The following is a 72089-nucleotide window of genomic DNA, read 5'->3' on the forward strand; positions in this document are numbered from 1 at the left end:
TTTAAGCACAAAGCAGAGAAATTTCAACAAGTTTATGAGTGGAAGGTGCAGTAGACACCACACAGAAGTAGTGGGATTAGCGCTCCCACTGCCAATTATTTATTATGCCCAACATTAGAAAGTGTTACTACCTGTAGTTTAGCACATTACTATCTCTTTTTATTCCCCTTTTTTTAAATACTTCTCTTTCTGGCATGTCTAGATGTAAGAATTATAATCGGAAGTCAAGAAAGAAAATATCCAATTAAAATTTCGACGCCTGGTGGGGTGGCTTTGACTTTAAACTATATCTGTTAATCGGGCCGGGCTGACCCGTTGACAACCCGGTTCAACCTGTTACTGTAGCGTGGGGGCGGGCTGAGACGGGTTGGGCGGGAAGCGGGTTTCAAACGAACAGTTTTTTGATACCGGTGCACCGGAACCCGCTAAGCCCGTTAAAAACCCGTTAACGGGTTAACGGGCTACAGCTCGGTTCAGCCCGTTGTTTAACGGGGTTTTTTTTTTAAAAAAAATTTTTGGACCTTTACCAACGGTCAAATTCAAATATTGCAAATTATCCTACTACTGCAAATGGTTTAGTTCATATTGCTGAAATTTCTCTTTTACTACATAATTTGAAGAAGAAAGAAGGATATACTTCTGTTGTTGAATCTATGGCTCTATGCTAGATAAGTTTAAAAAATATTTCTACCCAATTCCCCCTATTTACCTAATTGGTGCTATTTTAAACTCTTCTATCAAAATGGCCACTTGTCGCCAATTAATCACTGCTTTATATTCTTATATGGATATTGGACCAACTGAAACTCCTGATATTGACACTTGTATTTCTAATCTACACAAACATTTAGAAACATTATATAATTATTATGCTAATATTATTGATGCTTCTTCTACTGTAGATGCAAATATTCCTTCAAGTTCAGTTTCAACATCTGGGACCAGTGCTTTGGATGATAATGATGGTGTTGAAAATTATTTGATTTGGTCTACACTATACCTGTTAATCGAGCCGGGCTGACCCGTTTACAACCCGGTTCAGCCCAGTACTGTAGCGTGGGGGCGGGCTGGGACAGGTTGGGCGGGGAGCGGGTTTCAAACGAACAGTTTTTTGATACCGGTGTACCGGAACTCTCTAATTCCGTTAACCCGTTAACGGGCTTTTAACGGGCTACAGCCCGGTTCAGCCCATTTTTTAACGAATTTTTTTTTTGGACCTTTGCCAACGGTCAAATTCAAATATTGTAAATTATCCTACTATTGCAAATGGTTTAGTTCATATTGCTGAAATTTCTCTTTTACTATATAATTTGAAGAAGAAAGAAGGATATACTTCTGTTGTTGAATCTATGGCTCTATGCTAGATAAGTTTAAAAAATATTTCTACCTAATTCCCCCTATTTATCTAATTGGTGCTATTTTAAACCCTTCTATTAAAATGACCACTTGTCGCCAATTAATCACTGCTTTATATTCTTATATGGATATTGGACCAACTGAAACTCCTGATATTGACACTTGTATTTCTGATCTACACAAATATTTAAAAATATTATATAATTATTATGCTAACATTATTGATGCTTCTTCTACTGTAGATGCAAATATTCCTTCAAGTTCAGTTTCAACATCTGGGACCACTGCTTTGGATGATAATGATGGTGTTGAAGATTATTTGATTTGGTCTATACTAGGGGAGCATAAACAAACCAGTAGCAGGAATATTGATGAATTTCAATTCTACTTGCAAAAGTCAGTAGAGCCCCGCACAAAGAAATTTCTACCACTAGGTTGATGGAGGAGCAACTCAAATCAATTTCCTGTTCTTTCGGTCATGGCTCGAGACGTGCTAAATGTGCCGATTTCAACAGTCGCATCCGAGAGCGCATTTAGCCAAGCAAGGCAGCAATTAGGAGATACCCGTCATTCATTGGGCAGTAACGCTTTGGAAATTCTAGTATGCTTTAGAGATTGGATAAGATCAGAACGGCGAAATCAAGGGCGTGACGAGGTAGATGAAGCGGAGGACCAAGAAATTGGAGATATAATGATTTATGGTTCTGATTCAACCAATGCCGGAAACCAAGAACCTCATGTTGACATGGATGAACTTACAAAAATAATGCAAAACATGTGATGTACTATTTCTTTTTTTTTTTTTATAATTATTGTAAACTTTTAATTTGCAAGTTCAAAAATAACAAAATCAAAAAAGAACTTGCAACTTAATTTTAAGTATTATATATTATTCAATAAAAATATCAAATAAAAGTTTTCGGAGCTTGATCCTTACATATTGCCTATTGGTCTTATTAAATAATTTTTTGTAGCCACTTACTTTTAAATTTCAATTTTAAAATTATAAAATTTAAATTTTAAATTTCAAATTTAAAACTTTAAACTTCAAAATTTAATTCTAAACCTTAAAAGTTTGCAAACACTTAAGTATCAATAACATTAAATAAGAAAAATAAAATTTACTTAAAAAAAATGCACGGCCCGGTCCAGCCCGCTAAGCCCGAACCCGGACGGACAAAAAAAACTCCAAAAAAGTACAACCCGCTAATAGCTCACAACGTTAAACGGACGAGCTGGTTTTTCTTATGTCCAGCCCGTCACAGCCCGCCCGTTAAACACCCATACTTTAAACGAATACATTTTCGTGTGCATATGCACGTGATCTTTTATGCATGTGTGTGTATTAGAGATAAAGGATGTGTTTGGTATCAAGAAAAATATTTTTCGGAAAATATTTTCTAATTTTTCCATATTTGGTTGGATTAAATATTTTGAAAAATATTTTTCTCATGAACTCATTTTTCTTCAATTGGAGGAAAATATTTTCTTTATTAAAAGAAGGGAAAACATTTTCCAAAACTCTCTTTCAACATTCTCTACTCTATTCTCCATCCCCATCAATCTCCACCCACCCCATCCAACCCACCGCCAAACCACCCCTACCCGACCGACCCCCAACCACCTCAACCCCTACCCACCTCACCCACGCACCCCAACCACCTCATGATGTCAAAAAAGTATTTTCTTTCATTTCAACAAAACGAGTACTTTTTTTTATGATGTCAAAAAAGTATTTTCTTTTATTTTAACAAAATGAGTATTTTCTTTTCATGATTTAGAAAAAGTATTTTCTTTCATTTCAATAAAACGAGTATTTTTTCATGATGTAGAAATAATATTTGCTGTCATTTCAACAAACTAAGTATTTTCTTTTCCTGAAATAGAAAAAGTAATTTTTTTTCAACAAAATGAGTACTTTCTTTTCATGATCTAGAAAAGTATTTTCTTTCATTTCAACAGAACGAGTACTTTCTTTTCATGATGTAGAAAAAATATTTTCTTTTATTTAACAAAATGAGGCCTTTCTTTTCATGATATAAAAAAAATATTTTCTTTTATTTCAACAAAACGAGTACTTTCTTTTTTGATGTAGAAAAAGTATTTTATTTCATTTCAACAAACTGAGTATTTTTTTTTTTTGATGTACAAAAAGTATTTTATTTCATTCAACAAATTAAGTAATTTATTTTCATGTTGTAGAAAGGATACTTTCTTTTTCAACATAAAAAAAGTATTTTCTTTTTTAGTTATCGAGCTCAAATTTTAACGTTGTTTTTGTGTGAAAAATAAAGTAGCACATTAGTTCCTTTGGGTTTATGTGAATTTTGAAAAAATAGTTAAATTCTTGAAGAAAATAGAGTGTTGGAGGGGGAAGGGGGTGGGAGAGGGGAAGGAGTACAGAAAACATGAGGATTTTGGGAAAGGTGGGTTGAGGAGAGTAACATAAAAAATTATTTTTCTAAAAATATTTTATATTCTCTAACCAAACATTAGAAAATATTTTTCGAAAAAACCTTTTCACTTACCAACCAAACAAGAAAAAATAAAGTGATAAAACCACAAATATTTCATGGAAACATTTTCCTTCATACCAAACACACCCAAATTCTAATACATTTAGAACTTGTATGCACCTTTATCCATATGGACACCCCAAAAAGTAAGTTTATTACTGTTATGTTAAGGTTGCAATGCCCAAAACAGGAGGGGGAGTGAATTGTGTCTTCCTTGGTTTTCACAAATCAAAGAACATGATTTAATTTTGATGTATCTAAATCAGACACAAACAACTAGTGAAGTGCGAAATTTAAAGAACACAATGATTTTAGCTGAAAAACTTCCTTGCTTAAGGGAATAAAAATCGCAGCCTACCCGTGTATAATTTACCTTCTAAAGTTCACTAACTTCAAAGCATTTTTGGGTTGAAACTCAATAACCAAGGGGACTAACTCTAGTACTCTTCCCCTACAATCAACCCAATTGAAGCTACCCCTTTCTAAACTAACTCTACTCTAGAAAATGAAACGAAAACTCAAAGTTTATGCTAACTTACGATTACAATTCTTTAAAAGCAAATAAGTTACAATTCACGAACAAAGACTCAAGCTAACTACCAAAGAACTAAGCAACTTTTTCTTCGAGATCTAGTTTTTTCGTTGAGCAGTTTGAGCCCGTAAGAGGACCTTCTGGCTTGATATTGCATTGCCAAGAGTAATTCCTTGCAACTATTTGAACAACGTAATTCTTGAATAGCAGCGATAAGACTCTTTATTTAGGTGTGAGATTGACCGAAATCCTTCTGCAATTAATGTTCCAAACCTAGACTGTTTCAGTTAAGGAAAATCTCTCCTTATTAGATTTGATTTCCTAATTTGTTTCTAACTCCTCAACCTCTCCTTCAAAGCAAGTCTTTTATAATTTATAAATTTTCTTTTTGAATACAGACTCCTCTAACTAATATTTTTCTTGTAGCGCACGAATTATCTTTTTTCGGGAATCCAACTTGCATTCAACTTTTATGTTGTCTCCGATCAACGTCCTCAACATTCTGCTTCATCCTGTTGCAGACCTGATTTTTTAATCATCTACAAATTTATCTTGGCATCAATTAGTAGCATAGTAAATGATAGAAATAAAACCTGATTCTTTCAATATATTTGTTAATCATTAAAATTTAATTTATGCTAAGCTCAATAAATTACTCCTTTATATGATGACAAAGCCATGTGCAAATTATTTAAGTGTATGAATAACTTTTTCAACAGTCTTCAGCTCAAGAACAAATTTTATTGTCAGCACTCTTCTTTAGATTGTCTGTTTTTGCATTAAGTGTAGGGACTTATTTTTTATTCATGGGAAAAGGGCCAAATATACCCCTCTACTTTCATATATTGTCTATATTTAATCTCCATTATATTATCGGGCCAAATTTATCCATACCGTTATACTATCGGGCCAAATTTACCCCTACAATCAATAAACTTTTAAAAATACTCCTTGATCTGTTAAATAATCCAAAATCTCCCAAATTCCTTTTATTTAAATCACTTGTTGTTCTTCTTAGTCTACTATTTTTGAAATAATTTACATTTACCTGCTTTCTGAATTAGAAAAAAATATATTAAATAATACAACCGAATAAACAAAGTATAGTAAATTGAAAAATCTAAATTAGGTAGCTTTTCTAAATTCTAAAAGTATTTACAATATCCAAATTTTAATGAATTCATTGCACCAAATGTATGGAGACTTTGCAAGTATTAGTGATTGAAGTTGAAGTTCTTCGGAGACTTTACATTATCTAATTCAACTTTGCTTTAATTAAATGCCTACACATTTTGCACTCTTAAGTTAGTCGATCGAACTATATACTAACCAGGCAATGACAAAATATATTTGAATATACATGTATATACATGATGATCAGCTGCATATAATACATAATAAATAGACCCATTAAATTCTACGGTGTGTATATGATTGAAAAATAAATAAAATTTTAAACCAATTTTATTTATTACAAAAAGAGAAATGGGTGCATTGGTAATAAAAAAAATTATAAATAATTTGTATATTCTAGTAACTTTAGCATTCACATCAGTAGTAATTTTTGAAATTAAAATAGTAGACCAAGAAGAACAACAAGTGATTTAAATAAAAGAAATTTGGAAGATTTTGGATTACTTAATAGATCAAGGGGTATTTTTAAAAGTTTGTTGATTGTAGGGGTAAATTTGGCCCGATAGTATAACGGTAGGGGTAAATTTGATCCGATAGTATAACTGAGGTTAAATGAAGACAATATATGAAAGGAGGGTATATTTGGCCCTTTTCCCTTTATTCATTACAACCTGATAGTTGGCTATGCATAAGAATCAGGTTGGTTCGATATATTCAATCGTGCAAAAACATACATGATACATTCTTTATTACGGTTATACGTTTAAATGTTACACCCTTAACTTCTCCCTTTTTGACATCATCGAAAAAATAAAATATTAGTAGAGTCAGAAAGTGAGAATTTATAATATCACACTCATGGACATTCGGGCTACACTAACGTGCACATAATAACAAGAGCTCGAATGTTTAATCTTAAGCAATTATCTATCTTTAAGAGACACATTGAGCCATAAAACAAAAGTTATATTCATTTGATTATGTTTTATACCACATTAAGCCCAAAGGGCCAAAATCTAAAGATGGTTGAGCAAACCCGTCAAACTGCCACATTCACGGAAAAACAAAAAAATAATCCAAAGACTAGTCTTAGAAGGTACTTGGAATAAACTGCCTAGGGACTGGACATAGAAAGATTATGAGGATAGAGGACCAAGTTCTTTAGCGGAAGAGGATTCTCCACGAGTAATCCCCAAGATCTTGCCAAAGCGTACAACAACATCAACTTACTCTTGCTTCATCTCCCCCCTTAGCTTCCTATTTTCTTCCTTCAAGGAGGCAATTTCAGCATGCAACTTTTCATTTTCTTCATTGGAAGAAGTCAGTTCCTTCAACAAGTGCACGACCATGCTCTTGCTCTTTGTACCTGGTTTTCTCTCAATGTAGTCATATTCCCTCAGGGTTTTCTCATCAAACATGTCCTTCCTTGTCCTTTTATTTTCTTCCCGTGGGGGAACCTTGAAATGCTCAAACACCTTAGTAAGCAGAAACCCATGAGGTAAAGCATGTGGACTCTTTAATTGATCAACTACTCTTTCCATATGCTTAATCATGAAAGAGGAAAAATTGAGTAGTCTTCCTTGGTCTATAACTTTCATCACCTCTAGGCATCAATAAGTAGCCTTTTGCCTCCTTTTAGATCGAGGCAATAGAAATTTGTTCACAAACTCAAACAAGAGCTTCTAAACTAGTTTCATTTTACCTTTGCCTACCTTTTTGGTTTTTGCATTTTCCTATCCCTGGATGTATTTTGTAGTCAAATATATCTCATTCTCCTTCTCTCCAAATTGAGCCACTTATGTCAAATACAGGTATCAAACTCATTCACAGGCACCCTCAAATTTCTCCCAAGGTTTCAACGTTAAAAACCAGGTCCACTCCCCTTACTACTATGCCATCTTGTAGCATGTTAAACTTCAAGTAAAAGTCCAACATAACTTCTCCATATATCACAAGGAGTGCCCACAAGAACAGGTGTGTACACTGTCGATGTTCAAGCTTCACCATAAGATCCTTCATCCAAAACAATTCAAAAATTATGGGGTTTATTGCCCTACCTATCAGCATTATCAACTTATTGAACCACATCTCATTGCCTATCACATCAATCTTTTTTGCAATTTTCTTCCGGTGTTTGGAACTGGTTCTTTGAACTTCAGAGTGAGTCTCCTTTCTCTTTTTTGGGCTCTTATTCTTTCTAGGAGTGGCTGAGGATGATCCAACCTTCTCCTTCCCTCCTCCTCCTCCTCCTCCTCCTCCTCCTCCTCCTCCTTCTTCTTCTTCTTCTTCTTCTTCCATATCAGACTTATCCCTTAGCCTGAATTTTTGTCTCTCCTTTCGCTTTATCTTTCTCTCCTGAACTCGTTTTCAAGAACAACCTTGATTCCCCCATGGTATTTGGAGTTCTAGCCTTGGGAACTTCAATTTTACTTTGTCTCACAGTCGTGCAGGCTATATATTTGAATCTCCTAGAAGGTTTCACTCCTTCACCAATAACCGCCTTTTTTAACTAGCTAATTCTCTATACCAGAACTACATTTGTACTATCACTCCCTCTTTTGTTTACTTCAGTTTCTCCCTCTTTCTCACATGTATTTTCCTCCTCACTATAAGTAAATTGTATCCCCAGGGATGAAGAGTTTCTCCGTCGAGTCCAAAAAACTAGGTTCTTTGTTCTCAGGAAATATTTTACCAGCATCTTCCTCGACCTCCTCTACCAGGGTCTCTACTTGTTATACTCTCTCCTTCGCCTTCCATGCTTTCACGACCTTGAGATGAGATTTCGGGTCGTGACAAGTAGCGGCCTTGAGCAATTTGCAAGGCAAATCAAATCTGCTTAGCGTCTCTGCATACAGAGATCTACGGTACTCATCAAGTCCAATGCCACATATCAAAATATTTTTAGCTTTGGCATTCTTTTAAACTTACTTGATATCTTCCGCTGAGTAATTTTTACGGGGTTTGGATCCAGTAGGAATATACTTATCATCCACAGCCACATGAATCTTAGGAACTTTCTGAATGATATCCCAAAGTTCCAAGTCTTCGACTTCCAGAAAATCATGCATTCTCTCTTTACACCATCCATAGTATTTTTCGTTGAACAATGGTTGTTTAAAAGTTGATTATCCTTGATGAGTGTCTGGTAATGCACCATATTAGATCCTTTGGAGGTGTTAGTCTGTGATGAAAGTTAGTATGTGATGAAAAACCCGTTATGATATTAATTGTTATTCTAAGGTTACACCATGACGCAAGAGGGAGGGGTGAATTGTGTCTTGCCCGATTTTTGCAAATCATATAACCTGATTCTTTCACGTACCTAATTCAGACATAAACAACTAGTGAAGTACGGAACTGAAAGAACACAATGATTTTACATGGAAAATCTTCATTCTCAAGGGAATAAAAATCACGACCTACTCATGTAGGATTTGTCTTAAAACTTCACTAACTTCAAAAAGTATTTTTTGGGTTACAACTCAATAACCAAGGGGACTAACTCTAATACTCTTCCCTAACAATCATCCCAATTATAGCTGTTGTTGACGACCAATTTTGACCCTCCCTTTTTAAATTAATTTATTTATACTTAATAATTTGCAATGCATGTTTTGAAAATATTTTCAATCAATAATACCTATTTTACAAAATTAACTAAGTATTAGTAGTTTTGAAATTAATAATTTAGTATTAGTATTATGTAATTACAAATATACTTACTATTTTAAGATTATTAAAATAACTTTTAGGCTTTATAATCAATTTAATGAATTACTCCTTAATTTTTAATTAATTAGATTACTATGTTAATAATTTGAAATTAGTATTACAATTTAGAAAATAAAAGAATTTTATAAATAATTAATTACAATAATTAGTAGTATATTTGATAATTATAATTTTTATTACATTTTATTGGAAATAATTAAGTTTATTTAATTTAATTTTAAAAGGAGTTAAAAGGTTAAAAGGCTATAATCGCAATTCATAATTAAAACACAAAATGGCTACCATTTAAATTAATTCTAGCCCAATACATAGGCTCAATCCGGAATTGACCCAATTCAAACAACCCTCCCCCCCAATCCACCTTGACAATCCACGTCACCTCTTCCGAACCAATAGAAATTTGCCATGTCGACTATCTCCACCACTCACATAAGAAACACACACACATCTGAGCCGTTGATTCATCCGATCAATGGTTCAAATTTTATCTTGATTTGCCTTTTATTTTTAACGCCTCCCAGATCCAATCTCAGCCGTTGAAATACATGGATCCAACGGCTCACATATTTCCTCGTTAAAATCTGTAAATACCTACATTATCAGGGCCGTTGATCAAATGATCCAACGGCCCAGATCTTTTTCTTCCATTTTAACCTAGAGACCGGCTGGTCTCACCCAAAATCCTAAAATTATTTTCACTTTGTCCCCGCCGCCCCCTTTCCTTTTCCTCTCTCATTTTCTTTTAAGCCTCAGACCATCAGTCTTAGTACCCCAAATTATTCCCTATGCCTTCTGACTCCGTGAATCTCGTTGTTATCTCCCCATTTCATCATAAAAATTCAAAATCTCGAGTTCTCTGACCTAAACACAAACATGAAACTTCAGTCTTCAAATCTTCTGATTTTGTGACGAAATTAGAATATGCATGAGCTCCTTATGATGATTATTCTAAACCAGAGGTCAAATGCAATGACCTCTGGACCTCCGGTCTTTGTCCGATGGGTTTTTCACTCGTCATGGCTGTCTCGCACTCATAGTAAGATTCTCACTCGTTTTCCCTCTGATTCACTATGATTTCACCTTCTTTGCTATCATCATCCATCCTCTATCACTCTCCACTAATTGATTTGAATTTCTGAAACCCTAGGGTTTCACAACCACTATAAATTGGGGCTTTGAATGCTCTCACCAAACAGACCTAACAAGAGCTAAGAAACCTAATATGAGTACTAAAAACAACCACTAAGATTTCAAAGCTTAGGCTCTCTCTCTCATTAATTTCTGTTTCCCTTATATTTCTGAGTTCTTTCACTGCTCAAAGGTTGAAGCTTTGGTTCCTACATGGCTAAGTTAAACCTTTGTTTGGTCTGCTGTACAAAAGGAGGTCAGTATACCTCGACCCCCTTCTCTTTTGATTGTCTTATTCGAAATCATGAATACATTGTTGTCTTTCTATTGATTACCTTTGTTTATGATATTTGTCATTAGCTTATAACTATTTGTTCCAGTTCATAATGATTTTGTTATTGATTTATGGCTAACTGCTATGCTTTTATGTGTTTCGAATCAGTGTTAAGTGAGTTATTATGTGACCTTGATGACTACTATTCTAAATCAAATGGCATGTACAATTAAGTTCCTTATATTCCTTAATGACTTCTCACATTTATCTAGACTTCAGAGTTTTTTAATATTCTGATGTGATCTTTATATCTATCACACTATTTCTGTTTAGTGTAGTTTGTTGTTTTGTATTTGAGGTTTTGCTGAATTTAACTAGAACATACATGAATGCTTAAGGTTTAATCCTTCATCACTTAGCTGGAGTATGTCAGTCCAAGTGTTTAAGGTGTTTTCGTTCTTCACATGAATGTTTGTTAATCCTGAAGTAGTCTTTGAATCATTACTGTGAAAGCTTTGTATTTGTATTAACTATTAATTACATCTACAAGCCTTATTATATGAAATAGTCTCATTAAGGTAACTAGGCCAACTCTAATGAACTCCAGTATCTATTCTTGCATGTATTATGTCATGATAAAGTCATCTCTTATGGATTAGGCTATAGTCATATCTGCTGTGACTGCGTATTAATTATTATGTCAGTAAGTTGAGTAGAAATCCATCATGTTTAGACATTCACCTTTAATTTGTATAGCTAAGTTAAGATCTACTTAGTGCAAAGTCTCTCTTGTCTTAAACTTCTTTAATGATATTATTGACTTAACTTCATAAGGTTTGAAACTCAGCCTGTTTGTAAAATCATAACCTTGACTGAAATTTCCTATATATGCATTTGAATGAAAGTATTGCATTCATCTTTGTCTGTCCTTCATGCTCATGCTTGTGCATCTAGTATCATTAAAACCTGTTGAGTTTATCTGAGTCTACTGTAATCCACTATCAGAACTAATGGAAGACTTTGAAACTGTCTGCTTTGCCTGAATATTGCAATGTGCTTTGACCTTCAAACAAAGACAACGTGAATGTGACACCTAGAGCTCTTTGAAAAGAGAGCAATCATATCGCATGCTTAGGGTAATATTGGCATGTCAACCAGTACAAACAACTCTGTTAATTCTCTTAAGAGATTCCTAAATGAAGCTACACAACTCAACATCGAATATAAGTCAAGACTTAGTTTCTGCTAAGTGCCTTTGTATATGTTCCATTCTGTGATCCTGCACTTATTCTTGTTCTTCAATACTTCTGTTTGTCCTTCATGATTTCATGCATGCTTTCACTGTCTTGAAACTGCATCAAGTTCTCTCTCTCCTTTAACATGAATTGAACCTAGTCTAAGAACTCTAAGGAAAATCTCATATTGCTACTGCTTGGATATAACAGTCTGTTTATTCTTAGTGGGAGTTTAACATTCTTAGAGAAAGGCGATCAAGTCATTAATTTCAAATATAAGAAAGACTAGTGGCATGAGATTCTGTCAAGTACTCTTAGGAGTTTTTTTTAAAGTTATGAACCTGTAGTCTTGTTGAAACTTTGAGTGCATTTTAGTATCACTAACAGTATCTGTAGAGGTTCTGACTATGACTATTTGTCTGAAATCTTGATTGATACTTTCAAAGCTGCCAGTTGTATTATTAACTTCTGTGTGCCAAAGACCAGACTTGAGTTAAACCAATCAGTGCTTAGTTTAATTAGGGGTTATCAAAGCAAAAACATCTGTATTCATAAACTGTTGAAAATTTGAACTGTGTGCTCTTTCTTTATTCTTAAGATACCTAATCCAGTTGTTTGGTTCTTTAGTGGTAGCATGACAGTACATTTGCCTCTATGTGTGTTTGAAACTTAGCCTTTGGACATGTTTAATGTGTTGATCATCCACTTGGTGTTGGAAATATAGTTATAAAAATATAGATAAAATTATTTTGTGTCCTTATGTTATTCTGTTTGGCCCTGTTAAGAAAGGGGTACACTTTTGTAGTATGGTATTATTATGGTGACTGGTTTACATTGAAAGTACCTCATTGGCACATAAACCTATAGGGAAGAGTGAATCATTAATGGTTATGACTATTTGAGAATAGGGTTTAGCTCAAGGTTGGGCTTCTCTCCTTGAAACAAGCTTTGCCTTGGGCCCTAGAGACCCTCGGAAACTTTGAAGTGTCAGGGGATTCAAAGAGGGCTTTGACCTTGAGTGGAACTCTACCCTTAGTCTCTAACCCATTGATATTCATTACTCCTTTTGGGTTTTGTGTTTAATGACAACGAAAGTGTTTTAATGTAAATATTTACCACACATAACCACCACATTAGTATGACCTTTCATAATATTTAAGTACTGTTAGTTGCTATATTTTATTTTGTCATTTTACTCACATATTTCATGTATGATTGTATGTATAGAATATTATTTTTAATGACTTTATCTCTTTCTTTTGAACATGTACAACTATTGGGCCTGCTGAGTTCTCAAGAAACTCAGGCCCAAACCCGCATCATGCACCTGAAATTTGGAGCCTATTGCTGTCCCTTCCAGCTGATTATTGGGCCTAGCTCTTTCAGGACCAAACCAGAGTCACTCCTTACCTTTACTGCTTCATTACATCTTGTTATTTATATTCTATTACATGTATATACATTGCTCTCGTCATGTTTGATTTAGTATTTTGCTTTACCTTTTGAATTATATAAATAACTTAGGCAAGCCTTAAAGAACGTAGGGTTAAAAGAAATACTAGATAGTAACTGTTTCTCAATTGATTAATTCACGTACTGTCCACATTATTAATCTTCCATGCTAACCTTTTCGTGAAGATTTTGAAGCTAAACAAGAGTGCTTAGCAAAGACGGCAATCCTTCTTTCAAAACCAGAAACGAATTGCAAGACTAGCCTCTTAAAAGAAAATTGACTCTTTCAAAACTTAGGAATTATCGTCCAGCAAGAATTTTTAAACATTCTCTCAAGCCTAAGATTTAGGTAATTTCAGAAGTCAAGGTATACCTTAGACTCATTTGCTTATAACATCTTAGAATTATATGAACATCCATTTCTTTAAAAGAACAAAGTGTTTTCTACATGCTTCATGCAGACCATTCAATTTTAGAACTCTTTTAATCACATCAATGGTAGGTTTTTTCAAGACTCTTTCTAAAACTCATACTCCCTTTTAAATCCCAGGTCCCTTCTAGCATCCTACTCTCACCTAGATAAATATTAAGTCATGCCTCTCTAAATACTAATTAAGCAGAATACAAACAACTAACCCTTTAAACTTAGTATAAGTCCTATGGAACTACCTCATGTAGATTTTAAGGGGTGCCTAACACCTTCTCCTTAGAAGAACAATAACCCTTACCCAAAATCTCACCGGTTAGCAGACTAATAAAGAATATGACTTTAGTAATTAAATAGGTACCCTAGTATACCTTTAAATATTAGGTGGCAACTCTCTTTCATCAACAATAGAGAAACCACAAGTTGAATCTTGTTTTGACTCCAACTTAATGCTCCAAAACCTTGAATATTTCGGTTAAGAAAAATCTCTCCTTAGTAGATTCAATTTACTTATTTATTTTCAACTCCTCAACTGTTCCTTTAAAGCAAGTTTTTCACGATTTATAGAATTTCCTTTTTGAACACAGATTCCCTTAGCTAATATTTTTCTTGTAGTGCACGAGTTGTCTTCTTCTACTTTCCGTTGTTTCTGATCAACGTCCTCAGCATTCTGATTCATCCTGTTATAGACTTGGTTCTTTCATCATCTGAATATTTTGTTGTGACACTAGTTAGTATGCAAATTACAACAATGAAACTTGATTCTTTCAACACATTTGTTAATTATCAAAACTTAATTTATGCTATACATACTCAGCTCAATAGTTGTTCAGCATGCAAGTATTGATTGCGTACTAGACTACTAGAGTTTTTTCTCACTGAAATTTGTGGTGTGTACGTAATTAGGAAAGAAGCTAGATTTTGTATGCGAAAACTGTCATATATATATATATATATCGATCATTTTGTTATGCAGATGACAAAACAATAGAATATTCACCCTTAGCACCCCAATAAAAGAAAGAATTTAAGTTCTATATACGAATGATGTAGATTTTTACACATTTTATTCACTCATGAGAAAATTACTGAAAAATCCTTATGATAGACATTAATTAGTAACCTAGTAAAAATAATACAAACTTCCTATTATAATAAAAATTAAGTGACAGTGTAAATAATTTTTACAATTTCCATATATATAACTTTAATACTAAATGTAATGTTTCTTCATGGAACATTACTTATTGTTCAAGTTACGTCAAACAGGACATTATGATATGGAGGCCATGATCGATCATCTTTTCAAGTATATGAACGGGTAGATCTTTTGACCCTGCTGGTTTTGTAATTAGTGGAAACCAATTGCTTTATAGTGTGTGATTGAGAATATACTCATATATAGTCCCACCTCAATTCAAGGCCTAGAATTACATGTATACAATAGTAAAATGTGGAAGTGAGTGCGCTGTAAGCCATAATATATTATGGTATGCGGACCACACCATTAACACTAGAGCAGAGTCAACTGATTGACAAACAGAAAGTAACCAAGAAGGTGCAAATATAAATAGGAGCCAAATTCACTTGCAACTTTGTCATCACGAAAAAAGAGATAGACCTCTGATATGCCAGAGAAAGGACCAGACAGCCTTTTGCTTCTTTCCCTTATCTTGTTCCCATAATCAGTTCTAATATATTTTCTTGTACCAATATAGTGTTATGCTTTGAGATTCCTATGTCAAAGTAAGAGGATATCAATACATATTTTCTTCTTTTCTAGTTCAGAAAGGTAAGCGGGAATAAGAGGGATTGAGTTGATGGATAGGGAAGAGACAAGAAAGAATAAGTTGATCAAAAGGGAATCTGCTGTGTCTATGGGTACTGCGACAGAGCAAAACTCTGTTGATTGGAGAGGAAGACCTTGCAAACCCAACAAACATGGTGGCATGACTGCTGCTATCTTTGTATTGTGTACGTCTCTCTTCTCTTTCTCTCTCCAAATTCATATACACCCCAGATTTGAATTTGAATGGCCTATTGTTATCATATTGCTTCCCAAGACTAGCTTAAAAATTGAAAGCAGGTTTTCTTAGGTGGTGTTCATTGAAAACATAATTAACTACTTAAATAATAGTACTAGTGTTTTCTTTCTAATAACTTAAGCTCTTTTAGATGCGATATAACACAATTCTAACATAATATCAAAGTTTTAAGCTTTTAAAATGAGAACATGCCATCTTTATTCATCAGTGCTGTTCCTTTTGTTTTTATTCCTTTTGTGTTCCTTCTAGTATATCACATGAATACTTTAGCATTTTATTGGTGGTAAAATTTGGCATTTTTATTTGGAGGAGGTGCAGGCCTTCAGGCATTCGAAATGATGGGCATTGCAGCTGTTGGGAACAATCTAATAACCTATGTCTTCAATGAGATGCACTTCCCTCTCTCAAAGTCAGCTAACATAGTCACAAATTTCATTGGAACTGTTTTCCTCCTCTCCCTTTTTGGTGGCTTTCTCTCCGATTCTTATCTTGGCAGCTTTTGGACTATGTTGATCTTTGGCTTTGTCGAACTCTCTGTAAGTCTCCTTCTTCACTAACCTCCGTGTAGACCTCTTTTTTCCACAAATACTGCATGCTCCACATAAAAGAACAAAAAGATTTTACATGACCAAGTTTATTTGGACATACAACTGCAGTTGCCCTTGCATATGGAAAAAGAAAACCATTTTCGACGTCTATTATGGAATAGTCAATGAGATTTGAACCTTTTTTTCTTGCACATGCGATAAGAAGTAGAAAGTATTCAATACTAGTATATATGATTAATAAGCATGTGAAGACATATATATAACAAATGATTCAAGACTCTTATGTGCATATTGGCAGGGGTTTATTCTATTGGCAGTGCAAGCACATGTGCCACAGCTAAGGCCGCCAAAGTGTGATATGATGTTAAGCAAAGGGCAGTGCATGGAAGCAAAGGGATATAAGGCTATGATCTTCTTTGTTGCACTCTACTTGGTTGCTTTAGGCAGCGGCTCTTTGAAACCTAATATAATCTCTCAGGGTGCTGACCAATTCAAGAAAGATGATTCCAAGCAATCCAAGAAGCTATCTACTTACTTCAACTTTGCCTATTTTGCTTTTTGTACTGGGGAGCTTGTTGCTCTAACACTTGTTGTTTGGGTGCAAACTCACTACGGAATGGACGTTGGATTCGGGGTTTCTGCAGCTGCAATGGCCCTTGGATTGATCAGTTTGCTTTGTGGAACACTTGTTTATAGGAACACACCACCTCGAGGAAGTATATTCACACCAATTGCCCAAGTAAGAATATTCATTTGTCTTCTCTCCTTATTCTATATACTAGTATATGTTTTTGTTTCTTATACTTTAAGTAACGTATAATTTCCTTTTCTTTAAAGTGTAGGATCAATTGATCATATCTCTGTAGTTTGTTTCTATGCACTCAGATGTCCATTATCTTAAAAAGTTTTTGAATCACTTACAGCTTTATTTTGGGTCATTTAGCTTTACAAGGAAGTTAGGAAAAGAAATGTCTTGCCTAGCTATCTTTCATTTTATCTTTACAAGTCATACAACAATAGCTAAATTTTCGTTGATATAGTTGTGGTGGACCCTTGATTTCCTTTTAAACCACTTGTCCAATGGCCATGAATTTATTCCGATAATCCTTGTTGAATATATATACAGATCTGGCGAATTTATTGTTTTAATCTACATTATTAAACCATACTTTGCTATAACTACTTAAAACTGATGGTTCTGAAGGATCATGATTCATGAACACGTGTTTATAACAATAGGGACAAAAAATTTCAATTCTAATAGATTAGGTGTAGTATGCCGATTTATTGCAAAAAGATCTGGAGTTTAGTTGTTCACCATTCTCTACTAATTAATTTACTAATTTGCTCCCCAAGGTATTTGTGGCTGCAATCACAAAAAGAAAGCAGATTTGTCCATCAAATCTGGAGATGCTTCATGGAAGCCATTGCATTGTGGCCCAACAAAGCCTTTCTGGCATGTCATCAAAAGGCAGCACTCTTATCCATACGGATAAGTTCAGGTGGGATACCATAATATCTTGCTCTCTGAGTTACCACCCCACAATTTATGGCTATATTACTGTTTAGAAAGTGAAAAAGGCTTTTTCCTACTACCATTTTTTAAATCTTTTTTAATAGCGAACTATTAATTATTTTTACTTATAGTATCTTTTACTCCCTATGTTTTAATTTATATGACTCTAATTACTACTAGAGTTAAACAAGATTTTCTTTGACCATATTTTTTGCACCTAAGTTTTAACTATTTTGAATTGTTAACTGTTGTGACTTGTAGTACCTTTTACATAGTCAAAAATTTGTATATTTTATATGCGAAAACTAGTCAGCTTGACCATCGTAATCCAACCTATGTCATAAATTAAAATGGAGGGAGTATGTAGATTCTAAATATGTAAATTTTATTTTAAAAAAATTGAAGAATATATGTCCGAATTCACCGGCTATATATATGTATGTGTCTCTGTCTAACAAACACACAAATATACGTATACATAAAGCATTGGAGGTGTATTCCTGGTTGACCCTTTTTTCTCTTTAACTTTCTCTGTGTGTTTGTGCAAGGCAGGTTCTTAGACAAGGCGTGTATCAAAATACAAGATGGAAGTAGTAGTACAAGTGAAAGTCCCTGGAGACTATGCACAGTGTCCCAAGTGGAGCAAGTAAAAATACTAATCTCAGTTGTTCCAATCTTCGCTTGCACCATAATCTTCAACACAATTCTAGCTCAGCTCCAGACATTCTCAGTCCAACAAGGAACTACAATGAACACTCGCCTCACGCACAATTTCAAAATCCCTCCAGCTTCCCTTCAGGCCATACCTTATATTATGCTTATATTTTTGGTCCCTCTGTATGAAATCGCGTTTGTCCCCATGACCAGAAAGTTCACTGGCAAAGATTCAGGAATCACGCCTTTACAAAGAGTTGGCATTGGCCTTTTCATCGCGACATTCTCTATGGTCTGCGCTGCTCTAGTTGAGAATAAAAGAAGAAACTATGCCCTGAACCAGAACAGGACACTGTCCATATTCTGGATAGCTCCACAGTTTCTAATTTTCGGCCTGTCGGAGATGTTCACTGCTGTTGGACTTATTGAGTTCTTCTACAAACAATCATTGGAAGGGATGCAATCTTTTTTGACGGCCATGACCTATTGTTCCTATTCATTTGGATTTTATTTGAGCTCTTTGTTGGTTTCGTTGGTTAACAAAATAACCTCTAGTTCATCATCAGGATCAGGTGGATGGCTAAATGACAATGACCTCAACAAGGATAGGCTAGATCTTTTCTATTGGCTGTTGGCTGCTCTTAGCCTAGTCAATTTCTTTAATTATATTTTCTGTTCCAGATGGTATTCTTATAATCCATCTCTGTTACCTGTTGTCCCACTGCATGAGCCACAACCACAAGGACATGACCCTGAGAACCCAAATTGATGTGTATGGAATTGGGAATTAAGCTAACTATAGCTGTAGCAATAGAATGAAATGAGTAGAATTATATGTTGATAATACTACTTTTCGTCTCCCCCCTCCCTTTATTTCTACTGAATTTTCTTGTATATTTGGAAGGATGACATACAATGATTGTTTTTATGCTTCTAGTGACTGTATAAGTTGGACAATAAGGGGGACAGGGTCCTCCAATACGTCAATTACAAGATTCAACCCATCAAATGTGTGTCAAAATGAGTGAACACGGGCCTCAATTTCTCTTTTCTAGTGGCGAGGAAATGGCAAAGCCAAATGTTGGGATGTGGTTCCTGCTTTAATTAAAGGAAGAGTCGTTCTAAAGTAAGTGGTGATGGCGATTTCTCAAACTTTCTCGTTAGCCTTGAAACATGAAGTTGAAGAATAGTACAAACTTCTTGAAAACTCAATTGATTAATGCCTTGGACTTAGCTTTTGTAAATTCTTAAAAAATATTTATCCTGTTTAGGTCTTTGATAATTTGTTGTGTTTGTTGTACACCATTAGCTTTCCTTCGAGCTTCACAGCTCCTCTGCTACGTAGGTATAACTGAGGCAGAAACCTCAAAATTATGTTGTGGGTAGGAGATGATATCGTAGCTTCTCTATTATCGTCTTATTCTTAATCCTCAACGATAACCAACTTAATTAAGTTACTGATCTGGCTTGGAACGAACATGGTGATAAAATGATAATTGTACGTAATAATGGGGACGTTCACATTAGGTACAATAGTAGTAATTCATAATGCAATCTACTCAACCAAGCTTCATTTTTGAACCTCAATGCTTCTAATAGAATTTAAATTATTTATCTAGATAGACGATCTCCTTTGGTCCTTTTTATGTCAGAAGAATGATCCAATAAATAAATCAGTGGTGCCAAATCAAAATAGCATCCGTCCAACTGTCACGACCCCAATTCACCCTCCATAGTATATCGTGATAGCACCTAGTCTCTAAGACTAGGTAAGCCTAACAATTTAAGAAATATGATAATATAAAACTCAAGCCCAATTCTCAACACATGAAATAAATATAAAACTGCAAATCAACAATTACAACTCTCAAAACCTGGTAGAAATAAGTCACAAGCTTCTAAGAGAAAATACTAAGTGTCTCTATACATCAAGTCTAAAGAGAATAAGAGAAACATAATAATAAGGATAGGGGGGACTCCAAGGTCTGCGGACGCTGGCAGATATACCTTGAAGTCTCCACGTATAGTCCAGCTCACTAGTATCTGGCATGGTAGGAAGAACCTGGATCTATACAAAAAGATGTACAGAGTGTAGTATGAGTAAGCCACAACGGTACCCAGTAAGTGTCAAGCCTAACCTCGGTAGAGTAGTGACGAGGTCAGGTCAGGGCCCTACTGGTTTAAAAGAAAAGTAAGGCAGAAGATATAATAATATTTGAAATGACTGAGAATTTAAATAACGAGAAACTTCAGAAAATAATAGCACAACAAAACAGAGGTAAACAACAAGGGCGCTCCCGAGGTACCGCCTCGTAGTCCCAAATGTAAATATGCAAGACAAGGGGATCTCCCGAGGAACCGCCTCATAGTCCCAAAGTATATATGCAGTACATGGGGATCTCCCGAGGAACCGCTTCGTAGTCCCAAAGTAAATATGCAGTACTGGGGGATCTCTCGAGGAAGAACCGCCACATAGTCCCAAAGTAAATATGCAGCAGATAACCGAAGGAACAACGAATTTACAGCAAGAAATCTTACAGTTAAAGATTTAATTCAAATCAAAGGAAGAAGGTAATTCAACTAAGCATGTTGCACAAATTTTCAGATTGATTACCTTCTCCTTAGGAGGGGGATAGGGGTCTGTACATATGCTAAGAAAACTCAGTTAAGGAATTTAAAAAAAGACAACTCATCAAGAACCGAAATTTCCACAATTAGCCCGTGTACGAACTCGTCACCTCGCGTACACGGCGATCACATATCACAAATTATTACAACAGTACCAAATCCTAAGGGAATTTCCCCCACACAAGGTTAGACAAGTCACTTACCTCAAATCTCGCTCAATCAATCAATAAGGATGCCTTTCCCTCGATTTTTCGACTCCGAATGACCCAAATCTAGCCAATATCAATTACATATCATGAATACAACTATAAGAAACTAATTTAAATAATGAAACTACGACTTAAGTAGAGAATTGAAAAATCGTCCCAAAAAGTCGACCCGGGCCCACATCTCGGAATCGGGTAAAACTAACAAAATACGAACACCGATTCGATATCGAGTTCACCCATTCTAGAGACCTCGTGGCCTCTCTCTCCTCTCTATCTCGAGTCAGCATACCCTCCAAACTCCTAGGAATCCCTACTAACTGCTGGTACGCAATATCCATCTTCAACTCTCGGGCCATGATCAATTTGATACTGGGGTTGAACCCCTTAATAAACCGATGAACCCGCTCTCAAACAGTAGTAACCAAGGCTGGTGCATACTTGGCCAAATCACTAAATCAGACCGCATACTTTGACACAGTCATAGCATCCTGGCGTAACTGCTCAAACTCTGCGCGCCAATCATCCCTGAGACTCTGGGGAACATACTCCCTCAAGAACATATCTGATAACTGAGTTCAAGTGAGTGAAGGTGCCTCAGCCGGGCTATCCAACTCGTATGCGTGCCAGCACTGATAGGCCGCTCCTATAAGCTAGAACGTAGTGAAAGAAACCCCACTAGTCTTTGCAACACCCATAGTACGAAGGATACGGTGGTACTCCTCAATAAAACCCTGGGCATCCTCTAACGCCAAGCCACTGAAAGTAAGAGGGTTGAACTTCTTGTACCTCTCGAGCCTGAGCTGCTCCGCCTCAGAAGCTACTACCCTAACCTCGGGCTGAACTGAAGCTACTAATGCATCGGTATGATCTTTGGATCCTGGTCTACCTGAACCCGCTGCTCTGGGGTACCGGCGACGGGGGTCTGGGCTCCTCCCCGGCCTGAGATGTGGCAGGAGCAAGTGGTATCAATCCTGCTTGAGCCAAGGTGCTAAACATGCTTAGAAGCTGGGCTAGAGTCTCATGGACGGCTGGTGCAGTAACAGTCGTCTCAGGTGACTGTCCTCCAACTGGAGCTACTGGTGGCTCCTCTGTAGCAGCTCATGCGGGTGTTCTGGCTGCACCACGTAGACGTCCTTGGCCTCTACCCTAGCCCCAACCTCTCGCGACTCTAGTATGGGGCGCAGGTGTCTGGTCATCTGATCCAGCTGTACGTGTCCTCACCATCTGTGAGAGAATAGAAAGACAGGATTTTAGAATCCGAAGTCAAATCTCGCACATTAAGGAATCAAAGAAGTGAAGCTTTTCCTAACAGTTCCATAGCCTCCCGAAGATAAGTACATACATCTCTATACCGATCCGCGAGACTCTACTAAACTTGCTTGTGACTCATAACACCTATGAACCTAGTGCTCTGAAACCAATTTGTCACGACCCCAATTCACCCTCCGTAGTATGTCGTGATGGCACCTAGTCTATAAGACTAGGTAAGCCTAACAATTTGCGGAATATGATAGTATAAACCTAAAGCCCAATTCTCAACACATGAAATAAATATAAAACTGCAAATCAATAATTACAACTCTCAAAACCTGGTGAAAATAAGTCACAAGCTTCTAAGAGAAAATACTAAGTGTCTCTATACATCAAGTCTAAAGAGAATAAGAGAAACATAATAATAAGGATAGGGGGGACTCCAAGGTCTGCGGACGCTGGCAGATATACCTTAAAGTCTCCACGTACAGTCCAGCTCACTAGTATCTAGCCTGGTAGGAAGAACCTGGATCTACACAAAAAAATGTGCAGAGTGTAGTATGAGTACGCCACAACGGTACCCAATAAGTGCCAAGCCTAACCTCGGTAGAGTAGTGACGAGGTCAGGTCAGGGCCCTACTGGTTTAAAAGAAAAGTAAGGCAGAAGATATAATAATATTTGAAATGACTGAGAATATAAATAAGGAGAAACTTCAGAAAATAATAGCACAACAAAACAGAGGTAAACAACAGGGGTGCTCCAGAGGTACCGCCTCGTAGTCCCAAATGTAAATATGCAAGACAAGGGGATCTCCCGAGGAATCGCCTCGTAGTCCCAAAGTAAATATGCAGTACAGGGGGATCTCCTGAGGAACCGCTTCGTAGTCCCAAAGTAAATATGCAGTACTGGGGGATCTCTCGAGGAACTGCCTCGTAGTCCCAAAATAAATATGTAGTACAGGGGGATCTCTCGAGAAACTGCCTCGTAGTCCCAAAGTAAATATGCAGCAGATAATCGAAAGAACAACCAATTTACAGCAAGAAATCTTACTTTTAAAGATTTAATCCAAATCAAGGGAAGCAGGTAATTTAACTAAGTATTTTGCACAAATTACAAGTAAGAGTTAAGGCACATAGACATGCGATACTAGGCTAATCATGATCACTACATATGCTAAGGCAACTCAGTTAAGGAATTTAAAAGAAGACAACTCAGTAAGAACCTAAATTTCCACAATTAGCCCGCGTACGAACTCGTCACCTCGCGTACATGGCGCTCACATATCACAAATTATTACAACAATACCAAATCCTAAGGGGATTTTCCCCACACAAAGTTAGACAAGCCACTTACCTCAAATCTTGCTCAATCAATCAATAAGGATGCCTTTCCCTCGATTTTACGACTCCGAATGGCCCAAATCTTGCCAAGAGCAATTACATATCATGAATACTACTACAATAAACTAATTTAAATAATGAAACTACGACTTAAGCAAAGAATCGAAAAATAGCCCCAAAAGGTCGACGCGGGCCCACATTTCGGAATTGGGTAAAAGTCACAAAATAGGAACACCCATTCGATATCGAGTTCACCCATACCAAAACTACCAAAATCGGACACCAAGTCACCACTCAGATTCCCAAATTAAACTCTCCAAATCCCTAGCCTCAAACTCCCAAATTCCACCTTAAACACACACAATCTAGGTGGGAAAATCAACGGGGAAACAAGATGATTGATAAAAAATAAGCACAAGAGACTTACCTCAATAAATCCCTCAAAAATGGTCTCAACAATCGCCAAACCCGAGCTCAAAATGTCCAACAATGATAAAAATCCCGAACCCTTGAATTAATAGAGTCTGCCCAGTGTTTTTGCTTATGCGGATCACTTGACCGGATTTGCGATCCCGCTTTTGCGGAAAATGCACCGCTTCTGCGGTTTTGCCCAGGCTGCCTTGCCTCCGCTTCTGCGATCTCCTATCCGCTCCTGCAGACTCGCTTCTGCGAGAAGCAGTCTGCTTCTGCGGCTCCAGTGCACCTGCGACCTCCTTGTCTGCATCTGCGATCTCGGAGAAGCGAAATTTTTCTCGCATCTGCGACTTCTGCCCACACTGGTCCAACCCGCTTCTGCACCCAAATGCCCTCTTTTACGGGCTCGCACCTACGGTCAATCTTGCGCAGGTGCGATTACACGAGAGCTGGTACCTTCAGCCATTCACACAAGTCCAAATTTGATCTGCTAACCATCCGGAATCCATCTGAGGCCCCCGGGACCTCGACCAAACATACCAACAAGTCTTAAAACATCATACAGACTTAGTCGAGCCTTTAGATCACATCTAAAAACGCTAAAAACATGAATTGCACATCAATTCAAGCCTAATGAACTTTAAAACTTCAAACTTCTACATCAGACGCCAAAACCTATCAAATCAAGTCCGATTGACCTCAAATTTTGCACACAAATCATAATTGACATTACGAACCTATTCCAACTTCTGAAATCGGAATTCGACCCAGATATCAAAAAGTCCAGCCCAGTCAAACTTTCCAAAAATCATCCAATTTTCCAACTTTTGCCAATTGATGCTAAAATGACCTACGGACCTCCAATTCGACATCCGAACACGCTCCTAAGAACAAAATCACCCTATGGAGCTATTAAAACCGTCTAAACTCCATTCCGGAGTCATCTTCACACAATTCAACCTACTGTCAATTCCTACGACTTAAACTCCCCTTTCAGGGACTATGTGTCCCATTTCACTCCGAAACCAAAAACAAATCCCCCCGGCAAGTCACAAAACCCAAAAATAAAATAGAGGGTGCAGTAATTAGGGGTTTGGGGCTAGTTCTCTCAAAACGTCCGGCCGGGTCGTTACACCAATCACTAAATTATGTATAATATATATATAATTCATGTATAATATGTGTATAATTTATGTATACCTGAAGAAAAACTAATTAGTAAATCTGACAGACTATTTGTGTAAAGATTGTAGAAATCCTTCAAAATTGAAGGTAAAATATGGGATCACTAGGACACCAAATAATTCCTTCCTCGTAAAATAGACATAATAGAGTTCTTCTCGCATCAGTACGGGGAAGAAATATAAAACCAGGCACCAACACTTCCAAAATTGATCACAAACTAAACCTTAGGAAATAATATAATAATTGAATAAGAATCCATCACGACAAAATTAAATCAAATAATCTTCAAATTTTATGTTGTTTCACTAGTTTTGAGCAAACATTCAACTTAACTTGAAAACATTTTCTCAAGTTGAGGTTATTGTTGCTCTCAAACGCACACGCAAGTATACTTGGTCGTACAAGTAATAAAATGATAAGTCGAGTGTCGAACCCACAGAAACTTGTATCAACTACCCATTAAAATCATCAAGATTGTTATTCAGTCAAGCCAAATTCGAGTTCAAGAATGTGGTTATACTAAACTATACTTATAAGGAGTAACTAAACTATCAAGCAGTAAAATGGTTGTTGTGTATTCAGTAGAGATAAATATTTCAGGGTTGTGATCGATTTACCAATCCTATTGTGTTCTAGTTAACTCCCCATTTCATACAATTCACTCACAGTTGCTAATTAATCGATAATTGCTCTCATAGCCTTCTCCCGAAGTACTACTCGCCTATTCAAAATAGATTAACGCCTATATTCCTATGGAATCAATCTATCAAGAATGCATTAAGATTACGATATTTAATTAAGCACGGTGACTAGGTATATTCCTATCCTAACCACAAATCCGCTCCCCCTAAGGGTTAAGATCATGCTCTCTTCAATTCTTCTCTAATCTAAACATGGCTTTCCCAAGCATAACATAGATAGTAAATAGAACCTAATTGCTGGCCAGACAATTAAGCAATTAATCACAGAATTGAAGAAATAACCATATATTGGTGAATTATACTTAAGATTAAATCAATATTAAGCAACAATATTCATGGCTAAATCACAGCCCCGGAACTATGGGTTTTAGCCACTCATGATAATAGTAAACAATTTCATAAGTGTTGGATAATTGAAAATACTAAGAAAAGATGAAGAAAACTGAGATCTCTTCGCTCCCGGATGTTTCTCGTGTGTATTCTCCTTTCAAAGTGCCGTCTCCTCCCTAAAAATAAGCTTAGTCTTCTTGCTTTTATACGTGTTGGGTAGGTCTAGGGCCAAAATAACATTGTCCCGGGAAAAGTTGGATAGAAGTCACGCCACCAGCACCTAGCCCAGTGCTAGGCGCTGTCCCTGGCGCTGGTAATTGAAGCTTACTGTCTCTGGCGCCACAGGTAGCGCCAGGCGCTGGAAATTCCCTTTTTTTTTGTTTTTTTGTCGGTTTTGGCTCTAATCTCGCACCTTTCGCCCCCAGTTGCTCCCGGATCATTCCTACACATAAAAATACCTCAAATTAATATAAATCAACACATTTTACATCCTAAATCCATGAAACAAAAGTAAAACATGAGGCGATATACATATAAATATATATACTTTAAGCCAAACATCAACACCCCACACTTAGACTCTTGCTCGTCCTCGATTAACGGGACTATCAAATAAGCCCCCAACTACGTACAAGTCTCAACTATAGAGGAGCACTTTAACTTTTAACCATACACTCTACCCTTGACTATGATCAATACCGACACACAAGCATGAACATACAAAATTTCACATTCTTCCTGTTTAAGCATGCCTAAGTATAACATTTCAATTCAATCAATTCCAACAACCTATTTGTAACCACCCAACCTCAAAAGCCGACTTGTAACCACTAAGCACCCTCAACTCGTGTACTCACCCAACAAGAAAGTTTACAACATTACCAATCATTCATGAGATCATGTGCCCTCACCAACAAACAAAAGAGTGAATATAGACTAGACCACACATTCAAATATGCTTTTGAATATAAATTAAGGACATCACATAATTGAACAAAATTCTCTCACTCTCACAAAGAATTCATATGCATCCCGTTTTCGTACCATAAGCTTGCCCGTAGTGTACATCTCTACTAATTTAAGCTAGCCAAATCTAGGATCAATTAGGACTTTAAGGTTATAATGTAGGCTAAGGGACGGGTATGATACATTTAGAAATAATGACTAACCCTCCTAAGCACTTTAATACACTACACTCACAATTCAAACACATATTCTCCTCAATCAAATCACTTGCCACAAACTATATGCAACATAGCCCTTACTTTCATTAAGAACTTCTATACTCCTACTAGCACAAATTAATAAGAATTGGAGGTGTATATTTTTCTTCGTACTTTAACTATCATTTTTTTCTTTTCTTGCAATTTTTCTTTTTTCTTTCTCTCTCTTTTTCTTTTTTTTTTCTCTACACGCACTCCATACTAGTGTATGGGGCTGAGTGTTGGGCAACCAAGAATTTCCATACCTAGAAGATGAAAGTGGCAGAAATGAGGATGTTGAGATGGATATGCAGGAACACTAGGCTGGATAAGATTAGGAATGTAGATATTCGAGAGAAGGTGGGCGTGGCTCTCATGGACGACAAGATGCGAGAAGCGAGGCTTAGATGGTTCGGGCATGTGCGGAGGAGAAGCATAGATACCCCAGTTAGGAGGTGTGAGACATTAGCATTGGCAGGTACGAGGAGAGGTAGAGGACGGCCTAAGAAGTATTGGGATGAGGTGATCAGACAAGACATGGCGCGACTTCAGATCTCCGAGGACATGGCTCTGGATAAGAAGGGGTGGAGGTCGAGCATTAGGGTTGTAGGTTAGGGTTGTTCCGGAGGAGGGGGGCTGGCCTGTTGTTGTTTTGCTGTGGGTTGTTAGTGGTTTATGTAGTTTCCTCACTATTTTCTATGGTAGTATTGTTGTTTATAGTTATTGCTTTTACATCTTTTTTTCTACTTCTTATGATGCTGTTAATATTTTTCATCTTCTATTGTTGTCACTGACCTATTGTCTATTGTTTATTTTTCTTCTTCTCGAGCCGAGGGTCTTTCGGAAATAGCCTCTCTACCCCTCTTGGGATAGGGGTAAGGTCTGCGTATACTCTACCTTCCCTAGACCCCACTTGTGGGATTATACTGGGTTGTTGTTGTTGTTGTTGTTGTTGTTGTACACACTCTATACATTAAAGTTCATCGACTAGTGACTTTTGATACCAATTTTTGTGCACCAAAGGGCCCTTCCATAGTTCCACTCAAAAGCTCCTCCCCGTGCCTTAGGAGGTAAAGGTTCAACAATCTCAATTTAAGAACAAAATAGGGGTACGACTTGTAATGTGGGTGACAAAGAAAAGGTCTATAGGCTCAACGGGGCTCGCAATGAAAAATTTTATTTTTATGTGACAAGCACATCTTTGATCAAGCAAGAAAATGCCTACGTCATCTCCTAGATTAGCACAACTTACAATTTCGCTTTGATTAACACACAGGGCAAGTTCTAGACTACACAGGATAGCACCGAAGATCACAAATCCTCACACACACATTGCATATGACTCAATCACGATAGTTTTGTTCAACTCTCAAGTCAAGCAAGCACACATAATTGAGAAATATTAAGCAATATTGCACTATGTGGCATACAAGTCAAACAACTGAGAAAAGGCATCACAAAATAGGCTATTTACTTTACTTAGACGTCACAATTCAAACCAAATACACGGCAAGATAGAATGTATGTCATAGCCTAATGTGCCAGCATCAAACATGTCACTAGGTAGCTCCGAGCAACTCAGTTTCTTCTATACTACTCCTAAAAAAAAAGTACCCAGTTCGATATACACCCTTGGAAAAGAACCGGCGCCCAAAGAAAAACTAAGGGATACTACCTAACTATCCTAAAAAAAATATCTTTTTGGTGTTTTTAATCGGACTCTATCCCTCAAGAAAATTATCCTAAAGATCCATCGTCGGGAAAAGTTCAAGTTTTTTCTAAATTGTTTTCTTTTTTGTATTTTTTTTCTTTCTAAAACAAACTAAACTAAAACTAGACTAAGTAAAACTAATAAAAGAAACGAATTAAAACAAATTGTTACAAGATATACAAACATCACAGGTAGTATTCCTCCCACCCCACACTTGGTCTATGCATAGTCCCCGATGCATATAAAATGTAAAATAGAGTAGGGTGAAAAGAAAACACCCTGTCAGTCGGAGTCCTCCTCCTCAGCGTGCCCTCCATCAGCAGCTCCAGGCACATCATCATCAGGTCCTAGAGGCACCAAAGCCATGGGCTCCGTAACACAATCACCAACCTTGTCCTCTGTGTCTGAGCCCTTGACAGTGTTTACGTCCTCCGACGAGTGAATGGGTCTGCCAGGTGCAATCCCCAACATCTCCTTGGATGAACTTGACAAGTTATTGCATAAGTGCATATGCTCCTTGTCTGTGATACCAGCCCTGCTCATGAGTAAATTCAAAGAGTTATAGAGGTACCTGTTGAATTTCTCGTCTCGTTCGTTCCTTGCTTCCTGAGTGAGCTTAGATGATGTCTCCAACAATGATGTGATGTCCAATAACCCTGTAGGAGCCTCCACCACCTCATCATATCCTGGATACTCCGGCACCTCTCGGGAGAGCATATATTGTGTGAGTAAGTTGCCGAAGAAGAACCTCTTAATCTGCCGCCCAAATCTCATGCAGGGCATCTTACCGAGCATAATCTCACCCAAATTAATGGGGTTTCCAGTATTCAAAAAGAATATGACACACACTCTAGCTCGAGTGCAGTCACTGTTGTGCTTCACTGGTATGAGTCTGGTTTGCACAAAATTCTGCCACACTTTGGCAGTCTTGTTAAAATCAGAGCGAACCATGTGATTGTGAATCTCGCCTTGCTCCCTAGTCCACTTGGCATTTGAATCCACGCCACAATGAATGTGATGTATTAATGTGTATTTTGGGCTTCTGACAAATTTCTGGAGCCTCCTCGGGTCAGCATTCTCAACCCCTAAAAACTTACATAAGGCCTTCCTATCCAATGGCATGTCCTTCCCACGTACATATGGCATAGACAATTTGTATTCCCATTTGGCGTACAATTCCCTAACCATGCTCAAATTTGTATGCCCAGGGCATTCTAGGAGTTTGTCCATATTTAATGCGCGTAATCGGCCAAGGACATCCGGGAAGTTTCATTCCAAATCTTTGACATTTATCCCCATCTCGGAGACACACCGCCCATATGGCACAAAATCCCCGTGCCATGCAATAGCTATATCAGATACTAGTTTCAATCGAGGCCTTGGTGGTAATGGAGCCTGCTATGATGCCTCAGCCACCTGTTTCCCTTTTGCTTATCTCGAGGATCCTTCTCCTTACTTGCTTTTTGGCCGCGGGGGCAGTGGTGGAGGACTTGCCTATTCCCTTGCCTTTGCTAGAACTATCACGAGCCATAATATCCTGCAACACAAATAAGCATGAATGTGAGAACTCATCAAGAAATATGCCTAAGGTTGTCGCACAAGTCACGAATGACCCCACACTTAAAATCGAAGGCACAATGTATAATACTTCACAACTTTGATCTAAAATGCTCAAGTGTTGCACTCCAAAGATATGGGTACTTAAGACTTACCCATGCCGTACAATAGTTAAAAGTCACTAATCAATGCCACACACAAGGGAGTGATCATGGCTTAGTGAATTCACCATAAGGCAAGCAAGAGGCATATGTTACTCACCTTTCTACAACTACTACACTACATTAAATTAGCTAAATTTACAATATTATACGACATACATTATACAAGATAGATGGTTTAGGAACATGTTTGCATCGAAGCCAAGCTCCCTAGCATGTAAAGTCATCCCCCCACACCCCACACTTAGCCCAAATTCATACACAAATATACTCGGTTACTCAGACTTCACCGGTACACTAAAATCTTCATCCAAACATTTTAACAAACACCTTGTGTTCATAAAGTGTGTGCATTCTAGTTCAACAATTTTGGAACATGGTGGCCCTCCCAAATTTTAATGAAGTAGAGAAAATTCTAGTTTACTACTCCGTATACACAATAACCAAATAATTTTCGACCAATGTGGACCACCCACCATAAATATTCATCAAAAATAAAACTACAAAGGGGAAATTTTGAGGATTAGGGCACTTGGGGGGATGTGATGTACATTATTATCTACCAATTAGAACACAAGAAGAAGAAGAAGAAGAAGAACATACCTGTAGAGTTTAGGATGAGAGAAAGAGAAAACTTGAGAAATATTTAGAGAAAAAGAAGAAGGAGTTAGCGGCAGAAAGAGAGAGAGAGAGGAGTGTATTTTCTGATGTTTCAACTTGGGGTATTTTGAGTTTAATTGGGTTATGGTTTAAGTTGAGTTGGGTATGGGTAATAAGATGGGTTATAATGTTAGTGTAGATGGGTATATGGGTTGGGTTTTATGGGTATGCGTTATTTAGTAAACAAAAACGAAAATAATAAAAAACAATACCTGGACACCCCCCAGCTCAGCGCTCAGCGCTATACCTGGCGCTGGGGGGTCTCGCGCATTATGCCTGTAGCACCCCAAGCAGCGCCTAGCGCTGGCCTGGGCACTGTTTTCGATAATTATTTTTTTTATAACATCCCGATCCCTCGAGCCTTTTATATACCCAATTTACATGTCCTACACCGTTCTACTTATAATTTCTATGCCTACAAAGAAAATGCAACTCTACTCTACTCTAACTAAAAAATTTAAGAAGCTAAACTATGAAAGCAATAAAAATTGGGTTGCCTCCCAACAAACGCCTGATTTAACATCGCGACACGACGCAGGGCCTCGCTTACTTGTCAGCGAGTACAACTTTGGTCTTCTCACAATCAATTGTTCCTTCCCAATAATGCTTGACTCTTTGTCCATTCACCATAAATTTGCTTTCACCATTTAAAGCTCGCAACTCAATTGCACCATAAGGAGTGACTCTCACCACCTCAAAAGGGCCTGACCATCTCGATTTTAACTTCCCAGGAAAATGGCCTTAGTCTAGAATTGAACAATAATACCTGTTGGCCTGGCTCGAAGTGACGTGGATTGATACACTTGTCATGCCATCTTTTAGTCTTTTCTTTATATAGCTTAGCGTTTTCATAAGAGTGCAGCCTGAACTCATCTAATTCATTCAACTGCAGGAGTCTTTTCTCACCCGCGGCGTCAAGGTCCATATTCAACTTTTTAATGGCCCAGTATGCTTTGTGTTCAAGTTCAACAGGCAAGTGACATGCCTTTCCATAAACACGCTTATACGGTGACGCTCCAATTGGCATTTTGTATGCAATTCTATATGCCCACAAGGCATCATCTAACTTTGCAGCCCAATCCTTCCTATTCACACTCACCGTCTTCTCTAAAATTTACTTTATTTCTCTGTTCGACACCTCATCTTGTCCACTCGTTTGAGAATGATACACCGTCACAATTCTATGGCGGATCCCATATTTAGCTAGAAGGTTATTCAACAATCGATTGCAAAAATGCATCCCTTCATCACTTATCAATACACGTGGAGTCCCAAACCTCAAAAATATATTCTTTTTCACAAATGCAGCTACCACCATGGCATCATTTGTTGGCAATGCGATCGCCTCTACCCATTTTGACACGTTGTCAACAGCTAGCAAAATGTATTTTTTTCCTCTGGACAATGGGAATGGTCCCATAAAATCTATCCCCCATACATCAAAAATCTCAACATCCAGGATGCTATTCAAAGGCATCTCATGCCTCATAGTGATTGTTCCTGTTCTCTGAATTTGGTCACACTTCTTAACAAATGCATGGGCATCCTTGAATAAAGTTGGCCAAAAGAAACCAGATTGTAATACCTTTGCAGCTGTTCTATCTCCTCCATGATGGCCCCCGTAAGGTGATGCATGACAATCATACAATACTAATTCTGCCTCATTTTCTGGAATGCATCTCCTCATCAACTGATCAGCACATTGCTTGTACAAATATGGCTCATCCCAATAGTAGAAGTTCACATCATGTAGAAACCTCTTTCTAGCTTCAGACTCAATTTCAGGAGGCAATACCCCACTCACTAGATAATTGACATAGTCTGCGTACCATGGGGGAGGGTCTTGGGTTATAGCAAAAAGTTGCTCATCAGGAAATACTTCTTTAATTTGTCCACCCTCCTCCACGTGGTCGTGATTTTGCATCCTTGATAGATGGTCAGCTACTTGGTTCTCTGTGCCTTTTCGATCTCGTATTTCTATATCAAATTCCTTCAACAACAAAACCCAGCGCATCAATCTAGCCTTGGATTCTTTTTTTTTTTATAAATAAATACCTGATTGCTGCATGATCGGTATGAACTATGACTTTTGTTCCCACCAAGTATGCCCGAAATTTCTCAAAGGCCCACACAACGGCTAACACCTCCTTTTCAGTGGTAGTGTAATTCAGCTGTGAATCATCAAGAGTCTTACTCGCATAGTAGATGGAATAAAACACCTTGTCTTTCCTCTGGCCTAGCACTGCCCCAACAGCATGGTCACTCGCATCACACATAAGTTCAAATGGTAAGGACCAATCTGGTGCCACAATAATGGGAGCAGGCACCAACTTCTTTTTGAGTTCTTTAAATGCTTTAAGGCAGGCATCATCAAAATTGAAAGTTACATCTTTTTCAAGCAACTTGCACAAAGAAGTAGCAATTTTAGAAAAATCTTTAATAAAGCGCTGATAGAATCCCGCGTGCCCCAAGAAACTCCAGACACCTTTCACAGAAATAGGTGGAGGTTATTTTTCAACCACCTCCACCGTTGCCTTATCAACTTCAATGCCACTCCTAGACATTCTGTGACCCAAAACGATGCCTTCCTGCACCATAAAGTGACACTTCTCCCAATTCAATACCAGATTTGTTTCTTCACACCGGGCTAACACCTTGCTCAAATTCTTCAAACAATCATCATAAGAAGACCCAAAGACTGAAAAATCATCAATAAAAACTTCAAAAAAATTTTCCACCATATCGGTGAAAATAGCCATCATGCATCTCTGGAAAGTAGCTGGTGCATTACAAAGACCAAACAACATTCACTTGAAGGCGAAAGTGCCATAAGGACAAGTAAAAGTGGTCTTCTCCTGATCCTCTAGGCATATGACAATCTGATTATATCCCGAATAACCATCAAGGAAGCAATAATATTCATGCCCCGCTTATCTGTCCAACATTTGGTCAATGAATGGAAGTGGAAAGTGGTCCTTGCGGGTTGCTTTGTTGAGCCTTCTATAATCAATGCAGACTCTCCACCCCATCACAGTGCGAGTAGGAATTAGCTCATTTTTCTCATTCTCAGTTACAGTCATCCCCCCTTTTTGGGCACACATTGAACTGGGCTTACCCACTTGAACTAACACATCTTCAATCACTCCTTCAGGATGAGCAAGGGAGCGATCAACCAACTGCAAGATGACCGTTATTGGGCGTCGCTCACCCAACCCCAACTGTCTAAACACAGATAGCGGCATCAAATTAATGCTCGCTCCAAGATCACATAAGGCTCGCCCGATTGTATGCTTACCAATCTAGATTTAGATAGTGAAACTACCCGGATCCTTCAATTTTTGAGGTTGCTTGCTTTGAATTCTTGAGCTACATTCCACAGTGAGTGCCACAGTCTCGAACTCGGTCTACCTCCTTTTATTTGCCACTATGTCCTTGATGCATTTTGCATATTTGGGCACTTCTTGCAAGATGTATACCAAAGGAATATTAATTTGCACCAGCTTCAAAATATCAAGAAACTTCTTATATGCGGCATTATCCTTCACTTTCTGCAATCTTTGAGGGAAAGGAGGTAGTTGCCTCACAACCAATGGTGGAGGTTGCTTAGCCACCGCCTCTTCAGTTGGCTTCTCAGATTCCTTTGCTTTTTCTGATTCTGACTCTATAGTGGCTGGCCTCTCATTAAAACTCACCTGTTTTCTCTTTTTCGACTGGACTTCTTCTAATTGTCTCCCATTCCTCAATGAAACGGCATTAATGGATACCTTAGGATTAGCTTCAGTGTTACTTGGAAGAGCTCCAACTAGTCTAGTATTTTGGGCACTGGCAAGTTATCCCACTTGGAGCTCTAAATTTCTCATTGTTGTGGCTTGGGCTTGCTGATCAGCCATCAATTTCTTCATCATTTTCTCAAGGTGACTTGTTGAGTTTGCCGGTTGTTCAGCCTGAGGTGGTCTATATTGTTGTTGAGGTGCTTGTGGTCGGTATTGATTTTGAGCACCTTGATTTCCACTCGAAGAGAAGTCTGGGTGGTTCCTCCAATTGGGATTGTAAGTGTTCCCATATTGGTTTTTTTGGCCCCTATTTGCAATACCCACAAAGCAGACAGACTCTGGATTAACTGGGCATAAGTCGTTCGTGTGACCCTCTCCGCATACTTCAAAAAATAATGGAACCTGTTGCACTGGTTGAGATTGTTGTTTGTTAATAACTATGGTCATCTGATTGACTTGGTTTGTGAGTGTAGAAATCTGTGTTGATAATGCCGAGACGACATCTAACTCGAGAACCCCTGCAGATTTTTGCACCGTGTGTCTGCCCATTTCTCCTTGCCAATCTGGATTGCTTTTGGAGAATTTGTTCAGTAATGCATATATCTTATCAAAGCTTTTCTCCAACATTTGACCTCCAGCTGCAGCATCTACCACAAATTTTGTTTCAGGATGTAGCCCTTCTATGGAAGTGTTAGCTAACACTTCGTTTGTCTGATTGTGATGAGGACAGTCTCTGAGTAGCCCCTTGAACCTCTCCCAAGCTGAGTATAAAGACTCTCCCGCTTTCTGTTTGAAGGCAACTATCTCACTTCTGATCTTTGCAGTTTTTCCTGAAGGGAAGAACCTTGTCAGAAATTTCCTTGCCAGATCATTCCATGATGTAATAGAATTAGCTGGTTCTACCTTCAGCCATCGCTTTGCTTTGCCCAACAGAGAGAATGAAAAAAGTGTGAGCCTTACATAGTCTGTAGTGACCCCGTTAGTGATATAAGTATCACTAATTTCCAATAAGTTCAGGATATGCTGTTGTGGATCCTCGTGTGGAAGACCCATAAACTGCCCATTCGCATGAAGTAGCTGGATCATGCTCTGTTTCAGCTCAAAGTGCCCAGTCATCCTGGGCTTCACAATGCTGGAGGTAACATTAGCAATGCTGGGCATTGCCATCTCCTGAACAACCATATGTTCCTCTGCCATGTTCACAGGAAATTGTACAAGTGCCTAAATATTATTCGTGTCCCTTGCTTCCCTCAACCTCCTATGAAATATTCTCTTAGGTTCGGGGTCAAAGCCTTGAAGTCGCTCCTGGCTTCTGACCCTGTGCATTCAATCAAAGTTCCTGAGATCCGAGTAAAAATCAAGTAACGTCAGACTTGACGAAATAAACAATGAAAGTAGAAACTAGAAAGTAGTCAATATTCAAGTCCCCGACAACGACGCCAAAAACTTGTTGCTCCCAAACGCACACGCAAGTATACGTGGTCGTACAAGTAATAAAATGATAAGTCGAGTGTCGAACCCACAAAGACTTATATCAACTACCCACAAAAATCACCAAGATTGTTATTCAGTCAAGCCAAATTCGAGTTCAAGAATGAGGTTATACTAAACTATACTTCTAAGGAGTAACTAAATTATCAAGCAGTAAAATAGTTGTTGTTTATTCAGTAGAGATAAATATTCTAGGGTTGTGATCGATTCACCAATTCTATTGTATTCTAGTTAACTCTCCCTTTCATACAATTCACTCATGGTTGCTAATTAATCGATAATTGCTCTCGTAGCCTTCTCTCGAAGTACTACTCGCCTATTCAAAATAGATTAACGCCTATATTCCTATGGAATCAATCTATCAAGAACGCATTAAGATTATGATATTTATTTAAGCACGGTGACTAGGGATATTCCTATCCTAACCACAAATCCGCTCCCCCTAAGAGTTAAGATCATGCTCTCTGCAATTCTTCTCTAATCTAAACATGACTTTCCCAAGCATAGCATAGATAGTAAATAGAACCTAACTGCTGGCCAGACAATTAAGCAATTAATCACAGAATTGAAGAAAAAACCACATAATAGTGAATTGTAATCAAGGTTAAGTCAACGTTAAACAACAATATTCATGGCTAAATCACAACCCCAGAACTATGGATTTTAGCCACTCATGATAATAGCAAATAATTTCATAAGTGTTGGATAATTTAAAATATTAAGAAAAGATGAAGAAAACTGAGATCTCTTCGCTCTCGGATGTTTCTCGTGTGTATTCTACCTTCAAAGTGTCATCTCCTCCCTAAAAATAAGCTTAGTCTTGCTTTTATACGTGTTGGGTAGGTCTAGGGCCGAAATAACCTTGTCCCGGGCAAAGTTGGATAGAATTCACGCCACCAACGCCCAGCCCAACTGGTAATTGAAGCTTACTGTCTCTGGCACCACAGGTAGCACCAGGCGCTGGCTGTGGCGCTGGAAATTCCCTTTTTTTTGTTTTTTCGTCCGTTTTGGTTCTAATCTCGCACCTTTCGCCCCCAATTGCTCCCGGATCATTCCTACACATAAAAATACCTCAAATTAATATAAGTCAACACATGTTACATCCTAAATCCACGAAACAAAAGTAAAACATGAGGCGATATACATATAAATATATATACTTTAAGACAAACATCAGTTATGCTCTGGATGCTACAGCAACACGGGTCTTCACCGACATTCGGCAGCTTTTTGGCATCCTCGGTACTAATCCAGGTTCTATCGTTCTTTCCTTTGGTAATTCATAATTGTTTTTGCTAGTTTTTGCCCGTCTTTACATTATTTTGCCTTAGACTTTTGTTTCCAATTTGACGTGCCATTCTTTAGTTGTGTTTTTTTACATTTGGACTTGCTTTGATTTCCGTTTCTGTGACTACGGTCTTGTATATATAGTAGACTTTATTTCCTTCGTAGTTTATCTTGCCATAGGTTGTAGTGGTTCTAGCATAGTATCCGTTAGATAAGAGTGGCAGGTGTGAGTGACGACAAAGTGAGGTCATGTCCTTGGGTGGGGCAGGGGGTGGGGGCCAAGGGTAGTAGGGGGTAAGGGCTCCACTAGGCTGCGTGTTGGGTCCTTGAATATAGGGACATTGACAGGGAAGTCTATAGAACTAGGGAAGATTCTCCAGAAGAGGAGGATCAATATAGCGTGTGTCCATGAGACTAGATGGGTGGGGCAAGAACGGGGTAGGTATCTTAGTAGACAAGGATCTCAGGGAGCTGGTGGACGATGTTAAGAGCGTGAATGATAGATTGATGACTATTATGCAAGTGGTTGGTGTGCTCACTTTAAGTATGGTTAGTGTATACGCCACCGCAAGCGGACTTGGGAAAGGAGGTCAAGAGGTAACTCTGGGAGGATTTAGATGAGGTGGTGCATGGTATTCCGCACACCAATAAGATTTTCATAGGAGGTGATTTTAATGGTCATATTGGGGAGACGGCTAGGGGCTATGATGATGTGCATGGCGATTTTGGTTTTGGGGTTCAGAATGAAGGTTGTACTTCGTTGTTGTATTTTGCTAGAGCCTTTGATTTGGAGATAGCTAACTCATATTTTCATAAGAGGGTGGACCACTTGTTCACGTTCCGGAGTTTGGTGGCTAAGACTCAGATTGATTACTTACTCTGCAGGAAGAGGGATAGAGGCCTTTGCACTGATTGCAAGGTTATTCTGAGTGAGTGTCTTTCGGCCCAACATAGGCTCTTGGTTATGGACTTGGAGATTAAGAGGGAGAAGAAGAAGAGAGCGGTGTTTGGTCAACCTATGATCAAGTGGGGAGCCTTGACTGAGGACAAAGCTCAGGCTCTGGGGAGAAGTTGTTGGATATTAGGGCTTGGAGGAGTTGTGGGGACACGAATAGTATGTGGACCTCGACAACGAACTGCATTAGGGAAGATACTAGAGCGGTGTTAGAGGTCACGAAGGGTTTCTCCAGGGGTCACGGAGGTGACTTGTGGTGGAATGGATAGGTCTAAGGTAAAGTAGAAGCCAAGAAAGCGGCGTATATGAAATTAGTGGAAAACGCTGACGAGGAAGAGGGGAGGACGAGTAGGGAGTATTATAAGAAGGCTAAGAAAGAGGCGAACCTAGCGTTCACGGCGGCTAAGACCACAACATTTGAATGCCTATATGCGAAACTTGGGGGCAGAGCCGGTGACAAAATATTGTTCAGTTTAGCCAAGGTTCAAGAGAGGAAAGCTCGGGACCTAGACCAAATGAGGTGCTTCAAAGACGAGGATGACAAGGTATTGGTTAAAGACGCGTGCATTAGGCACAAGTGGAAGTCATACTTCCACAAACTTTTGAACAAGGATGGGGACAAGAACATTGTGCTTGGTGAGTTGGAGAACTTAGAGAACCGGCATGATTTGAGGTTTTGCAGGCGTATTAAGGTTGAGAAGGTTGAGGAGGTAATGCGGAAGATGAGTATAGGCAGGGCGACTGGGTCAGACGAGATCCCGGTAGAATTTTGGAAGGTCGTGGGACGGGTAGGCTTGGAGTGGCTTACTGGACTGTTTAATGTCATTTTAGGACTAAGAAGATACTTGAGGAATTGAGGTGGAGTAACAAAGGTGATATCCAAAATTGTAACAACTACAGGGGTATCAAGCTACTGAGTCACACTATGAAAGTGTGGGAGAGGGTGGTGGAGAGTATGGTGAGGAGGAGTGTGTCTATTTCAGAGAATCAGTTCGTTTTCATGCCGGGGCGTTCAAACACAGAAGCCATTCATCTTGTGAGGAGGTTGGTGGAGCAGTATCAGGAGAGGAAGAGGGACCTGCATATGGTGTTTATCGATTTAGAAAAAGCTTACGATAAAGTCTCAAGGGAGGTTTTATGGAGATGTCTGGAGGTTAGTGGTGTTCCAGCAGCGTACATTAGGATGATTAAGGATATGTACGATGGAGCGAAGACTGGGGTGAGGACTGTGGAGGTGTTGACAGCCAATTTTGACCCTCCCTTTTAAATTAAAATATATATACTTAATAATTTACAATAAATATTTTTAAAGTATTTTCTAGTAACAAATACTTAGTTTTTACAAATTAATTAAGTATTAAGTTTTAAAATTAATCACATAGTATTAATATTATGTAATTACAAATATACTATTTTAAGATTATTAAAATAACTTTTATATATACATTACATAGGTTCTATAATTAATTTAATGAATTACTATTTAATTTCTATTTAATTAGGCTACTATGTTAAAATTCCGAAATTAGTGTTGCATTTTAGAAAACAAAGTATTTTTATAAATAATTAATTAAAATAATTAGTAGTATATAATAATTATAATTTTATCACATTTATTGAAAATTGTTAAGTTTATTTAAATTAGTTTCAAAAAGGGATTAAAAGACAAAAGGCTACAATTGCAATTCTCAATCAAATGTAAAATGGCCATCTTTTAAATTATTTCTAGCCCAAACGTTCAGTCCCAGTCCGAAATATACCCAGTCCAAACACTCCTCTCTTTTCACTGTGGCAATCCGTGCCATTTCTTTTGTACTAATCATCGCGCGCCACGTCACCCTCCCTCACCACTCACAGAACAAACACACTCACATCTGAGCTGTTGGTCCATCTAATCAATGGTTCACATTTAATCTCTGATTTTCTCTTAATTTCAAACACCCGCCCTAGAGATTTCTTCCCCACCATCCAAAATCCGATGATCGAACGGACACCAAAATCCCCCCTAAAAATCCTAAATGTTCCAAATAATCAGGGTCGTTGATCATTAGATCCAACGGCCCAGGTTCTGTCTCTCATCTGACCCTATTCCCCCCCTAAACCCTAATCATTTCCTCTTTGACACATCCGCCTCATTTCCCTTTCCTCTCCCTTTTCTCTCGTCTTCATCAACCATCAATCTCATAACCTTGCAAAAATTTGTGCAAGGTCACCTAAAACCACTAAAAATCATTCCTTCTATCCCTGCTACACCACGAATCTCGCTGATAATTTCCTCTTTCGATCATAAACTCTTGACCCCTAATCCTAAACCCTAAGCTCAAAAAGGAAACCATCTGATTTTCTCTCATGAGTCAAAGATCGAAGTCTAAAACCACCCTTTGCCTTCTGAAATCCGTGAATCCAGCCGGCTATTCCCTATCTTATCACTCAAAATTCAAACGCCCAAATCTTAACCCTAGATTCAAAGATATAACTTCAAATCTCCGAATTTCCTTCGTGTTCTGTCAAATTGGAGCATGCATGGAGTCGATCTCAGAGTTCATCATCAGGATTCGACGTCCAGAGGTCAAACTCAGTGACCTCTGGACATTAGGGTTTTAACTGTTGGTCCAAAGCTTCAACGGTCGATCTCCTTGTGCTCAAATAAATTCGAACCTGTTTTCCCCTCTGTTTTCTTTCTAATTTCACTCGATTTTGCTACCATCATCAATCTTTCGTCACTTTTTACTCATGATTTTGAATCCGATTGAAACCCTAGAGCCTTAATGGCACTATAAAAGGGGCCTTTAATATTCTCACCTAAAAACAACTACACAATCATCTACCACAACCTCGAATCACCAACTAGACGAAAAGAACAATCATCTAAGAGCAATTCTAAGATTCCAAAACTTAGGATTTCTTACTGATTTCCCTTTTTCTCATTTCTGAGTACTTTCGCTGCTTCGAGCTTGAAGCTTTGGGGTCTTAAGCAACTAAGAGAAGTCTTTGTTTGGCCAGCTGCCGTCGAAAAGGTTAGTATACCTCTAACTTTTCTCTTCTGATCATCTTATTTGAATATTATGAAATACGCTTGTTGTCTTCTGTGAACTATAGTCATTTGTGATTCTTATAACCAATATAGAAATGTTATTTTATATTTATGAAAAGATGTTGTCTACTTATGATCACTTGTCATGCTTCTAAGTCTTTAATTAATGTTGATCAAGCTATTATGTGACCTCAAATGACTTTCGTTTCTGAGTCTAAATAGTCTACATGATTAATTCCCTTTAACATGCCTTAATGACTTCCATGCTTTTCTAAACTTCTGAGTTTTCTATCAATAGTCCTATTATGACCTTTATTGTAATATTTATCTCTATACATTGCTTACCTGTATTTTTGCGGTTGAGATTATAGTTTGATAATCCTAATTAGGACAAAACTTGAGTTCACAATTTAATCTCTCACCACTTGACTGAAGGATAAAAAGTCTAAATATTTTTAAATGCTCTTCCTCTCTATCAATGCCTGTTAATTCTGGGAATAGTTTCTGAGTTGTCATTGTGACAATCTTGTGTTCATGTCTAACAGATGGTTATACCTATATGAACCAGTGTTGTTAGGATGAATTCTTATGAGCTTCAGTGACCCTTGTGTCTATATTTTGTTGTTATCAAACTGTCTTTCATAGATCAAACTTAGTTATGGCTGTCTTCAATCTAAGTTAAACACACTACCTCATATTTAGATAGAGCCTTCAGTTACATGTTTAAGTCAAAACTTGTTTGATATAGTACTTTCTTGTATTTAATCTCTTTTATGCTACTGCTGACTTTGTAAAGCTTACATTCAGTTGTCATTAAGGTATCTTGCATAAAGTAGGATCTAATCATTCTTGTTATAGTCAAGTGATAATTTTTAAAAATCTGAGTATGATTACTTCATATCTAGATACTAATATAAGCTATACACCTGAGTTAAACATTTTTTTTCCCTTCACTTCATGACATGGCTACTTGATCCCATAACATGTAAATTTCCATTGTCTGTATAAGTTCACAACCCCACTTGAAGTGTCTGTGTATAACTGATTGAATATTGTAGGTATCCCTGCTTCTCTTCATGACTTCATGATTCCATGCTTTTGTTTTGAAGTTATACTCAGTCCTCTCTTTTTTATTATTAATCTGAAATTGAATCTGATTTTCAATCATGTGAGAAGTTCTCTATTGCTACTGATTGAACATAGTGGTTTGTTTAATATTAGTATTATTTTGAGAAGGTATTCCATTAAAGTATCTTTAGGAACTCCATGTTGAATCTATAACCTATAATCTTACTAAGAACCCTGATCATGTTTCTGGTACTTCTGATAATATCTAAGAAGTTGTTTGGTATGATTGTTTGTTTAAATCCTTGTCGATGCTTTTTCTGAAAAAATCCAGGCAGTATGGTCAGTCTATGCATGTTTTTGTGGCAAGACCTAAGCTAATCAACTCATAATTAGTTTACCAGGGCAGGAGTATTTGTATTTCTTGTGTTGCTGCATATCTGAACTCTGTATTCTTTATCTTCCCTTTGAATGTGTTTTTCCCTAATGTTTAGACCTTTAACAGTATGTTATAATGTTTCTGTTTCTCTCATATATGTGCTCGAAAGTCTGACCTTCAAATATACCTAACATGTGGATTGTTCATCTGGTGTTAGAAAAATGTAGAAATTTTTGTGTACCCTTATGTTATTCTGTTAGGAGGGAAAAGTATACTTCTGGGGTAGGGGATATAATAACATTTAGTTTATATTGAAAGTGCCTCATTGGCACTTAAACCCATAGGGAAAAATAAGTCATTAGTGGTTAGGGGTATTTGGGAGTAGAGTTTAACTCTAGGTTGGGCTGCTCTCCCCGACACAAGCATTGCCCTGGGCCTTGAGTCCCTTGGGAACTTTGAAGTGTCAGTGGATTCAAAGGGGGGATCGACCTTGAGTAGAACTCCCTCCTTAACCCTTAATTCATTAAAACTTTTGGTTCTTTAGGGGTTTATTATTTAATGACAACGAAATATTTTCAATGTAAATTATTTTCCATGTATGACCACCACATTAGTATAATTTCCCATAGTGTTAGAGTATTTATGTTTTAATATATTTGGTTCCAGTCGTTTATTTATATATTTCATACATGGTTGAATATGCGGAATATATGGAATATGTATCTAATGATTTTATCCTTTCTTTTGGTCATGTACATCCATTTGGGCTTGCTGAGTTCCTAAGGAATTCAGGCCCCATCTCAGCCTTGTTGCATTTTTCTGGAGAGTCCAAAATCAGCTATAGCCGCATCTCTTTATTGCTGGGCCTGCCTTCTTGAGGCCCAATGCTGAATATTACTTTGGAATTGATGTAGGTAGTATCCCTATCTTTTGTGACAATATTAGCGCTATCAACATGACCAAGAACCCGGTCCATCACAAAAGAACTAAGTACATAGATGTTAAGCATCACTATCTGAGGGATAATTTTGAAAAGGGTTTGATCATTGTGGAATTTTGTGTTACTGATAAGCAAATAACTGACATCTTCACAAAATCTTTGAGTAGAGATCAATTTGAAAGGAAAATGCTAGAATTAGGGATAATTAAGATCACCTAAAAAAAATCGGTTCTAACTCAATGATTGGTTAGATAATTTATGAATTTTGTAAATAATTAGATTAGATATTGCTCAGTCTCATACTTTTAATAGTATACTCCTGTGTCATGTGCTAAAATATCTCACTGATGTCTAATGATATTATTCTTAATTTTTTGAAAAAAATCATTCTTACACAAGAGAACTTTTAGTGAAGAACCTAGTTCATCGAGCTTATAAGGTATGTATTCTACACTCCGCATAAATTGAATTAACTGCATTTGGATCATGATCTAAAAAGAGTCCCACTTTATCCCAAACTAATTTTGAACCAATCAGCTATAAACTAACCAATTTCACCAAGAGTCCCACACGCCATAATTATCGAAAATTTGGGGAAAAGCCCAATGTCTCTTCAAACTGGAACTCCCAATGTGATAAGACTTCTAGAGTTCAAAAAGTGTCTTTATACACTCAACCTTCCCTTCTTTAAATTTATCTGCCCCTATCATCTTCTTTCATCTCTTATTTTCTAAAAGACCAAAGCTTCTAAACCCTAAAACTCTCTCAATTTTCTTCATCTACCTACCCTAATCTAATGGCCAACTTACCAAAAAAAACCAAGAACACTAAAAACCCCTCTTCACCACCAAAAGAACCTTCACCCACACCCTCAACCATCCAAACCCCCAAGAAAAAGCATGTTAAGATGCTTACACGAAAAACAGTGGCAAGTAGAGCACATGCCAGGAAATTGAGTGAGTAAATAGCCAGTCAAGCAGAAGAACCCTAAAAATCTGATGAGTCCTTCAAGTCTGCGACTGAGGGGGAAGAACTAGTTTCATCTGAAACTGAGCAGGTAACTTCAGGGTTGAAATTTTTTGAAATTATTTCTGAAACTGCTGAAAATCTTGAGAAAAGATTTGTCTTGGTTGGCACAATTGCTGGTGTAGAATCTGAGTCTGGAAAAATTGGAGGTAAAAATAAAAAGGGAAAAGAAAAGGAGAGTGATGGTGTTGAGGATGTGAGGGGAAAGGGAGAAGAAAGAGTGGCTGAAACCTCTTCACCCACTCTTGTTGGTCTAATAGATAAAACCAGAGTAATGGTAGTGTGGAGTGAGGAGAGTGCTGAAGAGGAAAATAATGTTATAAAAGAAGGAGGCAGTGGGTGCGGGGATGCTAGTGTAGCGGATGGGCTGGTTAGGTTGAGAAAAATGCTTCAAGGACCTATTCCCTCGACGAAGGAATCCCTCCTTGACCTACTGAAGAAAGTGTTTGATAGTTACAATTCAAAGAAGAAGAAAAGTTCAAGAGTTAAGATTCCAGGAAAGGCAATAGGTGTAAAGAAGAGAAAGACTGTCTCTTCTATCCCTGTATAGACTCCTACCACAAGGGGAAGAACTACAAGGAACCAGAGGAAGCATAATGAGGTCGACCTGCAAAAGGCCTTAGATGAGAGTGAAAAGAAGGATATTGCCAAAGGGAATAAGAAGGTTTGTGAAACGAGTGAAGCCATTGAGATAGAGGAGATGGACCTGTTCCTTTCTGATGAGGATGAGGCAGAGGAATTGGAGGATGTGACTCCCAGTGCTAAGAAGAGAAAGACTTCTAAAAGGAAGTCTCCAAAAAAGGTCCACTGCGACAGAGGACTCTGCCCTATCCAATAGAACCAGGTCTGCCAGGAAGTCAAGAAAAGTTAAAATTGTAGAGGAAGAAAGTGAAGAAGAGGAGACTGATGAGGCAAAAGACAAAATGGTGAAGTTCCAGAAAAGAACTATCCTAAAGGGGAGGCTCCTCAGTGATTTAGATAAGGAAGACATGGTGCTGGTGCTGGAGAAATTGGAGATACAAGATAAAAAGGATATGGTCCTTCAGTTGGAAGGAAGGTTGGCCAGGCTGAGATTGTAGAATTCTTTGCAAATTGTGAGATTGTAAATGAAAGGGTCCATCAATAGTGAAGCGAAAAGTCTGAAGGAGAACTTTGATGAAAAAGAGCTAAGTGAGATTCTGGGTATACGTGATGAGGGGTATAATGACTACAAAAAGTTGAAGTTGCCTAGTTTAGAGAATCTACCTACCTCACTGGCCATCACTAGAAAATTTGTTGATAGGGACCTGGAGCAAGAACCCAGGGCTGTTTGTAAGAATGAAATGAAACCTGCCCACAAAATGCTCTTTGAATTTGTCAACAAAGTGGTTCTGCCTAGACAAGAGAGAAGACATATTTTTACCTTCATGGACCTGGTCCTTATGGAGTGCCTGGATAGTGGGAAGCAGATCAATTGGCCGGGATTCATAATCCAGCTCTTTCATAGGGTTGTTTGTGGCACTAAAACACAGGCCATTCCCTATGGATTTATCCTCACTGTTGTGCTTGCTCACTTTAAGGTTCCCTTTAAGAAATGGGATGTTAGCATGAGCAAAAACTACTTTGGGGCTGACACTTTGACTGACTGTGACTATGAGTCCATACTTTCCCCAAAGAACTCGGTTCATCCAAGAGAGTGCCCAAAAATAACAAGGTTAGGGTGTTGGAGCAGGAGAGTGGGGCTAAGGATGCTAAGATTGAAAGGCTGAAGAAAAGGCTGGCTGAAGTGGAAACTGAGAGGGACTCTCTCAAGTCTGAGCTTGCAAAGGAGAAAGAGAAGAATGAGGGTACTCTTCAAGACATGTTGAAGCTGCTTCAGAATAGGAACCAAGAACCAAGAATCTGGTCCTTCCTAGTCCTAAACCCTTCCTAGCCTAGTTTGTAACCAGTGACCTAAGTGGGATTGTTTTTTGTGCTTTTTTGCTCATGGTTCTATGCATTTTTTTTTTGCTTTGTGGAATAATCTTATCAATAATATTCACTACTTTTGCTCTAATTATTTGTTGATATTTCTTAGATGGCTAATATCATTAGATTGATAAGAGAATTTTGATTCCTTGATTTCATTTGAAGTAGCCTCAGTGGCCATGAGTAAAATCAGCTAAAATCTGATTACTTAACGTAATTATGCAACTTTTAGATAATGCCAAAAAGGAAAGATAAGGTGTGCTTTTTCTTTGGACTGTGATGTTTATAACCTAATGAACTTAGTCCTTGATGATTTGTGATTTTAAATAGAAAGTGTCCTAACGTTGTGTTAGATGTTGAGCTGAGTTGAAACAGGTTCCATGCTTCTAAAAGGCACAGAGTTTGTCATCATCAAAAATGGAGAATTTGTTGACCTAAGTGGTTTTGGTTTTGATGATTGACAAAGGAACACATGCATGAACCAGGTCCATGGACAGTGTACATAGGGCACGGTCAGATTCAAACAAGAGGCATGCACGTGTAAGGGATAAGTATAAGTGGTTATATATGATATTTTCTGAATGGAAAGGTTGCATAATTGATAAGAAGCAGGACTTCTTACTTGAAGAGAACTCTATCCTAGATAAGGAAAGAGTTATAGATTGAAGTTAACTAGAACTCTTCCACCAAGGAAGAGTAAATCATCAGGTCTCTAGTTAATCCTAATCTTACTGACTCTATATATTTCAGTTGTGTTTTCTTTTATAGGTGACACACACACGCTGAAATTAAGCAAGAATTGAGAACAAAATAGTAAGGCATTTTGCAAGCAATTTCTGTGCGTTTCAAGAAGTGCGAACCTGAAGCTACATGAACCAGATAGAAGAATCAGTTCCACGTGTATGTCTTTTATTCTAGTTCAATTGTAGTAGGACTTTTGAGTTGTCTCTTTCAGCTTTCTTAGAAGCAAATTGTAATTAATAGGTACTTGAGTTGTACTGTTAAAGTTAGAGTTAACTTGAAGCTGTCGCAACAACCTGTGGGTGGATGCTATAAGGGTAGAGGTAATCCTTAGGTTTATAAGAGTTTTGTAAACATTGTTGTTTGGCTCAGAGTTGTAGTGAAGTTTTGGGAAAAATATTACTAGGAAGTAGGTCGTGGTTTTTTTTACCTTTGAGTCGGGTGTTTTCCACGTAAAATACTTGTGTTCTTTACTTTCTGCATTATTTATTCTGCAACAGTAGATTAAGGAATACATAGAAGAACCAGGTCCTTCTATAAATCAGTGCACACGAAAATTGGACACTACAGAAATCACCGCCCCTCTTGTGTGGTATTGAAGTATAAAACATGAGAGGGTTAGGGCTCGACACTTACGAGCATATTAAAATTCAAGACTGAATACATGAAGTAGGAAGACATTAATCCAAACCTCCTCTGCAAACAACAGAACATTGCCCAGACACAAGGTTTTAAATTTGACAATTACAATATGATTTAAAAAAAAAAAAAAACTATAGTATTTGATATCTTCAACTTGGAGTTGAAGTTTTTTCAAATTAGTAAAGTTTGAACATATTATTTATATAGCTAGATTTTCAATTTGTTTAGTTTCAATATGCACCTTTAGCTGCCACAGATGATCTCTTCCCTTCCACATCGAATGGTACGTCTGAATTATCATATGTATATTTGACTCCCTTTTGATAACTATTTTTATCGTTTGATCAATTCTGTTACAAAGTATCCTAAATCTAATTGTCTTTCCGACATTATGAGCAAACAGTGGCTTCTGAACGGCTGAAATTTTGGCCAATGTTTGTCAAATTTAATTGCATCAATGAATATAGGATGTCCGTATACGAGTGTTAATCATACAAGAGAAACGTACTGCATTGCCTATTTGTAGCTTCAAAGCAATATGAAAAAAAACAGGAGCTTCTTTTCTGTTGAAATAGGGCAGACAGTTTGTTGGAACATGAAAGCCACATGATTAAACTGCCTAGGCTTGCAACTGGACTCTTTCATGTAATAGGAAAGGGAAGATGTTATAAGCCTCTTTAAAATGACACATAATTTCATATGTGCATGCCACTTCAATTATCATGTCCTAGCAGGTACTACCTACCATCTCTTCTTTTACTGTAAATGCATATTTGACAAACAATTGTAGAAGATGTCTTTTAGCTGAAAGTGAATACATTAATTATATTAGTTCATGCATGTACTTAATTCCATGCTTCATTTACTAATAATGTGCATTGATTTCATTTGTTTTTGTATTCCGAATGAGGTATTCTTATTTATGCCAAACATCATGACACTACACATGAGAGAAATGAATCTTCAAATTCAATTCAGAATGTAAGGTTAATATCTTCTGATCTATAGAGAAACAGTTGGCCAAGCTGTTTCAATTTTTCAGTTCACTGAAGATTTTCCAAATCTGCCTAACATGATTTCTTGTCATATGATACAGAGTTTCTGTCCAGATCTTTCCATCTTTGTTCTTCTCTCTGTTAAAGGAAAATACTTTGTTTGTTGCTTTGGATTCAAGCCAAACACCTTTCTTCAATAGTGCTTGTTATTATTAGTCCTTGACATACCATGCAATTTAACATGACATGTTTCACTTCCCTTATTTTTCTTCAAGAATATCATATGTTGTTTGTGTGGCCATGAAGATTCTCATGTTTTATTGACCATAAGGGATATCCCTTATAAATTATTCAGCCCAAAGTTTGAAGTCATTATCATTTTATATATAACAGATATTAAATGTTGTTCTTCATGAAGAATACTGGAAAAGCAGCAGCAAACAATAGGGTGCTGCTGGCCGAGGAAAAGAAGCTAAATAGCAGTGGCCGCGTTTGGGTTCCGGCTTCAGTATTGTGGCCGTGGGAGCTCAACAAACTGGGAAATTCAAAAATGAGATCAGGGAAACTCCCGGTTTCAGGGAAATCCATATTGGTGTTATGCATTGCAAGCTTTCTGGCTGGATCAATCTTTAGTAGCCAAATATGGACTCAACCTAATTCTGAAATGAATAATGATCTTGTGATCCCCGCCATTTTCAACCATGAGAAGCTTAGGACCATTTCACGTGAATGCGATCCCAAGCGTGTAAGCTTCATTTGAAAAACAAGTATATATTGTTGTCATAATATTGACTTATGATTTTCTTTATGCAGAAACTAGCCGAAAGCAATTCAGGAGACATCATGGGAGAAGTTAAGAAGACTCATCAAGCTATTCAGTAAGCACAGGCTCAAATCGACCAATTCAATGCCTAATATAGCCTATCTTTTAATTCTCATTTTTTTTTAATTTTAAATTATGAATGTTGTGTTCAAATTAACAGATCACTTGATAAAAGTATGTCAACATTGGAGAATGAATTGGCAATAGCTCGGACAAGGCAAACAATCAGTCACAATGCAAAGGAAAATAGGGCTTCAAATCACACCACACCGAATAAAGCATTCATCGTGGTGGGAATTAATACCGCATTCAGCAGCAGAAAAAGACGCGATTCTCTTAGAGAAACTTGGATGCCTAAAGGTCTTCAATTAATCTATTTCTCTATTAGTTTGACTTAGATGGATGATTCTGACTAATTATGTATTCAAATATATTTGGCAGGGGATAAGCTAAGGAAGCTAGAGAAAGAGAAGGGAATCGTGATACGGTTTGTGATAGGACACAGTGCTACACGAGGAGGAGTTCTTGATCGTGCCATTGATAGTGAGGATGCTCAGTACAAGGATTTCCTTCGACTTGACCACGTTGAGGGTTATCATGAGCTGTCCACCAAGACAAGATTGTATTTCTCTAAAGCTGTCTCCATTTGGGACGCTGACTTCTACGTTAAAGTGGACGATGATGTCCATCTCAACTTAGGTAATCTAAATTAGAGTTTATATTCTCGTGTATATATTTGTTTACATCGTCGGGTTAACTTGACCTATAAGATCAAATAACTAGTTATTCATAAGCCTGATATAGTAACCTGAAAAATAATGTAAGCAACATGTTGTACTTGGTTAAATTAAATAAGTAGCATAAAATATATATATATATTAATTATACTTTCTAGTATATATAACTCAAATCCTCTGTCTAAAGGCTCATATAGTACTTTATTGATTTCCATAAATGTATGCATAACTTTAAATGGTTATGTAATTCTCACAACCCTTTGCAGGTATGCTTGCGAACACATTAGCAAAATACAAATCCAAACCAAGAGTCTACATTGGATGCATGAAATCAGGGCCAGTTCTTTCCCAAAAGTGAGTCGTCTTCCATTTAATTTGTTCTACAAATTTAAATATAAACGTAATAACTCCTCTCTAAAAGTGAAATGAAATGTAATTGAGTGATAATTATATTGATTTGGCAGAGGAGTAAGGTATTATGAGCCCGAGTATTGGAAATTTGGAGAAGAAGGAAACAAGTATTTCAGGCATGCCACGGGTCAAATATATGGCATCTCTAGAGACCTTGCTTCATATATCTCCATCAACTCGTAAGTTGTTTAATTTACACATATTGCATCCTCTTAGACCAATATCAAGTTGAAGAATGACATATGTGTAATTGTATGATGGAAAACATAAAATAGGGGAATATTACATAGATATGCAAATGAAGACGTATCATTGGGATCATGGTTAATTGGGTTGGAAGTAGAGCATGTGGATGAGCGTTCAATGTGCTGTGGAACACCTCCAGATTGTGAGTGGAAAGCCAAAGGAGGAAATATATGTGTGGCATCATTTGATTGGTCATGCAGTGGGATATGCAAGTCGGTAGAGAGGATGAAAGATGTGCACCACTCATGCGGCGAAGGTGATGCAGCTCTTTGGAATGTTCCTCTCTCATGAGATTTATTGGAGAGAACTTAATTAATTATCCACATAGTATTTCCTTTCGATTAATTAATAATTTACTTGCGCAATGCAATTCTTATTTTGCTTATTTTTGCCACCACCATTTGTATTTCACACTTTTTGGCCTTTATCTTTAGAGTGCCAAGTATCTCTTTAATTAAGCCAGCCTTGTGTCATGAAAGAAATTTCTCTATCAGTAGCTGATATGACACTACACAATTCTACCTCTAACTTGTATTGTGTTCCTTATAATCTATTTCGCACTACATACATTTAAATTATATTCACCTAGCTTTAGAGACCACCAAAATTAAAGAGAAGCACTCTCTTATGATTTATGTCTATACTACTACGTATAAAAGTACAGATTGCATGCTCATTGTACTCAGTTAGAGTATAATATTCCTAAGAATACGATCATAAGGAATTAAACACAAAAATATTCTGCAGCTCCCATTTATGTATTCATTAGTATCACATTTTCAAGTATTCTCATTAATTACCTAAATCCACTGTAATCATTTTGTTATCTTATTTATTACTCTCTCATTCCTATTAATTTGATATTATTATTATTCCGGAGTCGAACAATTTCTTTAATTACCATTTTGTATTTGCTTTAAATATTTTCACGCGAAAAGTGTAACTTATAGTACTTTTTATATAGCGTCTAATTCTTTAAATTTTTATTTAAAACAATAAGAAATTCATGTCTATAATTGAGACTGAAAAATTAAAGATCTGACCATCGTATGTCAAACTCCTTTACTATTTTTTAGCATATGAAGTATTATTCTCCGTGGCACATTAACTTTTGAGACGAAAAGGCAGCTCTAAACCTGTAATTAAATTAAAAAGCAGCGATATATAATGTTTCACACCAAGAAAGATTCACACAGAAATCCGAAAAAGAGGGCAACAGGGAAAAAAGTAAGATAGCATGGTGTATGGGGTAAAACTGGTTAATGACAGCCGTGCGAATGACGGTGTGACACGTCGCACTGAAGACAAGTAGGATATGAGCCAGCAAACAACTGTCACCGGATGCAAGCAGCGAGCGATCAACACCGAACAAGCCCCAAAGACAGAACAACCAATAACAAAGATTTGCAGCATTGTCATCAGATAACATGCGTTGGACAACCATGGCAGAGAATATTTGTATTTAATGCCAACCGTTATGTACCCATCAATGACAATTTTATTTTCATTCAAGAGGAGCTTGATTTAAGTATCTTGTCCCCCTAAATAGGGCTATAAATAGCAGGATTAACAACTATTATGAGGACAAAAAATATTCTCCACACAAACAAGCTATAATCTATTATCTTGTCACGCTCAGTTTGAACACCTGAACATTGCTTTTACTTTTATCCTCAGAAAGGCTAAGTTCTTAGTTAAACTTGTTATCTCCTTTAATTTCAGTCGTTAATCTTATTTTCGTTCTTATTTATTTATTTATTTATTATTTTTGGATCAAACCGATTCGCTTGTCTATAAATAATACTATAAATTTAACTGTACTGTTTTACGCGTAAATATTTTGGGGCCCACCAGGCACAGACAGCCGCGTAATTGCTTTGATCCATTCATTTATTGCTAACAAGTTTTGACTTTTTCCTTAGTAAAAATCTGATATGGCAGCTAATGATGTCAACAACGTTTACAATGTTGGAGCACGCGATGAGCAAGAAGATGCGTTCCAGTGTGATGATTCAGCCAACAAAACTCACAACGAAGGGGATAAAGCAACCCTAGTTCGTGAAGGATAGTATCCTCGGCATGTGCGGGACCCGACCCTAGATGAGGCGGATGATGAGCAGGTTGTCGAAACGGTCAAAATCTTGAGAGAACAACAAAAGGCGATAATAGATCACCTTTCAAGGCAAGATCGGGTGATGACGGAATTGAAGCAATCGTTATCGGGTGCCTCCAATAATGCTAATGAAAGAGTTGTGGTTCCTCCCAGCGTTCCCGCAAATCAGACAGCTCAAAGAACCGATAGCAATACTCCAAGGGATGAAGTCGGTTTAGATGAAGCCGGGGGGACCGAAAGCGGATCTGGGAACAACAACTTGAATGATCCTTTCAAAATCGAGCTCATGAGATTCATGAGAGAGATGAATGAATGAATGGACCAGAATGCATAAGCGTCTCATGCTTGGATGGATCAGAACTCAGGCATGCCACCGGTGTTAAAAGGACCAGATTTGAGGAAGTATGCATAGTTGCCGTTTAAACCGAGCGCGACATCGGAGTTGATCCTGAAGAGGTTTAAGATACCGGATATTCCAAAATATGATGGGACGTCGCATCCACAGGAGCACATCACGAACTACACCGTGACAGTAAAAGGCAATAACTTGGCTCAGCACGAGATCGAGTCGGTTTTGTTGAAAACGTTTGGCAAAACCCTCACGAAGTGGGCCCTGACATGGTATTCCTTCTTACCTAAGAATTTAATCGATTCTTTTAAAATACTTGCAAATTCGTTCATCAAAGGCCATGCTGGTGCAAGAAAGATTCAAGCTAGAAAGGCAGATATATTTAGAATTTCGCAAGGAGAATCCGAGCTATTACAGGAATTTGTAATCTGATTCTAGAAAGAAAGGATGCCGCTCCTAGCGGTTCCGGATGAGTGAGCATGGAGGCATTCACGAAGGGTCTCAATCCACTGAGTTCTGATGCCTCCCGAAAATTGAAGGAGAGCTTTCTCAAGTTTAAGAAAACCACATGGGCAGATGTACACAACCGCTACGAGTCGAAGATAAGGATAGAAGACGATCAACTTGGCTCTTTGGTATCCTCCAAGGGACAGGGTCGTGATAAAAATTAGGATAAGTTTAAAATTGACTTTGATGCAGATCAGAGATCCTCTAGGGGTTGTTTTCTATTGTACGAGAGAACCAATGGGCGTAGCAGTAAAGTATTCCAGTCATCATATAGGTTCACCTTCGAAAGAAGGACGGATCGTGGCCAGAATAACAGATCGTTGCAAGAGAAAGAGGTGTCAGGATCCCATGATCCCGCATATCCCAGGTTATCAGGTTACAATTTTAATATCAGCCTGGTAGAATTGGTGTCAGTAATGAGGAATATCAAAGAAGCACAGTTTCCGAAACCGATCCGATAGGATCCTAGCCAAAGGGATCCTAATATATGGTGTGAATTCCATGGGACTCACGGCCATAGAATTAGGGATAGCCGACATCTTTGCAAGGAGGTGGCAACGTTGTTGTAGAATGGCCATCTTAGAGGGTTTTAAGTGACCGCACCAAAAACAATTAAGGTAGAAGCTGGGATAACATGGAACCATCAAAGACAGCAGCAGGGTCACCTCGGATGAAAATCAACATGATCTTCGGAGGAAATGAGGTCAATGTGGGTGACATTTTCGGCATCAAAAAAGACAAAAATATCGGTGACTCATGGCAAGAGAATCCGAGAAGCCGCAGAAGATGACATTACCTTCACTGAGGAAGATGCTGATGGGCTCCTTCTTCTACACAACGATGATTTTGTAATTTCTCTTAATGTATTAGATTTCAAAATTAAGCATGTTTTGGTTGATACAGGAAGTTCAGCCAACATCATACAATGGAGGGTTCTGGAACAAGCAAAGTTGACCGGGAATATCATTCCGGTGACCAAACTCCTAGCTGGATTCAACCTATCTAGTCCTTCGTTGTTGTTAAAACAGGGGACAGTGAGCAACTATTAATTTACTTGGTGGTCTAGGAAGTAGTGGTAAGTACCGTCTTGGTTCGAGAAGACGAAGGTATGTAATTTCATGTTTATTAAGTTAGCAAGATACTATCAGGAGTGGAAACACGGTATCCGCACCCAGAAAAACTGGCCTTCACTCTCGTAGTTGCCTCTCGAAAGCTCAGGCCTTATTTTCAATTTCATCCAATAGCCGTTGTGACAATCTTTACCTTAACGAATGTCCTTCTTAAGACCGAGTTGTCAGGTCGGTTAGCTAAGTGGGTAGTCGAAGTTAGCCAGTTCGACATTGAATACAAGTTTAGGACCGCAATTAAGTCACAAGTCTTGGCCGACTTCCTAGATGATCTCAGTCCAGGGTTAATGCCTTTGGCTTCTAAGGAAGCAGTGCTGGCATTGGGATTTTGAACCTTGTTTATGGATGGAGCCTCCAATGTAAAAGGGTCCGGCCTCGGGGTTGTTTTAGTCACTCATTTGGGGGAAAACCTGAGGCAGGCCATCAGAACTATTCCATTAACTAACAATGAATCCGAGTACGATGCTTTAGTTGCAGGACTTGAATTAGATCGGGGATTAGGTTCCTAGATCATAGAGATCAAATGCGACTCCCAATTGATGATAAACCAAGTGTATGGGATTTTCGATGCCAAGGAAGAGTGCATGCAGCAATACTTGAACAAGGTTCAAGCATTACTTACACGATTCAGAGAATGGTCAATCGTCCATATTCCAATGGAGAAAAATGTGGAGGCAGGTGCTTTGGCTAATTTGGGTTCATCCACAAAGATGAAAGGATCTGATTCTGGTGCGGTCGTCCAATTGCTACATTTGGTATTGGATGTGGACGACTACTGCAAAGTAAATTCAACCAACTTGATTTGGGACTGGAGGAACAAGTTCGTTAGATATCTCAAACATAGTATATTACCCGAAGACCCGAAGGTGTCCCCGACGCTGTGGACCAAAGCAGCTCACTACTATCTTATTGACGGACAGTTGTACAAGAGGTCATTCCAAGGACCATTGGCTCGGTGTCTTGGGGCCTAGAAAGAAGACTACATGATAAGGGAAGTCCATGAAGGAATCTGCGGAAACCTTTACTGTGCAGACTTGTTGGTTCTCAAGATAGTCATGGACAACTACTATTGTCCCCGAATGGAACAGGACGAAAAAACATTCATACAAAAATGTGACAAATGCCAGCATCATGCATAGTTATTTCATCAACCGGCAGAATTGCTGCATTCGGTGGTGTCACTATGGCCATTCATAAAGTGGGGGATAGACATAATCGGCCCCTTACCAGGGCTCGGGAAGGTAAGATTTCTTTTGGTTTTAACTGATTATTTTAATAAATGGGTTGAGGTAGGTCCTTACCAAAAGATCAGAGAAGGTGAAGTAGTTGACATCATATCGGACCACATAATCTGCCGATTTGGAATACCAAAAGAGATCGCTTGTGACAACGGGCCACAATTCATAGGATTAAAATCACAGAGTTTTTGGAAGGATTAAAGATCAAACGAATTACGTCGTCTCTATACCACCCGAGTTCTAACGGAGAAATGGACTCAACCAACAAGGTAATTATCCAAAACCTTAAAAAGAAGTTAGAAGATGCTAATGGCAAGTTGCTGGATGAGCTACCGAGTGTTCTATGGGCTTATCGGACAACATCAAAGTCAAGCACAGGAGAGATACCCTTTTTGCTCGTGTATGGTTCAGAAGCTTTAATACCGGTAGCGGTGGGAGAACCAACTTTGAGGTTTTCCCGAGCAAACGAAGAAGCAAATAATGAAGCGTTGCTAGTCAAGCTAGATTTGCTTAAAGAGCACCGGGATCTAGCATATGTGAGGATGGTGGTGCAAAAGCAAATGATGGAAACATATTATAATCGCAGGGCAAATCTCCAATATTTCCAAGTAAGGGATTTGGTTCTAAGGAAAGTCACTTAAAGCACCCGAGAGGTTAACATCGGGAAGCTAGGATCGACATGGGAAAGACCTTACCCAGTTTCAGCTATAACCGGTAAAGGTTCATACGAGTTGGAAAATCAAGATGGATTTAAACTACCAAGAAATTAGAACGTGACTCACTTCAAAAGGTATTATTGCTGAAGATCCTTGCCGGTACTGAAAGTATGTGCTGCACTCTTGTTTCCTTCGACCAGCTTGTGTCCCAATCAGGTTTTTCTGGAAAATTTTTTAACGAGGCAACAATGTCAAGCATACTACGAAGGAAGGATCACCAGTAAGCTAACCAAAAGCTCTTTGTGGATCAACTCATATGGCAATCAACCTGTGGACGGTTAAATAATCTTTGGCCCGATAGAATAACTCACGAGTCTCATCGACCTTCGATAATAGATTATTTATCCATCTACAAGTTATTTCCATTAATGAGGGAGCAACGCAAAATCTTGCTATGAAAGGAATGTCATCGGCGAATGCAAGACCTTCAGTGTTCGAATTCTCATGCTCAGAATTCGAACACTGGGGGAATAATACATGACAAATCACTGAAAGTGTTACGAGAACCGGGGACTATTATAACCGAGATCAATGTCTTATCAGGACTGGGGACTGCTTGATCAGCTCCGTGGAAATAAGTTATACACGTTAGCCACATGTATTTGTAGCTTTATTTACTTTAGAAAATGAATGTTTATGTAAATGTACTTTTAATAATATAATTTTTTAATTACATGGTTAAAAATATCGACCGACTTTGGTCGATTTTCAGGTAATTTTTTATCTTTTGAAATTTTATTGAAAAACTTCAAATGTTTGTGCTGGAATGAACAAGAGACGTCCTCTTCAAGAGCACCGTAAACATAAGTGCCCTCTTTTATGAAACCCTCATAATAAAGGGTAGATTTCAGAAGTATTTATGCCCGAAATCAAAAGCTTTCAGACGTATGAATATTCCCGGGGCTTTATCAATTAAATGAAAGAGAATATTGTTTGCACAACACTTAGGCAAAAAGTTTCTTCTATTAATTAAAATGCCAAACATAGTAAGAGGTTTTGGCGTGATTACAAAAGATAAAATAAAACATTTATTCATCTTTGCTGCCAGAACCCGAAGGGAGACAAGGGTCTTCATTTCCCCTCGTGGAAGAAGATTGTTCCGCTGCCAGTTCGGGCCTTTATCTTCTTCATTTTCCACTTCGGATCCCGAATACTCAGAATTAGTATTTGAGGAGTCAGATGCAGCAGGCCCTCGGAGGCAAGAAGATTGGCCTGAAAAAAGGGATAAAATCAAAGTTGTTACTTAAAAATATAAATAAAAAAAGTAAAGAGAAGTGAGGATGCTACCTGCGCCGAGCAATGCATGTTGTTGTTTATTAGGCACTCTCTAGAAAGGGAGTCCATCCTTTACCAATCTTTCGCTAAAGCCATCGTCTTCAGATAATTTGCAAGCTCCAATGGCTTGGAGAGAATATGGCACTCCTTCGAAATCGAAAGAGTGGCACTTCGCCTTCCACGAGGATCTTGACAAGGTGTCGAGTAATTATTTCCCAAGTTCCCGTGGTCGGGAGACCGTGGAAGAGTGGCATTCCCTACTTGTTCGGCTGATGCTGGTGGAGGAGAAGCAGTCGGTGCTGGTGGAGAAGGGATAGCTGGTATCGATGGATAAGGAGCTCTTGGTGTAGATGCGGAGAAGAAACATCTGGTCTGGAAGGCATAGAAGTTGTGGCTGGCTCGGTAGTCGGTGACAGAGGAAGGGCAGGGGCCGAACTTCTCAAACTGGGAACATCGGCAGGGATCAGAAAGCGAGAATCAACATTTTCAATCAAACCCATTTCCCCCTAGAGTTCCTAAACTTACTCTGATGATGGATTTTGAAGCCCTACCGGCTGAGAACTCGGTTGAGCTGATGAGGACCCTTTTCTCCTTTAAAGAGGGGCGCCTTCATCATTAGCCCCTTCTTCATCATCAATAACCACTGTAACCGGTTTAGTTGATGATCTTCTCACTTTCTTCTCCTGAGTCCCAGTCGAGAAGGTTCGCTTCCTCTTTGGTTTCTTGATTTTAGACTGGGGACTCAGAGAGGAGGTACCCTTACCGGGGGCTCGAGCAGATCCATGAGCCCTGGTCCGGTTAAGGGAATTCTGCAATACCCGCTCGGCCTCCTCGGGGTCATCGAGAGCTTCGACGTCGGGGCACATAACATAACCCCTCGGAAGCCCTATACAAGCAAAAAGACAGTTAGTAAATTGCTCTTAAGCTATTTTACATAGATAAGATTGAAAGAAAGACGAATTTTACTTACCTTGTTTCTTAGCTCTCCACCCATATTTGGGAGCCATTTCTTTCCATCGTCGGGTTTCCTGAGTAATGATATCTAGGATATTTTGAACCCTTTGGGCCAGTCCTTAAACTAGTGGCGGTTCCTAGCGAGTAGATGGAATGAAAAAAATAAAATGTCAGCTAAGGAGAGAGTTTTTTCACGAAGAAAAGAAACAAATATACGAAGACTTACGGAAAAGGTTCCATGATTCAGGAAAGACTAGCGTTGTGGCCGGGATGATGTCCCAGGTAGAAATAATGATGAAATGTTCCATCCACTCACGGTCGTTGTTGTCAAAAATACTGGTGAGAAGGGTGTGGTGACCACGCTTCCTGAGGTTTAGCACACCCCCGCAAAATAATTTGGGGGGAGTATAGGTTCATCAAGTGCGTAAGAGTTAGGGTTTCCCTGATCTCAGAGCATAACTGACAGAGACAAGCCACCGTACACCATATAGATGGGCCTACTTGTTCCAAGCAGACCTGGTACCGATGGCAGAACTCCAAGATTATTGGGTCAAGTCCTTCACCTGACCCCAAGGTGAAGGGACCCAAAGTGAAGGGGTATGTATATGCATACATGAACCGCGCTATAGAGTAGGTAACTCGTTCTACCCCATCTGGGGAGATTTTGATATTGTGTAAGTTATAGTATACCTTCACAACAGGGATGCTAGAAGGACGAATGAAGGAATGGTTGTGGAATTTGCATGTGTTTTTTCTCCTAGAGATCATATGCGGTGCTAAGATGAAGTGGTATGATGGTGTTTATGGTTGGAGGTTTGGAATCGACGTAAACCTCTTTGGTTTTGTTTTTCTTTGAGCCTCCACTATCACGTCCCAAACCTAGGGGGCGTGGCTTGCACTTGGTGCCTTACTGGCACGAGCGAACCACTCTGTAACTCATGATCGTTTGATCAAAACTAGAACATGCATAGGTCGAGTTGGCTAAACTCATTCCTTTTATAACTATCGTTGGCCAACATGGACACAACTCATAATGTATAACTATAAGTGGGCAAATGTTGTATCAATGAACCATCATACTTAAATCATAAATAAATATGGGCGTCAAGGCCTCTGACATATTGTACATGATGAACCTGAGTCTACAAAGCCTCTAAAAGTATTTGACATCAAAACATGGTCGGGACAGAGACTCGGCCTACCCATAAGTCTGTAGGAAAACTCTAACACGAAGACTTACAGACTCGGTTGCACTCCGAAAGAAGTGGAGTCTTACCGATACTTCATTGAATGCTAACCTCGTCTACTATGAGGGCTCGTAAAACTAATTATCTATATGTGTAGGCATGAATGCAACGTCCACAACAAAAGGATGTCAGTACGAATAATGTACCGAGTATGTAAGGCATGTAAACCAGTATATAAAGGACAAGAAAGAAACATGGAATAAAGGACTCAACCTGTAAGTCTGGATAGCTCTGTAAATCAAGAAATATTTATAATGTCATACATATGTAAATATCGTATCATGCATGGGTATATGCGTACATAACATCATCAAGCCTCTGAGGGCATCCCATCATATCATCTCGGCCTCTGTGGGCGAAATTATCAACGTATACCAGCTGATCAGGTGGTGTTGCATATATAATGCCATAGCCATTCCCCATACCCCATATGCATATAATATACGCGTATATAATGCCATCGGGTCATGGGTCAATGTACATGTATAAATGAATGCAATGCATAATGAAGTATGTCAATAAGATCTCTCGGGATGTCATACGATCAATATGCCTTCGTGTAATATCACGAAATAACTTTATCAGCTTACATATTTTCTAAAACCAATGAATAGAAGATATAATAAAAAGACACATGGGGAATCAACAACATAAGCACCCTTAGTATTTCTATGAATAGAGGCATTTATGAAAGTTGTGCGTATGCTCATTTTGTTTGTATTGTGTGGATCATGCCAAAAGGAAAGAAGGGATAGCCTTAACATTCCTGAGCCGATTCTCTTGACAATCCCTTTAACACACATCAATCGCAACAAAACAAATAACGCCACGATCGAAGTAGGGAAAAATCCATATGATATTCTGGAGAAAGATTATACCGGGCTCCCTTAGAATTGTAAGTCACGTTGCTATTACATTAGATAGTTTCATTTGAATTTTGTTGAAGCTTTCATCCTTTACTTTGTAGATATATCCATCTCTCTTTAATGAATTACGTAGGTCTCTTATCCTAGTGGTTGTGGGCCCCACTAGATAAGGATTACTTTGTCAACATCCCCTAAATATGCCACCTAGCCACCTAGCCAAAGAGTCATTATTTGGTCTTAGCAAATAAACTCCTTGCTGCCACGTTGGGGGTGATGTCTTCATTAAGCTTATCAACAAATTCTAATTACCTTGTTAATCCCCCACTAAAAAATCAATAATTAATCAATTATTCACATAATTAGGTAATATCTTAATTACTTAAAATACTAATCACCTTTAATATACTTTATACACCTTACTATCATGGTCATGTGGTACATTGTATGTCACTAGTCCATAAATACGGGGTATTATAGCTTGAACCATATTTTATCCCAAATTGTCAAACTTCAACGAAACTCATTTCTTTGATTTGTTTACCCTCTAACCTTCACGACACTTACTTATCACTTGTTATAAATAACATAAATACCTATATCCTCAAAATTAATCTCATTCCTGAGCTTACGTTGATCAACTTATGAAGAAACTTTAACGTACGAAAACGCAAAATGTAACATCTTCCCCCTTAGAAACATTCGTCCTCGAATGTTAACTCTTAGAGACTTGTGAAAATTTTTGCCAGAGTCTCTTCTGTAAATTGAACTACTTACTACCAACCTGCTACGCAGAAAAACAACTAATACAAGGCCATATTCACAAATAGCGATAATTGCCTCACACGACCAATGACAATAACTAACACAAGAATCCATACACGCACCTTAAGGCTGTGATGTCTCAGTCGGATCCTCCTCTGGAAGAGAAAACAAGTGAGGATACCTAGACTTGATGTCTTCTTCAGCTTCCCAAGACATTTGTTCCACATTATTGTTTCTCCAAAGGACTTTCACCGAAGCTACATCTTTAGTCCTCAATCTCTGAACCTGTCTATCTAGTATAGCAATGGGAGTTTCATCATATGATAGGTGCTCTATGACCTGAACATCATCGACTGACACGACTCTGGAAGGATCTCTGATACATTTATGGAGCATAGACACATGAAAGACTTGATGTACAGACTCCAAGTCAGAAGGCAAGTCTAACTCATATGCTACCTGGCCTACCTTGCGTATGATCTTATATGGTCCAATGTACCGAGGGCTAAGTTTTCCTTTCTTACCGAACCTCATAACACCTTTCATCGGTGATACCTTTAGGAATACCCAATTGTTAACCTGAAACTCCAAGTCTCGCCGTCTGTCTAGGGATGAAATGCTGTACTAGGATTTACCTGAGTCCTCAATCCTTTTTGGAAGGACCTCCATAAATTAGCTGTAAACTGATCACCTCTATCCGAGATAATAGATATAGGGACACCATGAAGTCGTACTATCTCCTTAATGTACAACCTTGTATAATCCTCTACGGAATATGTAGTCCTAACAGGCAGAAAATGGGTTGACGCTTCTAAACCAATGGGCCATGACGAGTGCCCGAGTCCTACCTGTCGAACACCCCTTAAGCATGCGTCTAAGATATAAACATGAATTGAGGGTAGGTCATGAATAAAATCTGTCAATAAACTGCTGAATCACGTGAATAACATACGTGAGGAAAACATGTCCAAAAGACATATATACATATACATGCGGAATACGGTAGGGCGAGCCGACAAGGCTGCTATAGACAACTATATATCCAAAACTAGAAGCCGATAAGGCCACATACTATCCAACTATACGCGACTATCTACAGACCTCTAATAGAGTGTACAACTATATAAAAGACGGGACTGGTCCCCGTCGTACCCATATCTACATACAAAAATAGCGTACCAACATTAATAACAACTACGGATCAAGTGGAGCACACCGACTCTCGCTGATTAAGGATCAAAAAGAGGGGGATCGTCAGCCTGTCTACCTGCACCTGCGGGCATGAAACGCAGGCCCCAGGAAATAGGGGAGTCAGTACAAATAATGTACGAGTATGTAAGGCATGAAATGATGCACATAAAAGACATAAAAGAAACATTGGGTAAAGGATTCCACCTGTGAATTAAATAGCTCTGTAAATTCTGAAACATTTATAATGTCATGCATATGCGTATAAATATTATATCATCCATATGTATATGCGCACATAACATCATCAAGCCTTTGAGGGCATCCCATCATATCATCTCGGCCTCTGTGGGCGAAATCATCAACGTATACCAACTGATCAGGTGGTGCTGCATATATAACGCCATAACCTTTTTCCATACCCCATATACATATAATATACGTGTATATAACGCCATCTGGTCATGGGTCACTGTACATGTATAAATAAATGCAATGCATAATGAAGTATGTCAATAAGATCTCTCAGGATGTCATACCATCAATATGCCTTCGGGTAATATCACGAAAACACTTTATCAGCTTACGTATTTTCTAAAACCCATGAACAGATGATATAATAATAAGACACATGGGGAATTAACAACATAGGCGCCCCTAGTGTTTCTATGAATAGAGGCATTTATGAAAGTTGTGCGTTTGCTCGTTTCGTTTGTACTGTATGGATCATGCCAAAAGGAAAGAAGGGATAGCCTTAACATACCTGAGCTGATTCTCTTGACAATCCCTCTAACATACGTCAATTACGACAAAACACGTAACGACAAGATCGAAGTAGGAAAAAATCCGTATGATATTCTTGAGAAAGGTTATACCGGGCTCCCTTAGAATTGTAAGTCACGTTGCTATCACATTAGGTAGTTTAGTATGAATTTTGTTGAAGCTTTCATCCGTTACTCTGTAGATATATCCATCTCCCTTTAATGAATTAGGGAGGTCTCTTATCCTAGTGGTTGTGGGCCCCACTTGATAAGAATTACTTCGCCAACATCCCCTAAATATGCCACCTAGCCAAAGAGTCATTGTTTAGTCTTAGAAAATAAACCCCTTGCTTCCACGTTGGGGTGATGTCTCCATTAAGCTTATCCACAAATTCTAATTACCTTGTTAATCCCCCACTAAAAAATCAATAATTAACCAATTATCCACATAATTAGGTAATATCTTAATTTCTTAAAATACTAATCACCTTTAACATACTTTATAAACCTTACTATTATGGTCATGTGGTACATTGTATGTCACTAGTCCATAAATACAAGGTATTATAGCTTGGACCATATTTTATCCCAAATTGTCAAATTTCAACGAAACTCATTTTCTTCGGTTTGTTTACCATCTAACCTTCTCGATACTTACTTATGACTTGTTATAAATAACATAAAAACATATATCCTCAAAATTAATCTCATTCCTGAGCTTACGTTGATCAACTTACGACGAAACTTTAATGTACAAAATTGTGAAATATAACATCCACGAAGAGAAGACTAGTTTTTTAGGAGATAGCAGTGTAAGAAGACATGGTGGTAAGAGATCTGTGGAGAAATTCTTACTGAGAAAGTTGAGTGTTGTAGAAAAGTTATAAGGAGATTCAGAGAAAAAGAAAGAGTTGTGAAAATAGTGAAAGTATGATGAGTGGTGGAGAAGTTATAGACGACAAAAATCATGGTCATGATTACCTCGAAAACTGGCAAAAATACTTGCTGAATCACGGAGCAACACATGTTCGGATTATTAAATGCGAGAAGACTTACGTCCTTTCGAATGTCAGAGACCGTTCAGGAACTTTCCCGCCAAGAAAAGAATCCTTATCTACTTCCCGGTAACACTAAGTTACTTCACCAGAAAGTAGGGGGACTATCTGTATGGGGTAAAACTGGTTGATGACAGCTGGGCAAATGACGGTGTGACACATGACACTGAAGACAAGTGGGATATGAGCCAGCAAACTGTTGTCACCGGTTTCAAGCAGCGAGCGATAAACGCCAAACAAACCCCGAAGATAGAACAACCAATAGCAATAATTTGTAGCATTGTCATCGGGTAACATTCATTGGACAGCTGTTACAGAGAATATCTGCATTTAATGCCAACCGTTATTCACCCATCAATGATGATTTTATTCTCATTCAAGAGGAGCTTGATTTGAGGATCTTTTTCCCCCAAATAGGGCTATAAATAGTAGGATTAACAACCATTGTAAGGACAGAAAATATTCTGCACACAAAAAGCTATAATCTATTATCTTGTCACGCTCAGTTTGAACACCTGAACATTGCTTTTACTTTTATCCTCGGAATGCCTAAGTTCTTAGTTGGGCTTGTTATCTCCTTTAATTTGAGTCGTTAATCTTATTTTCGTTCTTATTTATTGATCATTTTTGGATCAAACCAATTCGCTTGTTTATAAACCACGCTATAAATTCAACTGTACCGTTTTACGAGTAAACATATGGTATCCTCCATTTTCTCTTAAAATCCTATATTTTCCTTCGATATTCTGCCCCGTTGTGTTACTCCATTTTCTTGTATCTATATCAGCAGTAATATGGCAGTTTATTAGTATTACTTGATTCTCCTCTACAAAATTCTCCGTGATTCGAGGGCTTGAGAATCGTCTTTCTCGAATGTAGGACGATGCATACCTCCTTGTGATGTATTTAATCGCCAAAAATGTCGAGCAACACTTTATTGTTTCGGGTTAATCTCCGGGAAGAACTCCATTGACCACTCCTTTGTTGAAGAACTATGCACTTGATGATTGATCTCTCTGTTTGCGGATGCCTTCACCAATTGCAGAATGCTCTTCTCCAACTCTCAATCTTCAAAGAGTTATGTAACCCCTCTATTTATAGCTCTAGAGGATGGACAGTCTAACTATATATAAACTCTCTTACTTGATTCTGATTGGCTCATGTGAGTCATCAAACTTATCGCACAAGTTATGTGATAAGTTTGCTTGTGATTGGCCAAGACATGTCCTTTTAGACACTTGGCGATTTGATTGGTCACTATTTTAGACTAGGAATGCCACATAATTTAACACGTTGTATCATCTTGTTGGCCTCAAACTTTACCGGACATGCCACCTCACTTGACACGTGGCATGAGTCTCGACCTTAAGATAAAATAGACATTGGGCCTGAGAATAATAAAATGGACTTACTCAATTTGTAAAGTCCAAATTCACTACTTGCCCCAATAAAAATTTAATTCATGCACGTAATTGGACTTTGAAATATCCAATTAAATTTTAATGCTTCCAAATGCCCCCTGCTTAAAGGTTTGTCGGGGTGTAAGCTCGTTACTCCCAAAATAAGCTTCTTTTGGACTTATTTGCACACATCTCTTTAGAAGTGAAGCAGGGAAATATCAAATTTGAAATTTTTTCCATGTAAAGTCCTCCAAAATAATCACATGGGTAGTCCTACTTAATTTAGGAATAAGCCGCTTTTAATATTTTCCTTCTCCAATTATGATCTTCTTAAGGACAATCGATCAAAGTAATTCCATCTTTGAGTTGAATTATTATTTTAATTCAATTCTTCTTGGAAAAGATGATTAATTCCAAACACTAAACAAAGCCACGTAACCAATCTACCTTAAATTCGTGTTTGGACAAGTCAAACTAGTCAGAAGCTTAACCAGTGGAATTGTGTGCAAACCTCTATTCGTTTAAATTGATCTCGGCAAATCCGTTGGCTCTATTACTCAAAGAATTTTAATTGGACACAACTTCATCTACCCATCTTGTGTTTCACTCGCACATGGATTCTTCTTTATCCAATTTCAGTCCAACTTGATTACTCTCTTATCTTCCGTGAACTTCTCTTCATGCGACACCTATAAAATGATGACCAACCCACTAGTTTCGCATCACAACTTAATTTTGAGTTCTTCTGGGGTGTCGCTAATTTCTCTCGCTCGTCCATTCATTCCTTTCTCTTGCACTTTTTTGTTTGCTCTTGTTCACAATATTTTTTCGTTTTAGGCACCGAAGCACCAGGAAAGGAAGTTCAAATTTTGCAAACTTTGAGCAATGGAGATTGTTGTTTTGACATTGAACTCGGCCTTAGTTTAAAGCTTCATGCCGTTGGCATTATTACCTGTCACGCTGATCCTAACATCAAGTCGTGAGTACATTTATCTATCGTGACGAGTTGAAGCCTCGTGTCATTGACAACGGTACCTGCAGCTGAATCAAAGCTTCGTATAGTTGGCACCAATCAATCATGTGGAATCAACAACTTCGTATCACTGGCACCGTATCCATCAGCCGAACTGAAGCCTCATTCTATTGAAGTGTCGTGCTACTGGTACCGTATCCATAGAAACTTCATGTTACTAGTATTGAGGATTTATAAAATATTTTTCTTTTACAGGATTTGAGAGAGTACCAACGGTCTTTGTTATCCCTAAGGAAATGCAGGAGATGCCTATATGATTTGCAGTAAAACACTCGTCTCTTTGTTGCGGCTGGCGAGAGAGACACATGAATTATCATTTAAACCTCGGCGCAAAATCCCTACTCTTGGAAGCTTGAAGAGACCGTATTTTGATAATTGCCGAGCAAACATGTACCACATCGCATCTTTGCAAGTTGGCGAGGAAGACAACTGGAGTAGGCCTTTCCAACTTCGGCGAGCAAATACCTGGTGCGTCTTTGCCGCTTTGCCTTCAAAGCACTGCATGCTCTCATTGAAAAATCGTATCTCAACCTAAGAATATCTAAACTGGGATCTGCTTGATTCTACAGAATCAAAACTTGCACCACAGTGACATATCAAAAATTTAGGGCCAAATTCTATCAGGACAAGTCGAAATAAAACTTTCGAAAGCGACGCACAAGTCTGTCATTTCGACTTCACAACACGCTGTCATTAGAAAGTACATATTTCAAGCTAGAAATGTCCAAATCATAAGATGTCTACGCCATCAAAAAGACAAGTTTGAGACTTGCAACACCTAAAAATATCGCGGCAGAAACCCTTTTAGATTGGCCGCAATATTATTTTGAAGTCGCTCCTGATGTCTGCCTTGCTGCTTTTCAGCTTTGTGCATCCTCGTCGAGAAATTCATATCTCGAGCTACAAGTGTAAAAATCGTGATCCGTTTGTGTTGTTAGAAAGTAAACTCAAATACTTGCAAAAAAATTAAATTTTATAACTGAACTCCTTACGGGCTGTCAACAGAAAATTCGCAAAGTTGACCTAGTTGCATTCAACTTTCAGTTTTGCGTACTTTTGGCGAAAAATATTGTATCTTGAGATAGGAGCCTCCAAATCACCAATGGTTTTTGTTGTTTGAAACTAGACATAAGAAGCTACATGTGAAAATTTAGAGGTAAAAAAAGCTTCTAGATGGACTGAGTGGCTTTCCAAAGTCGATCCAGACGTCCGTTGAGCTTGCTTTCCAACTCTATGCATACCTGTGGAAAAATTCCTAGCTTGGGCTAGGGGTCTCTGAACCATAAACGGCTTGATCCTACGACATTCAGACGTGAAGAAATATAACCATACCGAAGATTAAGGCTCCATTCACTCTGAGTTGCCCTACTTTAAAATTAACTCTACATTCTTGCATATAGTAACTTCAAGTACCATGATTCACAAATCTTATCTCTTCGTTTATTTCTTTTGCAGAGTCGCGAAGGAGATCAAAGGGTCCAAATATAAAATTGATAATTCATATAAGATGCGAACATATTGAAGTTTTGGAGTAACAAGGCCGCAAGCAAACTCTTTATCAGAAAGAAAGAATTATTGTAGTAGATCGTCATGCGAAGCCACTCCTTCACCAACTTATGCATTTGATTTGTTGATATTCTTAGAGTTCATTATTGGCGGCTCCATGGTGATTGAAAGTCTTTTTTCAAGAGAGACGACTTCTCACATATGTGACCTTCTACCAACACTAATAAAAGAGAAGCGGACTATCATGCTCGAGGCCTAATAACAAGACACATGGTCAAGAGATCACCACAACTACTGAACGCGAGTGACGTACATTGAGAATGATGTATTAAATATGGAGACGTCATACAAACATGGAATAAGCGTTCAAGATGAATCGACAACAAAACCTAGTTTACGATCATTTGCATGACTTAAGCTTTTATATAGGATAATGTCTAATCCCTTTCGTCTCTACAGTTTTGGATGTATCAACTTTTGTAAAATCGAAGCAATAAAATATCTTTTATACTTCAACGCTAATTGTCTTCTTTTCCTCCTTTATATACGCCTCTACATTTGGATGAGTTAATGTGATGATTCCATAACACCAAACTTATTTTTTTTTAAAAACCATGCGACTGAACTTAGAATGAATCTCTAAGTTGCCTACATACCTTAGTGAAAAGGATCAAGTCATAACGTAGTTCAAAGGGTTGAGGTTTGTTTTTGATTTTTTTTATGTCCTATTTTTTGCCTAGGCCGCCTCTCACGAGATTTTCAACCTAGAGGACCTTTTTTTTGTCCTAACTTTTGCTTAGGATGCCTCTTTCAAGTTTTTTAACCTAGCGGACTCTTTTGTTCTGGCCATACACAATTTAGAATCACGCGGGCCAAGAGTGTTACAGCATGCAGTTTAGGCTCGTGCATCAAGGAACTTCATGACTTGCAGCTTAGGCTCATGCGTCAAGGAGCGTAGGTGACTTTCATGGGAAGTACTGCCTCAGGAATTTGCCATTGATTGGACTAACTCTGAGACCATCCTTATCAATGATTTTCTATGTGCCACTTGAATATGCTTCTTTCACAACATATGACCCATTCCATTTTGAAGTAAACTTGTCGCCTATGCGTTTGTTGAGGATTATGGGTCTTCTAACAGCTAGTACCAAGTCTCCCACTTGAAATGATTATGGCCACACTTTCATGTTGAAGACTCTAGCTAGTCAATCTTGATAACACTCCTATTTTTGTTGCGCTTCCAATCTTTTCTTATCCAATGCCTCTAACTCCGCTAGGCGAAGTTGAACATTCACTTCGGACGTGAGTCCTTCTTGATTGCGATCCGCAATGATGGAATTTGTTGATCCAGTGGAAGGACTGCTTCTATGCTATACACTGCTTGTGTAGCAGTTCTGAAGGTTGTCCGGTATGCCCATTCAACTTCACCAATTTTCTCATGCCAGTCTCTCTTGTTCCTTGCAACAACTTTCTTCAAAAGATTACCAAGCATCTTGTTAAAATCTTCAGTAAGGCCATTAGCGGGTGCATTATACATTGAATACATATGTTTCTTGAAACTGAACTTCTCGCATAGACTCCTTACAAACTTATTGTCAAAT

The 72089-nt window shown here is 38.2% G+C and overlaps 4 protein-coding genes and 1 non-coding gene across 5 annotated transcripts; all 5 read left to right on the forward strand.

Moving 5' to 3' along the window:
- Window positions 1-15385: 15385 nt before the first annotated feature.
- LOC107791124 (protein NRT1/ PTR FAMILY 4.3) lies at window positions 15386-19395 on the forward strand. The gene is made up of 5 exons (XM_016613130.2): window positions 15386-15760; window positions 16150-16367; window positions 16678-17118; window positions 17736-17881; window positions 18448-19395. The coding sequence occupies exons 1-5, from the start codon at window positions 15607-15609 to the stop codon at window positions 19316-19318; spliced, it is 1830 nt and encodes a 609-aa protein (XP_016468616.1). The 5' UTR covers window positions 15386-15606; the 3' UTR covers window positions 19319-19395.
- Window positions 19396-36386: 16991 nt separating this feature from the next.
- Window positions 36387-36491, forward strand: LOC142180565 (small nucleolar RNA R71). Its single transcript, XR_012709182.1, has one exon. It is a non-coding gene; the product is annotated as a small nucleolar RNA R71 (small nucleolar RNA).
- Window positions 36492-38858: 2367 nt separating this feature from the next.
- LOC107784533 (uncharacterized) lies at window positions 38859-39618 on the forward strand. The gene is made up of 2 exons (XM_075251029.1): window positions 38859-39047; window positions 39193-39618. Exons 1-2 carry the CDS (start codon window positions 38859-38861, stop codon window positions 39616-39618), a joined length of 615 nt encoding a protein of 204 aa, XP_075107130.1.
- A 10168-nt stretch (window positions 39619-49786) lies between these two features.
- LOC107784534 (putative beta-1,3-galactosyltransferase 8) lies at window positions 49787-52919 on the forward strand. The gene is made up of 8 exons (XM_016605683.2): window positions 49787-49913; window positions 50568-50919; window positions 50988-51052; window positions 51158-51357; window positions 51439-51696; window positions 52001-52088; window positions 52199-52324; window positions 52421-52919. The coding sequence occupies exons 2-8, from the start codon at window positions 50575-50577 to the stop codon at window positions 52680-52682; spliced, it is 1344 nt and encodes a 447-aa protein (XP_016461169.1). The 5' UTR covers window positions 49787-49913; window positions 50568-50574; the 3' UTR covers window positions 52683-52919.
- Window positions 52920-57976: 5057 nt separating this feature from the next.
- On the forward strand, window positions 57977-58366 carry LOC142180103 (uncharacterized). The gene has a single exon (XM_075251030.1). It carries the CDS (start codon window positions 57977-57979, stop codon window positions 58364-58366), a length of 390 nt encoding a protein of 129 aa, XP_075107131.1.
- The last annotated feature ends 13723 nt before the right edge of the window (window positions 58367-72089 follow it).

This window comes from Nicotiana tabacum, chromosome 4 (assembly GCF_000715075.1).
Source record: "Nicotiana tabacum cultivar K326 chromosome 4, ASM71507v2, whole genome shotgun sequence".
Classification (NCBI taxonomy): domain Eukaryota; kingdom Viridiplantae; phylum Streptophyta; class Magnoliopsida; order Solanales; family Solanaceae; genus Nicotiana; species Nicotiana tabacum.

Excerpts from the sequence above, each read along its gene's own strand:
- LOC107791124 (XM_016613130.2), top strand. The coding sequence starts at position 15,607 with ATGGATAGGGAAGAGACAAGAAAGAATAAGTTGATCAAAAGGGAATCT. Across the intron at positions 17,119-17,735 it reads TATTCACACCAATTGCCCAA|GTATTTGTGGCTGCAATCAC; the intron begins GTAAGAATATTC and ends TTGCTCCCCAAG. Across the intron at positions 17,882-18,447 it reads ATCCATACGGATAAGTTCAG|GTTCTTAGACAAGGCGTGTA; the intron begins GTGGGATACCAT and ends TGTGCAAGGCAG.
- LOC107784533 (XM_075251029.1), top strand. The coding sequence starts at position 38,859 with ATGAGACTAGATGGGTGGGGCAAGAACGGGGTAGGTATCTTAGTAGAC. Across the intron at positions 39,048-39,192 it reads TTGGGAAAGGAGGTCAAGAG|AATGAAGGTTGTACTTCGTT; the intron begins GTAACTCTGGGA and ends TTTGGGGTTCAG.
- LOC107784534 (XM_016605683.2), top strand. The coding sequence starts at position 50,575 with ATGTTGTTCTTCATGAAGAATACTGGAAAAGCAGCAGCAAACAATAGG. Across the intron at positions 51,053-51,157 it reads AAGACTCATCAAGCTATTCA|ATCACTTGATAAAAGTATGT; the intron begins GTAAGCACAGGC and ends TCAAATTAACAG. Across the intron at positions 52,089-52,198 it reads GGGCCAGTTCTTTCCCAAAA|AGGAGTAAGGTATTATGAGC; the intron begins GTGAGTCGTCTT and ends TTGATTTGGCAG.
- LOC142180103 (XM_075251030.1), top strand. The coding sequence starts at position 57,977 with ATGGACTCAACCAACAAGGTAATTATCCAAAACCTTAAAAAGAAGTTA.